Here is a 72,089-nt window from a genome sequence, read left to right on the forward strand (position 1 = left end):
CATCCTTTGGTGAAGGAGGGAGGTTTGTGAAAGTGTTGCATGTATTACAGATGGGAGTGATGGGGGGATTCTAGAAATCGTAAAAACGATGGACGTCATGGAAAGATTGAACCTTAGTGAGTCGTACCGATAGAACATACAAACACCTATAATATACGCTCAATACTTTAATTTTCGTTCCACAAATATTGGACTTTTTTTTAACAAGCTCTTGATCCGGCTGGCTGCTGACGGGCACGGTTAAACAAAAATGCTTGATGTTCATTAACGTCGTAGATCTCGGCCAGAAAAAATAAATGAACATCTCGTACCACCTCTTCTTTTGCAAAGAAATTGAAAGGAATATGATTTTTGGGCGGCTCAGTTTTGATTGAAAGCACAGAACATTCGAGCTAACAAATGTACTAAACGATGAAATTATATTTTCAATTGAATTTCTTTAAGTTTCGCTTAAAATTGCATTGATTCGGTTTAGCAACTCTTCCCAAACGAATATTTGTGATCCTATGGTACCTAAAACGGTAAAACAAGAAGAAAATTAATGATTATTATATGGGAGCTAATTTCAAAATTCAGAAAAAGAAATGGTAGCCGATAATGAAAACAGTGAAAATTTTTGACAGTTACACTCCCGTGCATAAGTTTGGGTTCACCCCCTAAAAAACATGCAAAAGTGTTCAGTCCATATCTCTGTGAGTACACGTCCAATTCAAACTCTTTAAGCCGCATTCGAAAGGCAATGAGTTATTCTTACTTCGTATGTATTTTTCCAAAAATATTCTTCGAACTTTGTATACTAAATTTTTACTTAAAGTTGTGACATTTTTTAAAAAACACACTGAAAAAACATATCTAATTTCCTCAGCATTGGATCGATTAAAATTTTAAAACAAGGTGTAATGAGAATCGTAATCTTATATTCTTTGAAAGGCACTCACGAAATTTTTGCGGAAAAATCTGAAAAGTATTCAAAATTAATGAAACAGTCAGTCAAGTCGTCGTGCAAAAGTTTGGGTTCACCCCTCAGTATGGTGTATCGTGCAAAAGTTTGGGTTCACCTGAACTTACTTAAATCTGTGAAATCTTAAACCAGTCATGTACGCGTCATTATTTGCGCTCGAAAAAGCTTGAAACTATTAAAATCGGTTGAAAAATGGCAGAGATATTGACAAAAATGATGTGCGTGCGGCTCTTGTGAACCCAAACTTATGCACGATTTTCATCATACTGAGGGGTGAACCCAAACTTTTGCACGATGACTTGACTGACTGTTTCATTGATTTTGAATACTTTCCAGATTTTTCCGCCAAAATTCCGTGGGGTCTCTGCAAAGAATATAAAATTACAATTCTAAAGCCACTTTGATTTAAAATTTTGGTCGATCCAATGCTGAGGAAATTAGATATGATTTTTCAGTGTGTTTTTTGAAAAATGTATCAACTTTAAGTAAAAAATTAGTATACAAAATTCAAAAAATGTTTTTGGAAAAATACATACGAAGTAAGAATAACTCTTTGCCTTTCGAATGCGGCTTAAAGAGTTTCAATTGGACATGTAATCACAGAGATATGGACAGAACACTTTTGTATGTTTTTGAGGGGGTGAACCCAAACTTTTGCACGGGAGTGTATATAAAATCACTGCCTACTAAGATTAAACCATAAAATCAGCAGACAAGAAAAGTCAAAATCGAATCACCCCCAGCAGTTTTATAGCTAGCGTAAAAAGCTGGATAACCATTAAATCAACAGTAAACTGCCAGTTTGTAGTCAAAAACATTTGAAAACCAGAGATCTCGGTGAGGAAGTAGCTTTTTTCCCAAAAGCACATTTGACTCTGAACAGCTCCGAACACGTTCACGAATAACTTTTGCTTCGGTTATTCGGGAACTCGCGAGCATTTGGTTTTGTTTGTGTTCCAGTTCAGCAGAAATGTTCTCCATTTTCCATCACTGCCGCCGCCACACACCGATCTCCCCAAGAAACATTTGCCTATTTTATAATCATTTATTAAGCAATTTTCCACAACTACATACTGAATAGTTGCTTTATTATATTGATGTGCAGCTGCTATGCACACATTGTTCAAGCAAATCTGGCGAAATTATTAGGCTACCTATCATACAGTGACTGTAATAATATATTGAAATTATGTTTATTCAGGTTTCACTTAGCCTAATAAGGATTGATTATTTAACAAACAACATTATTGCAGTTTAATTCAGCATCATGTTTAACAACATTTTGATTATATCCATGTGAAACCTTTGTTCAGGCGTTGTTCACACAAATTCGGAGAAGTTATACAGCGTGTCGTTGTATATTGTCTTTATTCTACAACTTCAAAATCGCTTTATAAGCATTTATCTCAGCTTTTATTCAACTGCCACAAAATTAATTGAAAACAAATAAATGACTAAAAATCGCTAACACCGTACACATCAAATGCAGTGTACACTTTTACCATGAATTAATAATCACTTTCAATAATTACCTGGATACTGGATTCAAACTCAAGACCTTCCCATCGTCAGCGGTATACCTTGCCATCTGTGCCATCCTTGAATTCATATATCAGCCTTCCAGTGCCCAATATAAACCTCTTGTAGCTGAACATTGATCATGCTTGAGCTTCTGTTCAACAATGTCTAATCAACACGTGCTACGCTGATCAACAACTGAACAAGCGCATTACTTCTGCTGCTGTTCAGTACTGATGCGAGCTGAATTCAGTCGGCTATTTATAGCACACAGTGAGAAAATTTATGTCAATGCTGGTCAAAAATGAAGTTTATTCACAAAGTAAAAACAGTCTGAAATTATTAATCAAATTTCATAATAAGTTTTAACTTGTTAAAACTTTAATTTAATTGTTCATCTAACTATACTAAAATTCATTTATTTGATATATAATATTTTTATTAGATTAACATTTTAAGTATTTGTCGTACTTTTCCATATATTAAGCATTATAGAAATATAAAGTATATTTCAACCATTTGTATGTTACATGTGCTCTTTTTCAAAATAATCCTATGTCAGAAGACTGATTCAAAATATTTTCTAAACATAATTGAATATATGTATTGAAAAAAAAATTGCTTATTAAATGATTATAAAATAGGCAAATGTTTCTTGGGTAGTATGTTTATTAAGCAATTAGGAATACAACGCAATTTTTTAAATATTTTGTCCATTCTTCGAAAATTTGGCTATGGTGTGACATCTTTTGTAAGGCTTATTTGTCGCTGAACAATGCGTTTATTAATCGTTATTTTGGCCTTCTTTGGATTAACTGCTCGGACGATATACCTATGTTATATTAAGATTTTATAAAATACCTATTCAGCTTTAAATCATGTTCATGTTAAGCATGGAAACAGCTGAATTGCGAAGCAACCAAAACGTTAGTTCGTCTCCTGTACATCTGTTCACACAATTATATTTGTTTGGTGGAATACTGGCTCTTTAATAGAAGGAAAAATGACTTGTTCAACTCATTAGTAAAACAATCTTTACAAGTCGGCAGAGATTCTTTGGAGAAGTTTAATAAATGTTGATACTACTTTTATTCATTCCAATGACAAATGTTGAACATTGACTAAAATTTGGATCTTAATAGCACCTTCTCAGCTCTTTGTAGGGCATTTTTCAGCTGTCACCATTATTCAACAATAATTAAATATGTATGTTTATTTGTGACTTTGGACTGTAAGTTTGGTAACAACTTTCATGTAATTATTGTTAAATTATTATGTATACTTCGATTATCATTAAAAATGTTATGGTTAGTAACTTTTTCCGATATCAATAACGTCGCAGATGATGATCACTACATTTGGAAAATTTAAATTATGGTGTTTTTAATCCAATTCGAACTTTACCCTCGTTGATCCATAGTCACCTACATGTCTTAGATTTGATTTGAAAAACATTTGAAAATAACATAACAAGACATGATATGTTTTGCTTGAATAAAAGCATACTCATATACTGTTATTCGCATTGTTATTAAGTTTTACTAATCATGCTGGTCAACATTTTAAGTATAAGACACTGAAACTTTTGTACGATTTGTTGTTAATCAAATGTTCAATATTTTACTAAAATGATGGCTACAACCTATAGAAGCTTTTAATCAGTCAATTGTTAAACTTCTTATGTGTTGTAGAACAAAAGCTACTATATTTGCATTTTCGGAGGTTTATTCAGCTCTTATTCAAAACACAAACTTCAAGTGGAATAACAGCTTTTTTATAAGCGGAAATTAATGTTATTCAATTAATGATTCAACTAAAAATTTGTTCAGCAATGGTTGCTGCTGTGCAGCTTGTATTAAACGCGTAAGTATCTTAAAAGCTACCAATTGTTCCTTGGGTCTTGCATACCGCTAAAGATGGTCTTAAGCACCCGTCGTTCGAACCCTCCAAGTGCTTGCATGTCCTCTTCCAGCATGGTTAATGTTTCATGCCCAAAGGGACCATCGGTGTTATTAGCGTTTTGTACATGGTACATTTGGTGCGGGGGTGAATCTTTCTCGATCGCAGCTTCTTCTGGAGCCCATAGTAGGTACGACTAACGTTGTTATCTGCCGTTAACAAGGATCGGAGGTTGACGATTTCATAAACCAGGCCTGTCGTATCAGGCCTGTTCAACCTTATCAAACCCACGTAGTTTCACCTGCATTGGAGGACATAAGCATTAGCATTAAGCATTTCGCACAAATTCGAAGGTGGTACAGTCCTTGACCATTGTATGATGGTTGCCTCCTTCCCGTCCGTTACCAAAGTCAGAAGTTTGGGACTAACCTCAAACTCTCAGACAAGATTGACACATCCTCCAATAGCCGAAAGCTGTCCTGGCCACGTCCTTGCAAAAACTGGGGAATGGCAAAGAATGATTGGCTGAACGCCTACTTAAGAAATATGCAGAGAACTTTACGACCTTTCATAGGTGTTACGGGATGTTGTGGAATGTTATTGGAAGGGGCAGTGCCACAGGATACGTTCGGTAGACGTTCTGGGTAATATTTATGCATTGTGATCATGCACTGCTGATCAGAACAAACTCACAAAATTCCTTTTTCGAAACTCCACTGAAATCAGTCACTTCTCTAACAATCAACAATAACGTGAGCCATAACTTAGCGCTGTCCAACAAAATGCACGCACCGCACAAAAAACCAACAGACAACTGCAGTTTATAATCTATCTTGAACCGAGCATGCACGAATCACATTCAGTTTTTGAATCAACACGTTTAACACACACAGGAGATAAAAAAAAAGAGTCGCGCAAAACAAATTCATGCTTTCTCATCTTAGTTTATCACAAAAGAAAGAAAAAACTATCCGGGTGGCGTAGCACTGGCCGAACCATTAGTGGAATTATTTAAGAGTTTAGCACATGCAGAACAAATCTTCAGATATAATCTTTTGAATGAAAAAAAAAAAAACACTTTTATCATTTTAAAAACATGTTTCCTTATCAACCACATTTGGACGTGGCATAGCTCCATCTGCCGAATCAAGTTTTTCACCAGCCGAATTAAAAAAAAGAACGCGGGACGAAGTAAACGTGACCAGGGGTTGAATTCTGAGAAAATTGAGAGAATTTCTCACGTATCGCTCTCTATAACTATCATAACATGCTGCACATTATGAGAGACTGTTTATCGTATACTGCTACAACTTTGATCAGATTGGGGGGAAAGTAGTGCATGATAAAACCCCTCTAAACATGCTCCAAGCCTGGGGGCCACTATTGCTATTGGAGATTCGTGGATTTTTTATCGTGCCAGTAAAGAAAAACACCTACCCCCAACGGTACACAAGCGAGAAAAATGGATTTTATCATCGCTCTCTCTTTGGGGCTCTCGCTCGCTGCTTCCATTTATCAGACATGTTACACCTTGCGATACAATGACGATCGTGGACCGCAACAGATGGGATGTTTTTCTTTGCTTGCTTTGATCGTGCTTCATACTCAAAAGAGAATTCTGCAATGCCTGAACGTGACACAAAATTCAAAACGCAGCCGCCCGCGCACATGGCTTGCTGCGATTTTTTCTAGTTCCAGCTGCATCGGAGGGTGGTCATAAATACGAAAGTCGATAAATTAGTCGTAAATTCATGCAATTTGATTCGTATAATAGTTTTTCATGTAAAATAATACATATGCTAAAAGAGGGTATACGTTCCCCATTTTCTATTCGTATTAACTTTAGTGACTTTAACATGATTTCAGCCTTATTCACCTACATGTACCAGAAGAGTGGACAAAGCAGCAGAAACTGTACAACTAAGGTTTTCTACCTGTATTATTGAGTAGCCTGCTTTGATTGTATACTGAAAACTCAAAATTATTTTACTTTACAGCTACCATTTGTTATGGATAAAGTTATGTTTTGGTAAATTGAATATACGTCACATAGGTTCTTCTTCTTTCTGGCGTTACGTCTCCACTGGGACAGAGCCTGCTTCTCAGCTTAGTGTTCTTATGAGCACTTCCACAGTTATTAACTGAGAGCTTACTATGCCAATGACCATTTTTGCATGCGTATATCGTGTGGCAGGTACGAAGATACTCTAAGCCCTGGGGAGTCGAGAAAATTTCCAACCCGAAAAGATCCTCGACTGGTGGGATTCGAACCCACGACCCTCAGCTTGGTCTTGCTGAATAGCTGCGCGTTTACCGCTACGGCTATCTGGGCCCCGTCACATAGGTGGTTACCACCAATCTGGTCGCAAACGGTTTCAGCTACATTTATGTGAAAAATGTAATGTGACTATATAGGCAACTTTCATAGAAGAACGCATGAAGGATCAGGAGGGGAAACATTTTTTTCGGCTTAGTGAATGTTTCTAGAGTTTCGAGTTAATTGAATTAGTGCTGTTTATCAATAATCTAGTTTCCAAACGAAATTTGCCTATTTTAAATTATATTTTTCGCAGAGATCGATCAAAACCTTATTGACAACCTGTGTCATTGATAACACGTACTTGTAAAACATTCTGAACATTTCAGACAGGGTTATGGAAGTATTGGAAATATTTTTTTTAAGGGTGCCGTGTTATTTACGTGACCATGGCAACGAGTGAATTCGGCACCGCCCAAACGTCAAATTAGTGGACTCGTGCATCGGTCCATTGAATTTTAGAAGTATTGACTTTCACCAGCTAGGTAACGTAAACAATAACGATGTTTTGTTTTGGCCAAGTGTCAACTCAGCTTCCTACACGCTATCGTGCTGTTACTCACTTTTGGAGAAAAACAATGTAAAATGAAAAATGTCTACGTGGAGATTTTTCCTACCACCTACCCCCTACCCATGGACAAGCGTGGACATTTCTGAACCACACGTGGTCATTTCGGGCCAGATCTAAGATAGATTATTTACTCAAATATTATTGAAAGATAAAATACATTGTCACAGGTGACAAACAACTCTTTACTTATGGTGATCAACAATTCGCCACTCTTCCTTTTTTTTTTGAAATAATTGTATCATAATAAATACACAGAATATTTATGAGAAAAAAATGTCCGCATTGAAAGCCACTTATAGAAAAAAATCATAGTACTTACGTGTTATTAGATGTAAAAGTACACAAATATTTTTATTTTTGCCGCCAAATATTTTTATTTTTGCAAATGAAGCTCCTAAAAAACCATGTTATTGTGAAGGGCTTGTTGAATTAATTTCTGTGTTATGGCAGTTTAAGTGAGTCAAGAATTGTCAATAATCGAGGGTTCCTCAATAATTGTTTGAATCATAACTACCGAGGGGTCCATAAATTTGACCAACCGAATGCAGTTTCTTTACTCACTCGACAGGAGCTTTCGAATGAACAAAAAATTGAACATTTTGGAAGACCAAATGTAAATTGTGGGCCGGTGTCAGCGAGAATTACTCAGCTGCAAAATTTTTAATAGATGAAAAAAAAAACTGCTTTCATTGACAAAAAATAGTTTTTCTTAAATTCAATACAAAATGCAACTAATTTTGAAAGCCCATATTTTGACGCAATATGCATCGAATATAAATGTATCTTACTGACGAGTTTCAGAAAATTTGACCGATAAATAACGCAAATGTCGTAGTGAATCATGGAGGTGCCCAAGTGCTACTTTTTCGTTTTGTTATCAATACAGATCAGAACGTCAGAGTATTACATAGCATTGATCGTATGATAATCAAATTCTAATTCTGATTCAATTGATAACTAACTAAACATTTTACTCTTTTCACCTCATGCATTCAAAAAGTAGCCATCCTTTTCAATTCCTTGAAATTGAATTCCATGTCCAATACCAGAAGCATAGATTAAGACTTTGGCCTCTAAATGCTACTTCTGTGCCACTGCCATCCAATCACACTTTGAGGTTGTCGAAAGAAACCAACATCATTCAGTTCTGTTCCAATCGGGTGCAATAAAACTCTGCATGAATTCCCGAGGATGGGTTTGCATGCATCCGAGACTAGATGAACCAACCATCGTATAGCAATTGCTAATCATAAAGCCATTAACGTTACGAAGTCTGTTTCTTCCTTCAGGTTTCAATGTCACATCTTAAAAGTAATAAATCTTTAACATTTTTCCGACTACACAAATCCAGGCGAGTTTCAAGGACGTTTGTTTTGAGCAGTAGTTGGAAAAAGTCTCCTATCGGGTGTTGTGCTGCTATGGCACTTTCAAGAAGTTGTACGTGATTGGTTACGCAGCAGTATGCTTGTTAAATATTTGGTCGGGTTTCTGGCTTTGATGTCGTTTCTGAAGTAACTTTATAAATGTGCTTTTGTGGCAAGATCTGTAATAAGCAGAATGCAATATTCATTTCAAAACTTAGTAAGGTTTTTTGCATATTGTGGATATTATGTTAGTCCAAGGGGTTTTGTTTGTGAAAATATGTACGTTCCCGTACATAAGTTTGGGTGTTCTTTTTTTCATATCTCTGTGGCATCACACCAAACTTAGACTCTCTATCGCTAATTCGGAAGATAATAAGTTACTGTTAATGTTGTTTAATCAACATGATTTTCGAACCTTGCTTACAAAATTTTGTTTTGAAATCGTTCACCTAAATCTCATATTAACTGTGTATGCTCCATTAGAATGATCAAAGGTACAAGCAGTAAGCTTGTACTTTGTGTCCTTACGATGAAAATTTAAAGGTAGCTCAAATGCGAGGTATGCCAATTACTATGGAGAAATTTAAAAAAAAAATGTTCCAAACACGTTAGTACTGTAATGTAAGCACAAATGTATTATCACGATATGGAAACTCATTCTTCGGACTAGAATAAAAAATATTATTGAACAGATTGAATCAATTTTAAAGGGGAAGGGGGAAGAGATATTCATCAATTAGTTGATCCTCTATAGATTGTAAGATTGCAGTCAAGTAACTTTTTGCAAATCTCTTAAGAAAATTAGCAGAATGAATTAGTTTCTCCAGCAGGTTTTTTTTTTTTTTTTTTTTTTTTTTTTAGATACTAGTAGAGTTTAATTTTACTTTTATTCGATTTGCTTGCGTTTTGATCGAGAGTGCTCTGTGATAGCTCCAGCAATTAAATTCGTTTCGCGCAACTCGTTCCTCCTGTGTGTGTTAAGTTTTTTGTTGATTTTTCGTGCGGTGCGTGCATTTTGATAAGCAGAAGTTTACGGCTCACGTTATTGTTCACTGTTAGAAGAGCGACGGATTGCAGTTTCGAAAAATGAATTTGGTGAGTTTGTTCTGATCAGCAGCGCATGATCACAATGCGTAAATATTGACCATTTGTCGGCCAGAACGTTTACCGAACGTATCCTATGGCACTACCCTTTCCAACAACATTCCACAACGTCCCGTAACACCTATGAGAGGTCGTAGAGTTCTCTGCATCTTTCTTAAGGGGACACGGGAGACCGTGTTATTTTCCCTATATTTTGTCTCACTCTAACAATTATCATCAAAACTTTGCCGAAGCAAATCTCGAGTTTTAGTGAACCGATGAAGCTGAAAATTTAATCGATTGTGCACCACATATATAGAATATAGTGATAAATTTTTCACATCCATATATGGAGTGGTACTTGCGATCTGCTTCTTCAAATGGATAGGATGATTATAATGACGTCCCGTGCGGCCTTAAGTAGGTGTTCAACCAATCATCCTTTCCCATTCTCCATTCTTCCATTCTCTTTCCATTATAAAACAAAAGAGGCTTGTTATATAACAAGATTAATTCTATTGAAATAACAATATTAATTTCCCTCATCTTTTCCTGTTTAACCTTTACGTTACCGACCTCCGACAAGGCATTTTCAAAAAGCTGCCATTTCGACAATTTCTATTAGATTTTTTTTTAAACTACCGTCAGTTTACTTTAAAAAGGTTTCAGTTATTTGTCATAAATGCACAATGCTGAATTCGGAACCATGCCGGAGATATTCTGGGTTGTACTGGGGTCACGAGGGTGCCAAATTTGGGAAATGTGATTATTTTTTTATTTATTTCAGTTACAATATTGAAGTTTTTATGTAAAACGTGAGATAATGATCGATTGTCATCATTTCAACATAATTTTAATAAGTGGACCATTCTGGAACATCGTAGCCGGGGAGATCGCAGCAAGCCGTGCGCGCGGGCGGCTGCGTTCTGAATTTTCTGTCACGTTTACTTCGGTTCCGCGTTTCGGACGGTGAAAATTAGATTCGGCTGATGGCGCTTTGCCACCTTCAAAATTTTTGGTGCTCTCGTTGTTCCAGAATCCGCCGATATTAGCAGGTGCAACGTAATCCAGGTTGTAGTGCTTTGTACAGTGATAAACAGCTGCAATAAAACTGGCTGATGGTGCAGTGATTTAAGTGTTATTTTTTTATTTGCGAAGATTTTAAAGATGGCTTGTGGCGTGCTAGATTTTTGCATGATTCCGTTAGTGTTACGCCACCCGTAAATTTTTTTTTCGTTTGGAATAAGTGTGACTTTGACAAAATAAAATAGAGAAGCATACGGTTGTGAGATTTTCATCATTTTTAATTTTATGCTTTCTGATAATAAGTTTTGAAAACATGTGTATGAAAGCCGCCTTCGATGATGATTATTGTGCTACGCAGAAATTAGTTCAAACCAAATTCAGATATGAAACCATTCAGAGGATTCAAATTCCCAACAGATTAATATTAATGTTTTGAAGAAACGTGTTATTACTCGGCGTTTCGATAAATGGATGGATTTGGTGAGTTTGTTCCGATTTAACCGCTATTACTAATTCTGGGCTATTTCTGTAGCATGGGGTTGTGTCATTTAATCTTCTCGTTTCAGAGAGCGAGTAATGGCGCTCAAACCAAAGCTTCTTAGCTAGGGCACAAGGTGGAAATACCTGTGTCTCATCCCTGGAAGACGAACACGCATGGAGTGACTTTAACTTTCTTAGCAACGTCACTCCCAGCGATGATGAAAACCTTTCATTCAAAACCTTTCATTCACACTTACACTCAATTACAAAAAGTATACTAAACTACACATACATTAAATTTCAATCCGATCGCATCACTCGCTTATAGTGAATCCTAGACCATTTTCCTTTCCATCATCCAACTCCTTGACATCTATGAGGGCGTCGGTGAGTCGCTGGCCTCTCTTCAAGTAGGTGTCATATCATCATTTTCCTTTCCTTTCCTCGTAATGGAGAAGATGGGCGTGGCCAGCAATGGAAATTATCATGTCTTTGCATCTCTGACTTCCGATTAGATAACTTTTTGATCCAAAACAGTTTTCTATGAGCAATTGGAATAAGTGTTGTAAAGTTTCTAACATGACAGTTTTCAGTATGCAATCTACGAAATACTCCGTTACCACGCAACGCAACGCAACGCAACGCAACGCAAGAATGAATTAGTTTCTCCAGCAATCTAAAGGCTTGAGATGTATGTATCAGTAGAAAAAAAAACTTGATCATTATTAACGTTTTACTATAGTTATGGAGGTTGAAAGATGATCTACGAGCGGGTGCCGATGGCGGGGATATCGGCACATTTCGCTAGAATTCCAATTTTATGTCACTGATCGCTAGTAGATGCTAAAACTAGTGGAGGGACGTTTTGGTTTTCTCAAATAGGTGGACTCCTTGTACGCCAGGTAGCTAAACAGTTTGCGAAAAAGCCATTTTGGATAAATCTTAGGTATTTCTTCACGTTATATGTCACATATTTTCCATATAACTCATGAGCAATTAAGTGCCATCGTATAAAGGAAGGATGTAGCTTTTATTTGAAGCTCAAAAATTTGGCTGCAATTTTGAATTTCGTAAGTATACCCGTTTTTTTCACAATTAGCGGTATCGTTTTGAATTCTGGGATCACCAGATAGCTGAGAAAAAAATGAGTGAGATTAGCAAAATAGACTAGGTAAGCAATACCCTATGAAATGAACGATTTTCTATATCATGTTTTACGATTTCATCGTATATGGCGAGTGCAATCAATGCAAACATCAGTTTTTGTACAACGAAATAACAACTTTTCAATCGTTGGTTCTTTTTCCGAGTCAAGTGATGAATAGTAGTAACCTTTGAGTGGAAAAATCTTATCCTTAAATTTGACGTCATCTTGGTTTTAAGCAGTTGAATGCAACAGTTCCATAGGAAATATGAGACATCATTTAAAGAAATACCTAAGATTTATCGAAAAATAGGCTTTTTCGCAAACTGTTTAGCTACCTGGGGTACACCAATTTAAGTAATTTGAAACAACCCTCATCTAGTCTAAACATATACTAGCATTCAGTGACATAAAATTTGAATTCTACCTATGGGTTCCGAAGGTGGCTTGGTTTGAGCGAGAATTGCTCATAAAGACTGCTATGCCTTTATTTTTCAATATTCCATTTTCGAACGAAGTATTTATATTTTTGAAAGCGACGGAAGTTATACATTAAAACAAATGTTCTCCAATGAAAAAAGTTGTGGGTTTGAAAACCCATATGAGACGAATATGCTTTTACTAGCAGATTAGACCCTGCGGAAGATCCGAAAGATTCGTTAAAAATGATGAACTCGTGAAAATCATCTTAGACCACATTTTTGTCGAACTCTTCAGAATTCATAGAACATACTTGAAAATTTGAATTGTTCATGAACATTAGACTGGCCCAGCTCAGTATGCGAGAAAAATAAAGTTGTATAATTCCACGGGGCACCCTTCAGGGTTATTCCTTAAGGATGGTACATAAATTATGTCACGCTAACTTTCCACTTTTTCGACCTTCACTAGGGAGAGGGACCTTGTCTCGCTTTTTGTATGAGACCTTCAGGTTAGAGGAAGAATTCATGAAAATTTCAGCTCATTTGGTCGTTCCATAAGCTTTTTTTGTTTTTGTTTTTACAAGAGGGAAATCTGCAAACCCCTGAGAAGGTAAATCAGGAAGTGTGGGGATGTCGCACCAACGACGACCCACTAAAACCAGCCCATGCACTATACTTGAGCTATTCTTGTTGAATTGCTCAAGTGGTGTACAGTGCATTGACATTACTCTTAGTCCTTAGGTAGGTAAGATCAAGGTTGGTTGGTCAGTATGCTCACTGAACATACATGAGCAACCGGTGATCTGCTTTAGGTGTAGGGAACCAGGACACAAGTCCTGGGGCTGTAAAGGCCCTGATAGGACCAAGTTGTGTAGGCGTTGTGGTGAGGAATGTCATAAGGCACTAGGCTGCAAGAACCCTCCCAAGTGCTTGATTTGTTCCGGGAAGTGCGTGAACAACAAGCATCCAACGGGAGGCTCAAGGTGCCCGACCTTCAAAAGAGCCATAAACGAAAAGTCACAGTGCAGGTAACGCAGCTGAACCTGAATCACTGTGACGCAGCTCAGCAACTGCTGTATCAGGCAGTTGCTGAGTGGGGGACGGATATCGCCATCATATCGGACCCACACCGAGTACCCGCCGGTAACGGCAACTGGGTCATGGATGGATCCGGAAAAATGGCGGCGATATGGACGACGGGTGAATACCCCGTCCAGGAGTTGGTGTCTACTACCTACGAGGGCTTCGTGATCGCCAAGGTAAACGGGGTCCTCTTCTGTAGCTGCTATGCGTCTCCGAGTTGGTCGACCGAGCGGTTCACGCAGATGCTGGACTGCATGACGACCGTGCTGACAGGGCGAAGGCCAGTAGTAATAGCGGGTGACTTCAATGCCTGGGCCGTGGAATGGGGAAGCCGTACCACGAACCAGCGAGGTCAAATCCTGCTAGAGACACTGGCCGTGCTAGATGTCGATCTGGCTAATGTTGGTACCAAAAGTACCTTTAGCCGAAATGGAGCGGAGTCGATTATCGACGTTACTTTTTGTAGTTTTGCCAAAGTCGCGCTGAAGTCCGAGATAAGGGCAAGCAAAAAGGCCTGCTTTGCGGGACTCGGTCAGAGTGCCAACGCGAATCCGTGGGGCGATGCCTACAGGATCGTCATGGCGAAGACAAGAGATGCAATGGCTCCTACAGAGCAATCTCCGGAGATGCTGGAGGGGATCATCGAGGGGCTCTTTCCGCGCCACAACCCTAGCCCATGGCCTCTTTTTGTAGGACAGCCGGGGATTGGGGCTGGCGATGAGGATAGAGTAACCGATGAGGAACTTGTAGGGATTGCAAAATCCCTAAGCATGGGGAAGGCACCAGGTCCAGACGGAGTTCCAAACCTGGCCCTCAAAGTCGCAATCTTGGAGGCTCTCGGTGAGTTCAGATCTGCTATGCAGATATGCCTGGACGAGGGAGTATTTCCAGATGTGTGGAAGAGGCAGAGCCTGGTACTATTGCCAAAGGCGGGAAAACCACCCGGTGACCCGTCGGCGTATAGATCAATATGCTTGATTGACACGGCGGGGAAGGTGCTCGAGAAGATCATCCTCCATGAGGTACACTGAGGGTGTAAATGGTCTCTCAAGCAACCAGTTCGGCTTCCGGAAAGGGAAGTCCACCGTAGACGCTATTCTGACGGTTAAGAAAACCGCTGAGATAGCACTCCAGCGTAAGAGGGGGGGGGGTTGATTCGCTACTGCGCAGTAGTGACTCTGGATGTGAGGAACGCATTTAATAATGCCAGTTGGGCGGCTATTGCTGATGCGCTTCTGCGTCTGGGGATACCCGAGTACCTGTACAAGATTCTCGGAAGTTACTTCCAGAATCGGGTATTAGTCTATGACACAGAGGTGGGTCGGAAGTGCTTTCACATAAGGAGTCCCGCAAGGTTCCATCCTGGGTCCGGTGTTATGGAATGTCATGTACGACGAGGTGTTGAGATTAAAATTCCCAGCGGGTGTGGTCATCGTTGGCTTTGCCGACGATATTACGCTGGAGGTCTACGGTAAATCGATCGAAGAAGTGGAATTGACTGCAACCCACTCGATCGCAATTGTGGAGGAGTGGATTAGCTCCAGGAAACTGGAATTGGCTCACCACAAAACTGAGGCGGTTGTTGTCAACAACCGAAAGTCGGTGCAGCAAGCGGTGATCAGTGTAGGCGACTGCACGATCACTTCGAAGCGCTCCGTCAAACACTTGGGGGTGATGATCGACGATAAGTTTACCTTCGGTAGCCACGTTGATTATGCCTGCATGAGAGCCTCCACAGCTATTGTGGCACTGTCCCGGATGATGTCCAATAGCTCTGCGGTGTACGCCAGTAAGCGTAAGCTTTTGGCCAGTGTCGCCTCGTCCATACTGAGGTATGGTGGCCCGGCTTGAGGCACGGCTTTAAGTACCGATAGCTACCGTAGCAAGCTAGAGAGTACTTATAGGCTAATGTGCCTGAGGGTTGCGAGCGCGTACCGTACCGTGTCACACGATGCACTCTGCGTCATCACCGGTATGGTGCCTATTGGTATCCTTATCATGGAAGACATAGGATGCTTCGAAAGGCGCGGCACAAGAGGCATACGCAGGACTGCCAGACTGGCCTCTATGGTCAAATGGCAGCGTGCTTGGGACAGTTCCACCAAGGGCGTGTGGACTCACAGGTTGATTCCGAGGTTAGATATCTGGGTCAATAGGCGCCATGGGGAACTAACATTCCACCTGACACAGGTCCTTTCGGGCCATGGTTGCTTTAGACAGTATCTACACCGTTTCGGTCATGCGGGTTCCCCCGAATGTCCAGTTTGTGCAGGTTTAGAGGAAACGGCGGAACATGTTTTGTTCGCGTGCCCACGTTTCCGCACAATGCGTGACCGCATGTTAGCCACATGCGGTCGGGACACGACTCCGGACAATTTGGTTCAGAGGATGTGTGAAGACGAGTTTGGCTGGAATGCCGTTTCATCGGCTATCACCCACATCGTCTCGGAACTACAAAGGAGGTGGCGAGTGGACTCGAGGAGTGGCTAGTGCAGATGCTAAACAACAGGTGATCCAAGGGTTCGCAGTCGGCTACGTAGGTCATACCGGTGCCCTACCGTCGAAATCGATCCTTACAGCGATTAAGTGACCGCGGAGAGAACATCCTGGTAGCGCTGCTGTCGTGGCGCCGGCCTACTGGGTTGGATACGAGCCTCTGGTTGTTCGGGGCGGGTGAAGGCCCCTTCGTCAGCAATCCCAGCTGGTGCTAGCTGATAGGGCCTGAGCCTTCAGTAGGTCAAATTGCGAAGCCCGCAGTATCAGTTCTTGATATCTGTGGTGCAGCTGGGCGCGGGCGTAGTGGTCGACCCTGCCCGCCCTCAGCGGACAATGGGAGGTGAGGACCACCTGGGAAGCTGACAAAGCGCCAGCATGCTATATTGGTGGACCCCCCTAAGCGTGTCATCGATGTTCGTTGCTGCATGGCTACGCAGCTAACCTGGAGGATGCGATGTGCAATAGCCCCGTCGGGGAGCTGGCCCCTCCGCATGTAGCGAGCATGCGAACTCTCACAAAAATGAAACGGGGACAATCGAACAAGACATGCTCCGCTGTTTCCTCCAAACCAACACAGTTGGGGCACGCAGGAGATTCTGATTCCCCATGGTTTCTTTCATACCAATCTGACACATTTGGTATTAGCCGATGGGTCCCTATACCCTTAGGGGAGTTATCCCATTCCTGCTGTCAACTTCTGAGCGTTGCCTCTTTACACGCGTCGCGGACTCCTCTGGTACCTCTTTGGTTGAAGCATTGAACATCTTCCTTGATGATGAGACCGATGGGCGCCATCCCGACTATGATGCAAACGGTCTCTTTAGATTCCGTTCGGTTGCACTTGCTACTCTTAATCACATTATCCTGTATGTGCTTTCCAACCGCATTAGGTTTAAGCTTGTTCTAAGCGCTTTTGGTCCTCCATACCTTAGTATGGGTAGCGCCACACTTGCCAGGAGCTGGCGTTTGCTGGCAATTATAGCAGAGCTGTTAGACATCATCCTCCAAATCGCCGCTATAGCCGCTATGCCCTTTTACAGGCATATTCAACGTGGCTAGCGAAGCTGAGCTTGTCATCGATCATTATCCCAAGATAGCTTGATACGGTTTTGCTGTTAGTTTTTTTTCTAACATATTTTTGGGACTAAACTAAAAGCGAAACAAGGATGGGACTAGAGCACTCGACACTGAAGAAGTCTGTAAGTCGCAGACGAAATAGGCCTATCTGTCAAGCAACACATATTAGAGTTTAAAGGTATTTGCTCGCCTTACTAGTGATTTTAGTATTTTTTTTGCAAAAAGTGAAGTGTTAAAGTTCAATTAGTAGTTTTAGAACATGATCTCCTGTTCGGTTCAGGAAAATTGCTGAATCTGATGATGTGCTCAGAAATGTTTCAGTACGTCACAAATTTTTACTACAAATCGCCAAAGTTGTATAAAACACTTGTTTCAATGATAAAATTTAAAGTATGATTTATTAAACTTTTTAGTAATCTTATCCAACAAACATGCAAAATAGGACTCTAACTGATTCTATACCAATACCCGGAATACCATTACCCGGAATGCAATTTACCGGAAGACCACTTACCGGAATGTACCATTACCCGGAAAAACCATTTACCGGAATGCACCATTACCCGGAAAACCAAATCTTCCATTTTCGACGACCTTCATCAGTACATTTTTATACAATTTTTATTCTCTTTCATTGATGCACAAATTATGTTATGACATTCTCGACTCCTTCGGTTTCCATAAACACTTCTTCAATGGACCAAATATGATGTTCCTCTTACCGGCGTCACGACTCAACTGGGACGAAACCGGCGGCTAAGCTGTTCTAGGAGCATTTCTACAGTTATTAGCTGAGAGCCTATATCAACTGACCATTTTTGCATTCGTTTGTAGTTTGAAGAGTATATAAGTACACGGAAGAGTCGTCAAATTTGCCAACCAAAAATAATTTTGGACCAACGGTTTTCAATTCTACCAACTTTAGCTGAATCTTTTTGCATAGCTTCACTTTGCCGCAACGTAGGCCATAGGGTATGAACGAATATTACTGAATTTTATTGAACGTGTAGTTTATTTCTTAGAAACGAATCGCCTGATATAGATCGGAAAACTATGTCTTCAAATTTAGGCTATAAAATGGAGCATTACAGACAAGGATAGAGAGTATAAGAAGAATTATTTTTATTATGCATATTTGATTCCAAATAACATCGAATTCATTTTAGAAAATATCGCCTATCAAATAGTGTACGGTGCTTTTGAGTAAATAGAACATCTCTGTAATTAAAAATCTACTTAAGTCAAAACAGTTTAGAATATAATTTTAATATTGTATCAAATTTTGCGAAGGAAGCGACATACAAAAGAACAATTCTCATTTTAGCTTTTTTATTCAAAGAAAGCTAAAAATCAAGTATTACTTTGGTGCCTAAGTAATCGAGAGTAGGGACACAATTCTCCATTGTGACGACTATCTTTGGATTCCGAGATGTTGTACCTCAATAGATCTACTTTTGCCTTGAGTTTTCTTGATTTTGCTATTTTTCTCCGAAATTCATACCTCTGAATGTCTGTACCCCGAGTTCAGTGCTAGGGTGATAAACTAGAAAGACCAATAAGCAATCATAAAAGAAAGATATCTGGTCATTCTCGACTAAACACATATTGCCAAAAATGCCGAGATCGATGGAATTCGAAAGAACCGCCAACTAATAAAGAAGGGTTAATATCAGAGGAACCGAAGTGGGTCATTCTAGGAAAAGGTATATTTGCAAAAACGACATTTGGTGAATTGATGAGATAAGATAAGTTGAAAGAACAGCTTATTTTTAAAAGAAGGGTGAATCATATATGTAATGCAAATATTTGAAGATGGTGCATATTGGCAAGATCAAGTATGAAAATATCTTTTACTCTTCTTCGATGCTTATGTATTTTGAAGGAAGAATCTCCCCTGTCCATTATTTTTAGGTCAACATACTGACCTAAATGACCGTAAAACGGTTAAAAGGACATTAATAAGGAAAGTAAACGTTGTAGAGAAATAATTTCCGGTGAATGGTCTTTCCGGGTAATGGTCTTCCGGTAAATGGTTCATTCCGGTAAATGGTTTTCCGGGTAATGGTCTTCCGGTAAATTGCATTCCGGGTAATGGTTTTCCGGGTAATGTCGGAGAACCCTCTAACTCTCATATCAGATATAATTTGGCACGATTAAATTTAGATTAAATCGATTTTTTCAACATGCTTGCAATCTTCATTCCAAATTCTTCGTTTCTCTTCTATGCCAATATATAATATTTTTAAAAAACCACCAAAAAAATTGAGCGTCGAAAATATTCTAAACTTTGTAAATAAGTATAGTTATACATATTAAGTTTGAATTCTGTGGCAAATTAAACAAATCAATTGGCATACAAGTTGGCAAATCAATTGGCATACTAGCTGAAATAGTCAAATTTTGCATTTTCAACAGCCAATATCTCAAAACCTAGACGTGCTATGATATTTTTGAAAACGGCATTGGATTCAGCAACCCTAAATTACACTGTGGAACACGTTTTTGTCTCAAGCACCAAAATACGGCTATTTACTTAATTAAAGGTTGCTGAATCCATTGCCGTTTTCAAAAATATCATAGCACGTCTTGTTTTTGAGATATTGGCGATTGAAAATGCAAAAATTAACTATTTTAGCCAACTTGCATGCAAGTTTGCCGGCTTGTAAGACAATTTATTTGCCTAATTTACCATATAATTTAAACTTTATGTGTATAACAATACTTATCAATAAAGTTTATAATACTTCCGATGAGGAAATTTTTTTTTTGATGATTTAAAGAAGTATTGTATTTTCCCATAAAAGATAAACAAAGAATTTTGTATGGAGACTGCAAGCATGTTGAAAAAATCGGTGTATACTAAATTTAATCGTGCAATTTCATCAAAATTATGTCCAAATTAAAAGTTCAGGACCTATTTTGCATGCTTAGTGGATTAGATCACAAAAAAGTTTGATAAATTATACTTTAAATTTTATGTAAACTTCAATAAAACCAGTGTTTTATACAACTTTGGCGACCTCTAGCTAAAAATGGTGACGTGCTGGAACATTTCTGAGAATGGCATCAGATTCAGCAACCCCAAAACTACTAGAGACACATAATTTGATCTTTGAGACACGCAAAAATTTCATTTTTGTTACGCTGTGTTATGTGAATAGCGGTATTTTGGTGCTTGAGACAAAACCGTGTTCCGCAGTGTTATGCTTATAGTCAAAATGAGAGTTTAAACTGTTCAAAAGGTGTAAAGTAGGTGGATGTGTCAAAATTCTATTACACCAAAAGCCAAATGATTCGCTTACAAGTATGTAGGCTGGATCTGGCCTGTCACGCCAACATGGAGAATTATTAAATTTTCATACTCGTAAAATCATGAATGTGTAGAATAGAGCTTTGCCTTTAGCTTCAGCAGTACCTTAATGCAGGGAATTTGATGCCCCTTCGCAGTAGTAAAATTTTGCTACGATTGTGATATCATTATATCACTCATCTCCTACCAATTTGGCCATTCCGTCGTGTAGACATCCCATCCTCTGTCGTCTTTCCGTGTTGGGTGAAGATTGGCTACCGAGGAAATGAGTTTTCATTCTCTTTTCCTTGCCTGCGCAGCGCAATTTCGGTACCCTCATAAAACGTGATCATGGCTATGGTTGCCCTCGCCTTTCGGAGGGATATATGGTTGCTGTTTATGTACGACGTGGAAAGTAGCTCGCCTCTATCATTATTACAGTCCTTTGTGTAGAAAAGGAATAGTCTAAAGAAACAATGTTCAGCATTGGCTACATTTTAAATTAGATGCTATATTTGATCTCCAATCATTGTGAAAGGATATACATATGAGTAATTCATACGTTTAATCATCATAAGTTTGTGCACATTATCGTTTTTTCTATGTCTTTCTGACATAATTACAAATAGTTGGAGCTTAAGTCAAGCGAATAATAGCGCTTGATTTCATTTGAAAAATTGTTTTTACAATGTGTCTGTATATTATCCAAACAACAACTTTCGTAAAAGATTATCTCTCACTGAACACATAAAAATCAATGTCCATATACCTTTTTAATACATCTTTATGTTTAAAAATAAATCTTAATATTATCTTGATTTTAATTTCAAAGTTATTGCTTCGTAATTAGATAAGCACATTGATATATTTCAGAGATATTATTCAGAGACTCGCGAGATATGATAGTCATTCTAGGAATATTGTATCTCTAAATCCTAAAAGAGAAGACTTCAAATGTCCTGATATTATTTTTGATGATCTACAGAAACTTGGCTTCAAGATAGGCTAGAAATAGAAAATTTTGAAATTTCGTTTCAACAATAAGGAATTATACGGTTTAAATCCAGTGAGTTCGAAAGACATGAAGCTCGTCTTTCATGAAGCTAAAAAAATGGCATTAACTAAGACCTTCCAGCAGATTTAGCATGGTTTTTTAAGTCAGAATTGTTCAAACGTACTGCTCATGCAAATAATAGTTCAAGATATTTTTAGACCATGTAGGAAAGCTCAATCAGTTCTACGTAATTACCATAAAAGTTTGTACGGTTATTATGTGAAAAAATGCTTCAATTCACACTTTTCCACCGTCCGTATACCGACTACATCCACTTTATCAGTAAAATTTCTTATTTGGTAACTAAGGTACCGTTTCGGTTTTATTACGCCCGATTCCAAACCCCTGTCGAATTCTACCGAATGCCCATCATTTTATTTAACCGACTTTCCTATTCCAAGAAGTTCCTTGTGGTCTATCCCAGGTGCTACATACAATTGCTTTCAATATGTTTTGATAGATTGTGATAACATACTTTGGCGGAAAATGGGCGTGATAAAACCGAAACGCTTGTTTTTTTTTAATACATCGTTCGATATTAGAGATAGTTACATATTCCGCAAAGAAACAGACATTTTTAAATATGTTTCATGAATCGTTGGAAAGTTCTTCTTCGAACAATCAACTATGGCCATATTCATAGTTGCTATCTTCTTCTTCTTCTTCTTGACATTACATCCTGGCTGGGATAGAGCCTGCATCTCAGCTAAGTGTTCTCAAGCGCACTTCCACAGTTGTTAACTGAGAGCTTGCCAAATGCCAAAGTTTCCATTTAAGCATTCGTGTGGCTGGTACGATGGTACTCTTTGCCCAGGGAAGTCTAGGAAATTTTCATTACGAAAAGATCCTGGACCGACCGGGAATCGAACACAGACACCTTCAGCATGGCTTTGCTTTGAAACTGCGAACTCTAACCATTCGCCTAAGGAAGGCCCCTCGTAATTGCTATAAGCAAGAGACATTTTCCATCCAATCGACCTATGCCACGGAAATCCAACAAAATCTTTATCTACATTCACCCCTAGCAAACAGTTGGTCAAATTATGAAAACAAGATTTTACACCTCTATAATCTCAGCAAACATAAGGCAGCTTTCCATTCTCCACACCCTTATAAAAAATTAAATAGAGAATCATCCCCGTGATTTTCCGGCGCTTGTTTGTTCCACTTGACTCGTTTCGTCGTGGTAGGTACTGGAAATTTTCCAAGAGAGAGATTGCGCAAAATTATAAAAAGGGATAATAGAAACTCATCGTGTCGACGGGAGGCATTTCGCTACCATGTATCATCACGGATCAGAACGTAAAACGAGAGTGGGCGCAATAACAAGCTTCACTGAACGATGGTTTTGTGCTCAAAGGGATGTGTGTGCTCAGCGTTTTTTTGGCTTTGGTTCTGATTCCTCAAGTGATTTCAAATTGGTAGATAATAAACAAGAATCATTATAAATTGTCAGTCCATTCTTTCCGCTGGCTGGGGTGTAATAGAGTTGGTTGTTGATGATAGGTTATTTTGAAATGGATGATGAAAGTTGAGTACCTCTTTTTATTTCTTTTATTTTTTCATTTCCATTATAATTATTATTTTAGACATTAAATTTATTTCTCAAAACTAGGTGTTCTGTGTCACGCAACACTATCATTAAGAAATAATCATCATTTTGTTAATAACATATTGCGTTTCAATTTCATTAGCAGTTCAGATTTTTTACAAGTTAGTTGAATTAAACTGCTTAGTTTTTTTCCTTATAATTACGACAAACATTTGTTCGAATGGATGATAAGTCCGAATAGATCATTAGGCTGAATGAGTAGAAAAATTATGGTAGAAGTTCAAAAATTGCTTAATGCAGAATACAAATTTAACAATGACAGTGACATAAAAATTGGCGAATCGAGAGCTTTGTTTTCTGTAATTCATATAATTGCTAACCCAACCCTATTTCAATCCTCTGGATAACGTGATGACAAGTGTAAGACTGGTTCTATGCTGTCAGTAGGATACTATAGCACATATATTTATTTATTGCAAGTACAAGGGATTACATCCCCTCAAATTGTTGTTCTCTGGGATGGTGTTGTTTTGTTTTGTGTACCTACGTCTGAATATAATTGATTCGATCTAATAGGCTAGTCATTTATAACAACCTAATCCGTGAAATTAATTATTTGTCGTGCTGGTGGCACGGGAGCAGGATATGGACAAGACTAATACAGTGTATCATCGAGAGTTGATCGCAGCGTGAACGGATAAATAAAAATATGTTTTGATTTTTATGATTGCGCTTTTATTGCAGAGGGGTGTGCATCCGTAATGATGCAGAACCAAAGGATGCGTGATGCAGTGGACAGTTTCCCTACCCTTCTTTGAGTCATAGAAATAAATTATGTGTGTAGCATTGGGTTAGCTGATTTGGCAACATGATAATTGTGTCATTTAGAACTGAATCTGTTGATGAACATCTTTTCGAAACTCGTAATACGAGCTTATTTGAAATCATCCCAAAAGGTTTTCAGGCAAAATAAGTAGACAAGAGTAGTTGAAAGTCCTCTCCCCTGACCCCACATTTTTATTATTAGGTTTATAATCCGAAATGAAAATCTTTATCTGAATATATAAGTATAATAAAAACATAATATTGGAAATGTTATCAATCCTGACGATGTATCATTGGAAGCAGCAAATACACTCCCGTGCATAAGTTTGGGTTCATCCCCTGAAAATCATACAAAAGTGTTCAGTCCATATCTCTGGAATTACACGTCCAATTGAAACTCTCTAAGCTGCATTCGAAAGGCAAAGAGTTATTCTTACTTCGTATGTATTTTTCCAAACATATGTTTTGAATTTTGCATACTAAATTTTTACTTAAAGTTGTGACACTTTTCCAAAAACACACTGAAAAAACATAGCTAATTTCCTCAGCATTAGATTGACCAAAATTTTAAAACAAAGTGTCATTAGAATCGTAATCTTATATTCTTTGAAGGGTGCTCACGAAATTTTTGAGGAAAAATCTGAAAATCAATGAAACAGTCATTCAAGTTATCGTGCAAAAGTTTGGGTTCACCCCTCAGTATGATGCAAATCGTGCAAAAGTTTGGATTCATCTGAGCCTCACGCAAATCATTTTTGACAATATCTCTGCCATTTTTCAATAGATTTTTATAATTCCTAGCTTTTCAAACGCAAATAATGGCGCATACATGATTGGTTTTAGATTTCACAGATTTTTCGTGTTTCAAGTAAGTTCAGGTGAACCCAAACTTTTGCACGACACACCATACTGAGGGGTGAACCCAAACTTTTGCACCATGACTTGAATGACTGTTTCATTGATTTTGAATAGTTTTCAGGTTTTTCCGCCAAGATTTCGTGAGCGCCCTTCAAATAATATAAGATTACGATTCTAATGATACCTTGTGTTCGAGACGACACTTGTATATACTTCGCGGACACTCGCGGAAATCGCGACTCCGCCGACACGACAATACTGTGGGCAACGAGAGAAGTCGAGGGGACCGAACCGAACTTTCTTCCACCGAATTAGAAGGCACTGAGTTATACACTACAGAGATAACTTTATTTCGACCGATAGCGACGTGTGGTACGTCCAGATCGGCGACCGGGTGGAGATAAACTGACTCTATTTCAATATATGTATTGCTTACTAGCTATATTGGCTGTCTAGACAGCAGCCGGTGAAGCCAGTGCTGTAGAGGATCATGAACAAAGATCTATTGTCCGAGCTCTGGTTTAGCACCAGTATATAATTTATACAATACTGACCTGCCACAACTAGGGTGGCCCAAACGATCTTTTAGTTCTAGGAGTGGGATTTTGGTAGTGAAAAATTAAATTGAAGGTTTAATTCTAATTTAGCTTGCTACTTAACACACCGGCCACCTTGAATTACATTTCAACACTAATCTTCATCTTCACTGGAGATTCCATCTTGGGTTGGGCCTGCTGCTCCAGCAGAGGCACTGAGGTGACCAGGATCGCCAGTTGACCCTGTGGAGTTAGCCGAAGCTGTCGAGGGACCAGCACTCGGGCCCGGTAGGATCGCTGGATCTACCTCAACTGGAAGGATACACAGCCTGGAAATGGAGCGCTTAGTGACGGTTCCGGATGGCAACTTCACTGAGGCTACGCGCACCATTGCATCTGCGCCCGGATGAATGTCTACCACTCGCCCCAGAGACCATTTCAGAACTGGGAGGGACTCTTCCTGGATCATGACCATCGACCCAACGATCAAGTTGCGGGTAACAGTCGACCATTTGTACCGTTGCTGAAGGGTGGTTAGGTACTCGTGGTGCCACCTCTTCCAGAAGTGCTGAGTGTGGCGTTGCACTCGCTCCCAGAGCCGAAGCCGATTCTCCGGAATAGTGGTGTAATCGGGGTCCGGAAGGGCGTTCAGGGACCGGCCGATTAGGAAATGCCCCGGTGTCAGGGCCTGCATGTCGTTGGGATCGCTGGACAACGGCGTGATGGGCCGTGAGTTCAGGCAGCTTTCGACCTGAGCGGGAACGGTGCAAAACGCTTCCCGTGACAAGAAGGCGTTTCCAATGACCCGTCGCAGATGATGTTTCATCGACTTGACACATGCCTCCCACAATCCGCCGAAATTTGGGGATTTGGCCGGGATGAAGTGGAATTGTATCGATTGGGAGGCTGTCTCGTTGGTAACGGAATGACGATGATTGAATGAGCGAAAAAGGTTACGCACCTCTCGCCCGGCGCCAACAAAATTAGTGGCATTGTCACAGTAGATGTGTTGTGGACGACCTCGCCTCGCTACGAAGCGACGAAGACATCCGATGAACGCTGCAGTGGTGAGCTCGCTAACAAGCTCCAGATGGGTTGCCTTTGTGGCCATGCAGACAAAGACAGCCACATAACTTTTCTTCGGTGCAGAGCGGGGGCTTGGTCGCTGAAGATAGAACGGGCCGGCGAAGTCCACCCCGACGTTTTCGAATGCGTACGATTGGGTTACTCGAACAGCTGGTAGTGGACCCATTAGTTGTACGAGATTGCGGGGACGAGCTTTTGCACAGGTGACGCACTTGTGCACCACATCGCGCGTCAAATCACGGCCGCCCAGGGGCCAGAACTGCTGACGAATGACAGCCAGTAAAAGTTGCGGACCGCAGTGGAGTTGCTGGTGATGATAGGTGGAGGCAATCAGTCGCGTCAGGGGGTGCTTGCTTGGAAGTACGAACGGATGCTTTTCATCGCTAGCCACGCCGGAGTGCTCGAGCCGGCCACCAACGCGGATCAGACCTTCTTGCAGCACTGGATGAAGATGGCGCAGTTTCGACCGCGCAGGAATCGGTTTTCCCGCTTGAAGAGCGATTAGTTCTAGAGCAAAGTGGTCGTACTGGATCGAGCGAAGTATGTCGTAGAGAGCTTCCTTGAGTTCTACGACGGATATGGGACCGTTCCGACGACGGTCTGGTATGCTGCGACAGTTGTTTGCAAAACGCCTGCACAGTGCCCCAATTCGAAGACAAACGGTAAACGACGAGAATCGGGTGATGAAGTCATTTGGCTCTGATCCCGTAATAGGGAGTGCTATTCCTCTTCGTGTTTCAAGGTCCTTCTCCTTCAAACGTCCCAGATCTTCAGGAGTCTGTGGCCACGCCTGATCACACACACCGAGCCAGGGTGGTCCGTTCCACCAGAGCGAGTCATTCAAAAGCTGATCGATGTCCATGCCGCGCGAAATGAGATCGGCGGGGTTTTCTTCTCCGGGAACATGATTCCATGTGCATTTGTTCGTAAGTTCCTGGATTTCTGCAACCCGGTTGGCCACAAATGTTTGCCAGGTTGATGGACTTCCCGATAGCCAGTGGAGAACGATGGTTGAATCGGTCCACAGGAATATATTCTCCGTAACACCGATACTGGTGCAGACAGAGAGAAGTAATCGCGACAGAAGCAGCGCCGCACAGAGTTCTAACCGTGCGATCGTTTTGTTACTTAGTGGCGCAACTCGCGACTTAGCCGCTAAAAGTCGAATGGTGACGTATCCATCTGGAGCGATCGAGCGCAAGTACAGACACGCCCCGTAAGCGTGCTCGGACGCATCACTAAATCCATGCACTTCCACCGTAGCCGGACGCCGCAGCGACTGCACATGCCGGGGAAAGCGGAAAGTTTTCTATTGGTCGAAGCGTTGCTGGTAGTCTTCCCATTCGTTTGCGAACGCCCTAGGCAGCGGATGGTCCCAGTCATAATCGAGCTTCCAAAGGGTTTGGAGGAGGATCTTGGCTTTCACGATGGCTGGACCAAGAAGTCCTAGTGGATCGAAGCAACTGGATGTCTGTGACAGGATTATCCGTTTAGTATACTGCTCACGCTTGGCAAAATTTGGCATTTTGTAGAGAAGCGAATCAGTAGCCGGCTCCCACAGGAGGCCAAGGGCCTTAACAGGAGCGTCGGAATCGAACTCAATGAGCGATTTTGTCTCTCGGCACTCTTCGGGAATTTCGTTGAGAATTTCCTGGTGATTCGAGGATATTTTTCGAAGTTGCATCCCAGCACTCTCGAAGATTCCGAGAAGTTGGGAGCAGAGTTGTTTGAGCTTTTCTACGTCATTGCATCCAGTGAGCAGGTCGTCCATATACATATCCTTCCGGATGACTGCCGCTGCTAAGGGGAATCGTTCTTGTTCATCCTCCGCGAGCTGCTGCAGAACTCGTGTAGCGAGGAATGGAGCAGAACTAGTACCGTATGTGACGGTAAGAAGCTGGAACACCTTCAGCGGCTCGGAGCTATGCTGCCGCCAGTAGATTCGAAGCAAACGTTGATCGGGAGGGTGATGGAGAATTTGGCGGTACATTTTGCAGAGATCGCCCATGATGACGAAAGCTGGCATTCGAAAGCGTAAAACGATGTCGTTGAGTGTGTCCTGGATAGTCGGGCCGGTCATGAGAATGTCGTTCAGCGATAAACCGGAACCGCTCTTGCAGGATGCATCGAAGACAATGCGGAGCTTCGTGGTCGTGCTATCAGGGCGAAGAATGGCGTGATGTGGAAGGTAAAACTGCGGGGTGTCGTCGTCCTCTGCAGCTAATTCCTCAGCAGGTACTTCACGCATGTGGCCTAAACGCTGGTATTCTTCGATGAATGCTTCGTATTGTGATCGTAGGGGAGGATTGGCATCTAATTTCCGCTCAAGGGCCAGAAAGCGACGCCGGGCATTATGTTTGTTGTCTCCAAGACGTGATACTAACTCTTGCTTAACGGGCAATCGTACTTGATAGCGGCCATCTACGTTGCGAGAAACGTTGGCAACGAAATGTCGCTCGCATTCCTTCTCGGATGGGGACCAGCTTGTTGACGAGGAACATTGCTCTAAGTCCCAAAAGCGGGCCACCAACTGCTCAAGTTTTTGGTTTTGAGTGAGGAAACAGCTTTGGATTGATGGAGACGGTCGATTCGAACATTCACCGGAAACAATCCAGCCCAGAACGGTACTTTGAAGGAGAGGAAGCCGTTCACCAAGAGCAATTCTGCCGTAGCGCAAAAGTTCAAAGAAGGTTCCTGCACCGAGCAGGGCATCTACCGGTCCGGGAGTGCTAAATGTCGGATCGGCCAAAGTAATCCAACTTGGGATTTCCCAATCTACCGTAGAGAGTGTTTGCACCGGTTGGTCGCTCGATATCGTCTTCAGCACATGGAATTTCAACCTTTTCTCGAATGCAGAAATCCGTGATGAGATGGTGGTTTCCACTGACCTTGTCACAGTCGTCATTATCTGACCCACACCGCCGAGATTCGTTTGCTCCGAAGAAGTAGGCAACTTGAGACGTTGATAAAGAGACTCCGTCATGAGGTTGAACTGCGAACAGCTATCCAACAGGACCCTAGCAACGACCCGAGCTCCACAATAATCCTCGAAATAGACCAGCGCCGTGCAGAGAAGAACAGTTTCGTTGGGAAGCTTCGCCGAGTGTGCCACCAGCGCCGCAGGTGGGTTTCGATTGTGGCTGAGACGAAGTGGACGAGGGGGCGACTGGTACAAGAGTGGATTGGTGGACGGATACTAGTGTCGAATTGGCGTTGGATCCAGTGGGGCTAGCTGCAGCATTGGAGGAGGCGGAATCAGGTGGGCAGGAGGAAAGAGGTTGTTGACTGCTGCTGGGGTTGGAAGGCGACGGCGACGCATCCAACGGTTGCAGGTGGATAAGGGTGTGATGCCGTTTTTTACATTTTCGGCACCCCTCAGAAGTGCAGTCTTTACATCCGTGTGCTGTGGTTTTCATGCAATTTAAGCATAAACGCTGCTGCTTCACAAAATCGAAACGTTGTTTAGGGGATAGTTTTCGAAATTTGAAACATTGATACAAAAAATGATCACCGCTACATTGCAAGCATTTGCGATTAGACGTTGCATCTGCCGATGATTGAGATACATGCAACGTGGAAATTTTGGGGGACGATTTGAATTTTGATTCGCGATTGCGAACAGGATTTGGTGCGATGGCTTGAAGGACGCGAGCATGACCTTGTAGGAATGTCACCATGTCAGCGTACTTCGGCATTCTGTCTCGAGGCTCCTTCTTGTCAATCGTACTTCGCGCGATATGGTTTTCCCATTCACGCAGGGTGTTCTGGTCCAAACGGAGGCTGAGCTGGTACACCAAAATTGTACTCCAGCTGTCCGTAGGCTCCCCAAGCTTCTTGAGAATTGAGATGTTCCTATCGAAACGATCTACAAGGTTTAGGAGACCTTCGGCCGATTCCTGCTTCATTGGTGGTGTCTCAAAAAGCTCCGCGAGATGGCACTTCACGAGGACACGCTTGTTGTCGAATCGGTTGACCAAACGCTGCCAAGCTTCTGCATAATTTGCATCACTGATGGGAATTTCGGAAATCAACCCCGCTGCTTCCCCCCGTAACAGACTTTTCAAGTACTGGAATTTTTCCGAAGCACTCAATTCGGTTGATGAATGGACTGCAGCGTTGTAGAGATCGTGAAACGCACGCCATCCGAGAGGATTTCCCGAAAATTCTGGCAGCTTCAGTTCTGGGTATTTGATGTTCTTCGAAGTGGGCGCACCAGCCCGTGACGATGATGCTGTGCCAACCGCCTTGCGTTCCAGTAAACGAGACAATTTTGCTTTCAGCTCGTAATACTTGGATTCAAACCGGAACAGCTGGGTTTCGTACTCGACTTCATGTGTAGCAGACGGAGTCAACTGTAGCTGGATGATGACCTCCACGTATTGGTTGTAGAAGCTCTCCAGTTTTTCCAACCTGACCGCCACCTGATCCGCATGTTCATCAGCTTCGTACGTCTCAATGAAAGTCTCGATGGCTGCCACCGACGAAATGAGGTAATTGGCAAGAATCTCGTTCTCCGACCTTTTGGATTTCCCCGGTTCAGACGACAAAGCCATAATTCCACAATCGAACCACAATCGACCCTCAAGCCACAAAATTCGACGAAAAACGAAAGGAACGAACCCACCTGGTTTTTGAGTGCGATGAATTCTTACAAATTGCCGACGGCACTACTCGGCGCTTCCTTTTCGAAGAAACAGGAACCAGGAATCCGCTCACGACGCGCAAATGCGGCTAGTTTCCACCAGCGGCCGATGCTGTTTCTGCTGGCGGCGGTGGTTCGCTGATGCACCTGATTTCTTCGGCAAATTAGCCCTTTTGTGCACTTTAATCTTCGGCCACGTGCTAAAAGCACCAGAGGCGATTATCACGCTTCACCACGCGGTGGTAGTCACACACGGCACAATGGTAAATGGGTTTATCGCACAATTTTCTCCAGGTGATTGAGATTTTGTTCACAGTTTCACAATTTGCGACAATCACTTATCGATCGCCCACGCGATCACTCTTCACATTCGCGCAATTTGCGCTTTCACTGCCGTTCAATCGGCCTCACAATTTTTCGGCGGCAAGTCCGCTTGGCTTCTCTTTTGCCCACTATTGTCGACCGTTCTATTGTTTCGCAATCACTGGTCATTGGCCAGCCACAAAATGGCCTAGGCTTGGCGTCACTTCGCACTAGCACTTTGGTCCAGCGATCCGGATCGAACGACCATGTTCGAGACGACACTTGTATATACTTCGCGGACACTCGCGGAAATCGCGACTCCGCCGACACGACAATACTGTGGGCAACGAGAGAAGTCGAGGGGACCGAACCGAACTTTCTTCCACCGAATTAGAAGGCACTGAGTTATACACTACAGAGATAAATTTATTTCGACCGATAGCGACGTGTGGTACGTCTAGATCGGCGACCGGGTGGAGATAAACTGACTCTATTTCAATATATGTAATGTTTACTAGCTATATTGGCTGTCTAGACAGCAGCCGGTGAAGCCAGTGCTGTAGAGGATCATGAACAAAGATCTATTGTCCGAGCTCTGGTTTAGCACCAGTATATAATTTATACAATACTGACCTGCCACAACTAGGGTGGCCCAAACGATCTTTTAGTTCTAGGAGTGGGATTTTGGTAGTGAAAAATTAAATTGAAGGTTTAATTCTAATTTAGCTTGCTACTTAACACCTTGTTTAAACATTTTGGTCGATCCAATGCTGAGGAAATCAGCTATGTTTGTTCAGTGTGTTTTTTGAAAAATGTCACAAATCTAAGTAAAAATTTAGTGTACAAAATTAAAAAAAAATGTTTTTGGAAAAGACATACGTAGTAAGAATAACTCTTTACTTTTCGAATGGGGCTTAGAAAGTTTCAATTGGACGTATAATTCCAGAGATATGGACTGAATACTTTTGTATGTTTTTTAGGGGGTGAACCCAAACTTATGCACGGGAGTGTACATAGAGATAGGGATTAAACACAGAACGTTTCGTAACTCTAAAGTACCCCAGGGCAATAACTTATGTCCGTTACTGTTCTCAATATTTATCAATTATGTTTGGCGGCATCAAATTACGTAACGCTCTAGGGGAAGGGGGGAAGTAGGCTCAAGCGTTACGGCTCTAACAGAAATTTGAAATTTTTCATACAAAAAGCGTTACGGAGGGGGGAGAGTGGGGATAGAAGGGAGAGGGGGTCAAAAATTTTCTATGTTAGCGTTACGGAATAAATGGACGCTGCCTATGCTGCCTATTACCTGCTGAGTTAAGTTTCGTGTATGCCAGTCTCTTCCATGAGCAATTCTCGCTGAAACCAGGCCGCCATCGGCACCCATCTTTAGAATTCCAATTTTATGTCACTGATCGCTAGTTTTCGATAAAACTTAAGGGTGGTCCTTTCGTTTTTCTCAAATTGGTGAACCCCTCGTACACCAGCTAGCTAAACAGTTTGCTAAAAAGCCCATTTTTTGATAAATCTTGGGTATTTCTTCACGTGATACGTCTCATATTTCACTTGGAACACCTAGCAAACTTAAAGGAATCGTATAGAGAAAGGATATAGCTTTCATTTGAAGATAAAAAAAAATATTCGCCGCCATTTTGAATTTGGTCACCATCTTGAATTTTGTTAGAAAAATCGGCTATAAAATTGTTAGAAAAAATACCTGCGGTTCGGCATTACGTCCACATTAGAACAAAGCCTGTTTCTCATCTTTCAATTTCGCTGTTTTTCACATGCATGTTGGGCGGTAGTAAAAATAATACTTTATGGTAAATCAAGGATTTTTTTTGGCTTAAAAATTTAAGATTTCCATTCTAAATTAATGTACTTTTGGCAATTTTTACGATAAAACTACAGCTATTACCACAAGACTTACTAATGCCCCAACGCGCAATCTATAAACTTCATTCAATGAACAAAAATGCATACGCTAAATAAAATGTATGTTTATTGCTATCAATGTTTTTGGACGGTCTTAATTTATTGTATTAATTTATTCACTATTACTGACTTCAAACAAATGTCGAACAATTATTCTGTTATAAAAAATCACATTAAAAAAGAAAATTCCTGTATTTATAACTAATAAAGCTGAGTATTAGCGGGGCCCAGATAGCCGTAGCGGTAAACGCGCAGTTATTCAGCAAGACCAAGCTGAGGGTCGTGGGTTCGAATCCCACCGGTCGAGGATCTTTTCGGGTTGGAAATTTTCTCGACTTCCCAGGGCATAGAGTATCTTCGTACCTGCCACACGATATACGCATGCAAAAATGGTCATTGGCATAGTAAGCTCTCAGTTAATAACTGTGGAAGTGCTCATAAGAACACTATGCTGAGAAGCAGTGGGGACGTAACGCCAGAAAGAAGAAAGAAGAAGAAAGCTGAGTATTAGGCTCGATTCCGTTAGGGACGTAACGTCAGGAAAATGAAGAATAAGAAGAAGAAGAAGAGTATACGTAACCTTGTTTTTATTGGTTGCTTCTAAATTCGACATGCTGAGTGCTATCAAGGTGAAAAATTCATTCTACTACTTAAAATCAAAATGGCGTCAAAATCCAAGATGGCCGCCAGATTTTCACTCAAAACAATACTCTTATTCTTCACTCGACACGAATGAAACACAAACGATTGAAAACTTGTTTCTTTATTGTACAAAAAATAATGTGTGCATTGTTTGCACTCGCCATATACGTCAAAATCGTAGAACATGATTAAGAAAATCGTTCATTTCATAGTGTAAATACCATTGCTCACCTAGTTTCTGTAGCCTATCTTACGCAATTTTTCCTCAGCTTTCTGATGGTGATCTCAGAACTCAAAACTAGCGGAGCGCTAATAATGAAAAAACGATTTTTCTAACATAATTCAATATGGCGGCCAAATTTAAAATGGTGGCCAAATTTTTTTTAACTTCAAATGAAAGCTATATTCTTTCTCTATACGATGCCACTTAGTTTGCTATGTGTTCCAAGGGAAATATGTGACATATCACGTGAAGAAATACCCAAGATTTATCAATAATGGGCTTTTTAGCAAACTGTTTAGCTAGCTGGCGTACGAGGGGTCCACCAATTTGAGAAAACCGAAAGGACCACCCTTAAGTTTTATCAAAAACTAGCGATTAGTAACATAAAATTGGAATTCCAACGATGGGTGCCGATGGCGGCCTGGTTTCAGCGAAAATTGATCCCATAGTTTTTAAACTTTTGCCAAAGTACTTTTTTTTCTGCTTTTCTAGCATTGAAACGGTTTTGTTTTGTAAAATGATTGTCATTGCAAATAAATAAAGGTAAATTGGCATGTCTCAAAAAATAGTCCTTTTTTACCCGACTTGACCCAGTGACCCACTGGACTAACTCCGGCCACATTAATATTTCCGAGTTCCTCTGGCCAGTTCTAGAAACTAGAAATGTGGGCCAGTGAACTGACAAAAAATGATTTGAATCCGTTAAGAATTCTCTGAGCGGTGAGGGTTTCAGTATTTTTACTTTCATCCAGGCCTATACGGGTTAAAAGTTAGGCATAGCAGTCAAAAAAAAGCTCGCGGCATATTAAAAAATCTTTCATCGGCAAAAATTTGAAAAAAGTCGATTTTTGTAAGGACTGTTCATTTTATAAAGTGGACACCTTGTACATGTAATATCTTTTTAATTTATCTATGAAATCAGGATCGGTTTTCTGTGCATCGATCGACTAATATTATACAATAATGTGATAATAAAAAAGCCACAAAAAAAAAAATTAAATATCCCACTAATAAGGCAGAAGGTTTACAGCAGTCGATTTTTGGAGGTTATCAAAATCAATGATTATTAAAAATTGACTAGAAAATTCGACAATCTATATTTTTTATTTTCAAAAAAGGCTTGTTCTTCGAGAGCACCACCAATCAAAAGCCTGCTGTAAAATATTTGGTTGTTTTTGGAGCAACATTTGTCCTTTTGTTTTTGGGGCAACAAATCCTTTTTGACTGATATTCTTCAGAGAAAAATATTTTAAATTTTAATGGAACTGATACGAGTAAAATTTTTAGGTTTAATGTACATCCTGATGGAAGTACTTATGTAGTATTAATATGGAAAATAACCTACACCTTCATAGAATTGCTAATCTGGTCCCCACATCACATTAAGAGCACAATAGAAAAACTGATGCTTTATTACCAGAAGACCTTCCAAAGCACCAAGACTATCATCAAAGTTGGGAACACTGCTGTGATTAAATCGAATTTATTTTCCATGGATTATTTTTATAATGTGTTATTCTGAGATTACCCATCGAAATATTTGGAGAAAAACGCTTACAATTTGCAATAGATCGATAAATATACGTACAATATTTTAAAAGTATGAGATTTTTTAATAAAACGACCAAAACGAGATAAATTTGTACCTGAGAATGCGGTTAAGACTCGCGATATAACTCTCTTTTATACAAATATAGTTTCTTCAGTGATGTAAACCAATTTTTAACACGATTTTTACTTTACTTTTTTGCTGGGGGTAAATATCTGGTGTTCTAGCAAATTTGGTCATAAAGGATCAATCACTAGAATGACCTAGTGTCAGAGAACGGTAGAATATTATAGATATTTTTGAAGTGCTACCTTTAGTAGAATAATAAAGGATACCAACATACAATTTGTTTATTAAAATGAGGATTTTTATTATGCGAAAAATAATGCTTAACTTTGACAAGCAGTTTTTTTATTAGTTTTTGGAAAAAACTACTTAGTTTTTCAACCAAAAGCAATTTGTAAGATTTTATTTTTTCATGACATTGTCGAATAATAGTTGAACGATGCCCAGAAAACCAGTTGCGATTTTATCAATAAATAAAAAAGAAATAGCAAAAACAAAGTGTCCACTTTATAAAATGAACAGTCCTTATTTTTGACGTTTGTTTATATATGGATTCATAGGAGAATAATACAGTTACACATATTTTAATGAGTTTCAAAGGCTTGAAGACCAATTTGGCACTGCTTTATCACAAATAAATTATCAAACGTTTCATATTGAGTATCATTTTCTATGTACACTCACACAATATGACCAATACAAATAATCACATATTTCACTAACGCTTCAGAATAGTTAGCTTTTATTTCGAACTGGATGTGTTTTACTCAAACAAAAAAATACTTCTCGAGAATTAGTTTGGCAGGAGCGACAAGATGATTAATTGCGATGAAAATCTAAAGTTACGGAGATCATAATATTTTCTGTAGTAGTTAAAATGTTATGAATGTTTTTTCATGACGTGTCAAGATTTTTTCCATACCTATGGAACTGAATATAATAGCCGAATCAGATCAGTACTTTTATATTGACGTATGAGGCAGAGTTTTCCAATCAGAAAAGGAAATCCCAGAAATGGAAACACGTGGGGTACACACGGAAAAATATAGTCTTTATTCATGAGTCTTAATATAGTTTGAAGCTAAACTTGATACACATTTTGTGCATTCACTAATCTATTCATATATTTCGCATTGCGTATATTATAGATGAGGTTATAAGTGTTTGATTTCAACTAAAGGAGTGGAATTACGTCGGATTGACAGATAAGATGTTGATAAGAAAAATATGAAGCATAAATGCGGCGAAGATCGCAACAATGCTCAGCGTGAACTGTTGAAGCAGCAGGATGAAATATCTTACAAAATTAGTGATCGTCTATGCTAGTATAGCTTGGTAGTCCGTTTAAGGTTGCTTACATATTATGTTCAATAGGTCAATAATCTCTCAGTTAACTATTTTTATAAAATCAAATAATAGACCCACATGAAATACTTCATATAATTTGCAGTGGCGTATCCAGAAAATTGTTCAGGGGTCTCAGAGGGAACGACGCATAAAAAAGTAGATGTTTTTACGAAAATTGGGATGGCTTAAGACGGTCCTGTCAATCATTTTGTTTTTGTTTTATCCTGCAAAATAATAGGATGACTGCATAAAATGAAGACTTTCTTTTGAAATTGAGACTTTGGCAGTTTAGTAAGTACTTTGTGCAATCATAAAAATTCAAAGTCACAATTTGTAGATCAGTACTTTTCTTGAAAAAGAAGACTTGCAATGTTTGTAATACAAATTAAATAATTTGAAAAAATCAGATAAGAAAAATTCCAACATTTTTACTTCACTTTTGAAACAATTTATGATAGATTGAACGAAAACGACACAATTTTATCAAGCAGGTTGATGCGGTTCTTGCACAAGAAAAATAAAATTAAAATAAACCTTTTGTAATGCTTTTGAATTTGTTTACCGGCATATCGGTTTATTTTGCTCGAAGTAAGAGGGAGCATGGAGAAGAAAGCAATGAATACTAGATGGTTAGGTACCGTAAGGGAACGGTGAGAGAAATTTGATTAGATGTTGAAGAGGGCATACCATATGAAGCAGTACTCCTTGAAACGTCCTTCCTTGTGGCTAACGTCCCCTATGGGAACGGCTTGGTGTGTTTCAAGAATGACACTACCATGACAACCGTTATGCTTTAAGGCTATATAGCCCGTCATTCGTTTTGGCAACAATGATGACTTTTCATCTTGCATTTCAAAGTGATAAAACTCAGTCTTGATAGTTTATATTGACTTGAAAAAGTATCACTGTACGCGCTAACATGCATAAAGTATGCTGATACTTTTTCAGATGTATCAGTGCAAAACCAACTGATTTTCTTTGATTCGAAATCTTGAGATCAATTTCCAACAATCATCAACGACGGGTACAAATTTCAATGACGGCCTACTTTGCCTTAAACCAAATAGTTCAATTTTCAATTCAATTCAATTTATTTCCGAATGTATACAATTAATGGTTACAACTACAAACCCTAATGAACTAATGTTCTTCTAAAGGGTTGTTGGAGATATTATTTTACCGATCTATAGTACAATATTAGACTAGCTTCATAATCCAAGAAAAAAAAAGAAAAAATCACAACACTAACGCACAATAAATCTATAAACATTGTTTTTGATGTACATTATTAAATTGCGTTTGAAGCTACTGATTATCTGAGTATTTTTAATATCTTCTGGCAGTTGATTGAACAAATGAGGTCCTATATTCGAAAATCTTCTCCTTCCTATCTCTGTCCTGAAGCTGCTGCGTTGTAATAGGTGGGCGTTACGGGTTCGATGTTGGTGTACAGCTGCGTTGAAGGACCAATTGTGGTGAAGATTGAAGTTATTCAATATTTTAAACATAGTCATGCATATTCTGTAGGTGAAGAGCCCTCCGATTGGCAAAATATTATACTCCAGGGTATTATACAGCTCGCTGGTAGGATACAGGAACGGTAGACTGAAAACTGCTTTAAGACATCGGTTTTGTTGAATCTGCAACTCCTTCAAAAATGTATTGTACGACGCACCCCAGGTCGCAATGCCATATTGATATCGACTGTGCACAAATGCAAAATATATTTTTAGTAGCACTTGCTTCGGTACAAATCGTGAAAGTTTCCATAGAACTCCACATAACGATGAACAGTTTGTTACCAGTTCTCGTATGTGTACGTCCCATCGTAGTTTTTCGTCTATATATACGCCTAGATATTTAAAGCTAGACACCTTCTCGATAATTTCTCCATTTATCCTCAGAATTGGGTACGGCAAAGCTTGTTCATCCTTGGCTCCAAATAGCATTATCTTCGTTTTTTTCAAATTCAACGAGAGAAGATTTTGTTCAAGATAGCTCATTATAAGATGCAGGTCTTCTGACATAGTTTGATAGAGATCGGATACAGTATGGCATTTGTACGATATTGCAGTGTCATCAGCAAATAATCTAGGTTGACCTACGATTTGCAGGTTTGCGACGTCATTTACATAGATAAGGAACAGCAAGGGACCGAGATTGCTGCCCTGCGGTACGCCACAATTGATAGTACAATATTGACTTCTAATTCCTGCAATTATAACTTGTTGTTGTCTATCAAGCAAGTAGCTACCCAATAGGTCATTGGCAATACCCCGGATTCCATACGCGTCTAGCTTTTTCAACAGAATTTTGTGATTGATAGTGTCGAAAGCTTTTGATAGGTCTAAGAACATAACTCCAGCAATCATCTTCTGATCCACCGATTGTGCCAGGTCATCAACAAGATCCAAAACAGCCACTTCAGTAGATGATCCTTGCCGAAAACCAAATTGGCGCTGATTTAGTAGTTTAGTGCTCTCCAAAAAGCAAAATAGACGTGTGTATAACAGTTTTTCGAACACCTTGTTGATCGCTGGTAGTACTGATATGGGTCTATAATTAGTTGGATTTGCAGGGTCTCCTCCTTTAAAGATCGGATCAGTAGTTATCAGATCAGTAACTATACAAATATGTTTAGTCTAAAATTTAATTGTTTGCCTCTCTCTATTGAGTTACTGATGCTTTTTTTAGATTTGAATTAAAAACCAAGAGAAGTGTTAATTTTGAATGATAACATTTGAAATATTTGCAGTTTGCTCTAATAGATGGAAAATTAGAAATGAAATTGAATTTAAATTAAGAATTAAACCTATTTAAATAAACGTAAAATATTCTTCCTGGTAGAAACTCCTGGGCAACTTTTCTTGAAATTTCTGAAGGTCTTTAAAGGAATTTGTAGATAAGTCCTGGAAGAATTCCTGGAGGTGTCCTTCGGAGAAATTGCTGGAAGTACTACTAATAAAATAAGAAAAAAAAAACATGTAAAAACACTAGTATAAATTTAAAAAAGCTCCTAGAGTAGTTCAACGAAAAGTTGCTACAGGAATTTCCGGGTGTTTTTCAATAAACATTAGAAATTTTATTGAAGGAGTGGAGACACTACTGGAAGGTTCTTTGGAATAATTCCTGAAGGGTTCACTGTAGGAATCTTGAAAAGATCATGAAAAATATCCTAAAATTATTCTAAGAAGGACTCCTGAATGCATCATTGAAGTTCCAAGAGAATTCCAAGGTAAATCCAAGAAGTTATTCTTAAAAATTGGGAGAAACTCTGGAAGAATTCCTGGAGAAACCAATGGAGTTGCTCCGAAGGGAATCCATGGAGAGATACCTAAGGAAACTGTTCGATGAAACCCTAAAGGAATTCTTACAGGAACTCCTGGAAAACTCCTTAGAGGAATGTCTGTAGGAGTCACCGAAGAAATATTCAGAATAGTTTCTGAAGAAGTTTAAACAGAATTCCAGAAGGAATACCTGAAGGAAATCTTCATGGTTTACCTGGAGCAATCTTTTGAGATATTCATGCAGGAATTCTTAGAGATATATCTGAAGAAATCTTTGAACGTTTTCCAGGACGGATCCATGGGGTTATAATGATCATGATGGCATCCTTGGAGGTATTTACAAAAAAAAACCCTGGTACTACTCCTGAAAAAAATCTATGGAGATATTATTGATTGCTAGAGAATACCCTGTTTTCCTAACAATTCATTGGAGATATTTCTAGAGAAGCCCCTAGAGATATTGCTGGAGGAAAAAATCAAAGTATTTCTTTAGGAATTTCTGCAGGAATCTCCGAAAGAATCACTGGGAGTTACTAGAGGTTACTAGACAGCTCCTATGCAAATTCCCGGAGGAATTTATACATATATCCTGAAGTTTATCCAGGAGGAACCCATGGTGAAATTTCAGTAGGAATCTTAGGAGATATTGCTAGCGGAATCTTAGAAGTAATTTATGGAGGAATCCTGAAAGAAAATCCTCTACCTGGAGGTATTCCTGGAAGAAACCATGAAGTTATTTCTTGTGTAGTTCGTGGAGGAAACCATGGAACTATTTTTGGAGGAATCCTTGGAAAAACTCTTGGTGGTATTTCTGGAGAAAATGCTGAAGGAATGTAATTTAAGGAATTCCTGGAGGGAGCTCTGGAAGTATTCCACAAGAAATCCTTGTAAATATTTCTGGATGCGTTCAAGGAGGTACTCCTGATAGAATCTTTGCAGAAGCTTCTGGAAGAATTCCTGTAAAATCCTTGGAGGAAATGCTGAACAAATCCCTAGTGGAATTCCTAAGAGAATAAAAAGATAGGAGAAATCCCCGAAAGAAACTTTAGAGGAGTTCTTAGAGGAATCCTTGGATGTATCTCATAAGAAATCCCTGAAATTTTTTTTTGCAAGAATTTACCAAATTTCTGGAGAAATTCTTAAAAGAATTCTTAAAGGAGTATCAGGAGGAATCCCTAAAAAATATAGCTGGAGGAAGTTTTGGAGATATTCCTCAACGAATTCTTGAAGATATTCAGGTTCTTCAGAGCCTCGAAAACCTCCGCTACTAACCTGTGATCGATTTCAATAAGGCCGATATTGTCCACACGACCGGAGCATATGTGACCGTGTCATGATAGTGTCATTTTTTGCACGCCTGATCTCCTCATAGCAATGTTGAACAGTGAATTCCCAAATGCGTCTCCTTGCTACCATCTAACTTCACAAACAACATTGACATCTCGTCTGCAAGCCAGACAAATGAATAAACATATGGTGAGTCTGCTGGTTATACACCAGAAACTTATCTAAGATCATTCGCAAGATGTATCTGGTAATATCTGGTTCGTTGTCGAGCGGCCCTCCCGAAAACCAGCCTGGTATTGGCCGACGAAGGATTCCTCAAGTGTCTCAGTCTGAAGATATCCCTGGGAAATTCCTGAGAACATGAGCTGAAAAAATTTCTTTAGGAATTTTTGAAGGAATTTGTGGAGAAATTCTTGGATGATTTCCAAAGAAAAGTTTTACTCGGTGAAGCTATTCCATATTTTTGGTGTGTTAAGTAACCAGGAATTAGTTGTTTTTATATTCAAATTCGTAGCATACTTTCTAGAAATGGATTAAAAAAAAATAACACCTTTTCATATAAACTTACACCAGTTTGCACGTTGAACACTTTTTGGCAGCAGAAGATTGTCCGACAGTTCCCCGAAAACCATTTCCCCGAATGAACTGTTTCCTCGAATGTACTATGTCCCCGAAAGCTTTTTTCCAAAAACATTTTTCATTTGTTTTGTTTTTTTTAATTATAAGTGTAATAGACTATATTCAGCAAGTTTTATAATTGCTTCAAACGAATGATTTGAATCGAAAAACGAAAGATGAGATATTTGGATTCGAAATCGTAGACAGTTTTTATCGGCAGATCTGCTCTAAAACATACCCAGTTCGAACGAAACATGTAAATTTCAGAGACATACAATGCACATAATTGGAGCGTGGTACATATATAATGGATATTTACATGATATGTCATATAAACTTCAATTACACTGCGGAACACGTTTTTGTCTCCAGGACCAAAATACCGCTATTCACTTAATTAAGACTTGCAGAATCCTTTGCCATTTTCAGAAATATCATAGCACATCTAGTTTTTGAGATATTGACTGTTGAAAATGCGAAAATTGACTATTTCAGCCAACTTGCATGCAAGTTTGCCAGCTTGTACGGCAATTTATTTGCTTAATTTGCCACAGAATTCAAAGTTTATGTGTATAGCAATATTTTTCATCAAAGTTTATTATACTTTCGATGCGGAAAAGTTATTTTTTGACGGTTTATAATATTATTGTATTTTGCCATATAAGAGAAACGAAGAATTTCCTATGGAGACTGCAAACATGTTGAAAAAATCGGTTTAATCGAAGTTTAATCGTGAATTTTCAATCAAATTATTGAATTGAAAGTTTAAGTTCTCTTTTGCATGTTCCGTGGATAAATGATCCTGTGTGATTACGTGACATATAACACAAATGTACATGATTCCAGACTTAAGTTTACATGACGTCATGTTTACATCGCATAAATGAAGTTTACATGACGTGTAATCTTAATAGTTTTTAGCTGTGTATGTTAAAAAATTAGGTTCAGTATTAAAATTTTATACCGCTCAGAATCGTTACAAAAATGCATAAAATGTAGAAGATGGGTTTCGAAAGAATTTTCAAGAGATGAACAAATCTGATGCTTAATATCGTTTGTCTGAACACAATTCATCTTAATAACATCTTGCTGAACGGTCAATTGCATAACTATGAAATAAAGTTTGACTGTTTGGAAACAGTTTGCAGGTTTCAAAGACGTGACCAACTTCACTGCATGAGAACTTAGAAAAAATAAATGAGTCACTAAGTTGATTTAAGACGCATCTGACAGTTTGACTTTCACACATAGTGTCCAGGCTATCATTCGATCATTACTACTGCGTTAGTGTTTCTTAAAACATAAGCAGATTGTTATTTTTTAACTACAATTGCTAACGTAAAAAAGGCTTGTGAAAATATCCCTTATTTAGAAAATAGGATGTTCTTCCTTATATTACTGGTCTAATAATCATAGGCATCAACATAGTTTAAAGCTAGTCTCGCCTTCTTATCATCAGGCAGTTCTTTGAAACTTTGATGTGATAATATTGTTCTACTTGCAACTGCTACTGATTTCATCAGAAATCTGTCCTTGTTCTATTAGTTTTATTCGATGGATGTTCTCTATAGGCAGATATATCAATAAAAATTAACAGAGCTACTGAAACTATAATAAGATTTTATCAAGTAATAATATCACTTCAAATGTCATTGTAAGATCGAATACCGTAATTTCGGGTAAACTTGATCATTTTTTACGGTTTTTCTTGTCTGTTTTCCATAATTTTGACAATGCCAAACAACTGAATGTAGGAAAACAAGTACGAAGGTGAGCTCATGTAATGAATTTTTTTTAACAAATGTAATTTTAGTGCTAAGAGCACTAACAAATGTAATTTTAATTTTAAGCCTTTAAAATGAAAAATCGGGCAAATGAGATTTGGGGTGAAATTGATCACTGGTCCATACGATTATTGTTAATTTTCAAAACAACTTTGCATAATAAATTTATATTCCCTGAATCCGAATATGCTTGCTAAATTCTTAATAATACAATATTTATAGAAATAATGAATAGTTAAGTTTTAAGATTTACGTGTAAAACGCCTAAATGTATGCAATTTCCTAAGGAATTTCCAGATATCTGACAGAAACTCAATTATTGCAACCGAATGTGCAAATTAGTACGAGTTTTGGTGATGAAATCTGGTTTGGGGATACATTTTACGCATCCTCACAAATTTTCAGGTTTATAACATGTTCAAATCCTTAGAAGTTTATAGATATTTGTCAATACTGCACCGTACATGATTTTGAAATTTTACATTATTTTCATAGAAATAAACATACTTTAACGCAAAAAACTTCACAACCCACAATTGGACAATAGTTACGACAAACAACGTCCATTCATTGTGGGTTACATTGATATTTGTGCTTCATTAGGAAGAAATAAAATCGAGGTGATCAATTTCACACTACTGATCAATTTCACCTGAATTTACGGTACTACCGATGCCTAATATTTTAATCCAACATTTTCAATGCTTTCGATCTACTCTTGATAATGTTTTTTTTTAAATAGGTGTTTTTTTTAAATAGTGATTATTAGCATTTTCAGTAATCATTACTTACATGCTCACTGTATTTGACGTTACCGACTAGATGATAAATTTAGGAACGTTTTAGAAAAAATTGTTTCTATTCAAGAAATTAGAAGAAATTTTTATCTGGAAAATTGATATTGATTGTCAAAAAAGCAATAAAGTAGCAGCCCATAAGACAATCATATATATTCTCCAAAGATACCGCTTCCAATGAAACTGCCTATGTGCTCGTTGTTTTCATCAGGCTATCACAAAAAAAATCAAAGTTGTTTGGATTTGGATTTTATAACAAATTAATCAATTGTCGCATGTTTAATACTTTTTGGCAGCAGGATCATGAATAGCTTTCAGTATGTCAATAACATTACGATTATTTTGGGGATATGGTACATCCGGGAAAATAATTTTCGGGGAAATTGCATTCGGGGAAATGGTTTTCAAGGAAGTGTGGGACAATCGCAGCAGAATCATAAATAGCTTTCAGTATGTAGAATATATTACGACTTTTTCGGGGAAATGGTGCATTCAGGAAAATAGTTTTTGGCGAAGTAGTTCGATCGGGAAATTGCATTCGGAAAAATGGTTTTCAAAAAAATTTCGGACAATCACATTGGCAATGTTCTTAGATAAGGACTGTTCATGTTATAAAGTGGACACTTTGTTTATGCTATAAGACACAAAGTCGAAAAATTGAGAAATCAATCTCGAGATGGTAAATTTCAAAAAGTTTGTACGGTCAAAAAATCACGAAGGGGGAAAGAGGTGGTTTTGTGGCTAAGTGGTTCATCGGCAGACCCAACCATAATCTTAGGAGGAAAAAGCTGTTTAAAAATTTTCTTAATTGTGTCTTAATTAATTTCATAATTGTGCTACTGTCGTTTCCCTGAATATCATTTCCCTGAATGCCACCTCTCCGAATGACCCGTTTCCCCGAATAGTGATGCAGTTCAAACAGGTGCAAGAATAGTCTTTAAGGACTGGGTGCTGAACTAGAATGAATGATTAGCAATTAAAAGAAGAAGATAATATAGATTTGAACGTCATCCTCGACTAAATATATCTTGCCAAAAATGCCAATGATGGTGAAACTCGAAAGAACCGCCAATGAAGTGAAGAAGGGTGCATATTAGATGACCAGTTCGTTACCACCTCGACACACAAAAGTTATGATGATTATAAGAACTAAAAACTTTTCGGAAACTAGGCTATTCGGTGAAATGGGTTGTTCGGGGAAACGACATTTGGGAAACCGACATTCGAGGAAAAGTAGCTCAACCGTTTAACATAAGCTGTTCCTACATATGCCATACTGTGTTTTATGATCAAACTTGATCCAAGCTATTGTTATTTGTTTTCATAGTTATTCTTCCTTCTTTAAAATTGGCTGTTCTTTCTAATTGTACTTTCAAAGGGAGATTGGTGTAGTGTAATATGTCACAAAGTAAATTAATGGAATTTGTTTCTCGGCTTTCATGGCATATTCTCCCTTCTTTTGAACATATGCTGTTCTTCCTAGGTTTATTGTCTAAATAATTAGGGATGGTACACATATTATGTCACGCTAAATTTTAACTTTTTCGACGAGAAAATCGTCAAAAAATATAAAAATCGTCCAAATGGTTCGAATTACTTTTCCGACCATAGGTGGTTAATATTAAAGAATTTATGATTTAAAGATTCCCCATTCAATAAATGAAAGACTGCAACAAACCGAAAGTCCTACCGTTAAAAATAAAAAAAAAAAACAATACGAAAATGTTTTACCCATGAAAATTATGGTTTTCCTCGAATTTTCCAGTTAGATGCATTCACTATTTACTATTTACCATTTTCCTGGATTTGAACACCTCAAAGATCTCTTGTTATTTTTTTGTTCTGGGGAATGTCCCATTCTGGGGAATGGTTTTCTGGGGAATGTCCCATTCTGGGGAATGGATTTCTGGGGAATGTCCAATTCTGAGGAATGTCGTTCTGGGGAACGTCATTCTGGGAAATGTCGTACAATCGTAAAATTTCATAGAAATCAAGACATTTACAGATAGTATCCGGTATTGGGAGCCACCTTTTATGATTGGCCAATTCGGTACTAGTACATCATTAAAATACAATGTCGAAATTATTATTTATATTTTTGAATTTATTTTTGTACGTTTGAAGCGATAATATTTATCACAAATGGGTAATAGGATCACACAAAATAAATATTTTTTTTAATTATGATTTTTTTGGCTTATTTGTCCGGTACTGGGGGATTACCCCTTATCTTTTTTAACCCGTATAGGCCTGAGTGGAAGCAAGAATACTAAAACCCTTACCACTCAGCGAATTTTTAACGGATTCAAATATTTTTTTGTGAGTATACTGGCCGACATATCTAGTTTCTAGAAGTGGCCAGAGGAACTCGGAAATAATCCTGTAGCCGGAGTTTTTGCGGTAGGTCACTGGGTCAAGTCAGGTAAAAAAGGCGATTTTTTGGGACATGCCAAGTTATCTTTATTTAATTCCAATGGCAATGGATAGTTTTGCACCGTTTCGAGTGTACCAGATGCGGCCACTCGGACTTAACGCCCTGAAGAACCGGCTGTAGATTTGTTAGGTACTAAACCGTTTCAAATCTCTAAAAGTATAGATCGAACATAATAGTTCACTAAAATGCGTTCCCATAGGCTTGACGCTGATGTTAAGATTCAAATTGTGCACTTTATCATAAATTTGAGGCATCCCGGGGACCCGAAAATGGTCATTTGTAGGATATCTCATATATAGTTGATATAATTGTTCAATTTAATCGATTATCATAAGGTTTACAATGATGCGTTTTTCTTGAAATTCCTTGATATAGTGGCCACATTATAGCCGATTTTGGAAATTATCTGTGACTTGAAATTTGCCTACATTAAGGGGCAAAGAAGCACATAACCCTTGTCACCCGACCTGGCCCAGTGATCCACCGCAATAACTCCGGCCACAGGAACATTCCCGAGATCCTTTGACTACTTTTAGAAACTAGATATGTGTTCGAGTATACTGACAAAAAATAATTGAAACCCATTAAGTATTCGCTGAGCGGTGAGAGTTTTAGTCATTTTTCTTTCACTCAGGCATTATTATTAAAATCATAATCAGTTTCCTGTGCAACGTTCAACTACTGTTTTACAATGTTATGAAAATATAAGGTCTAATCATGCTTTTGTTTAAAGAACTAAATTATTTATTTCAGCTCAGGATATCATTTAAACAGTAGTGATTCTCTCTTGTAGCTTTTCAACAATTCACATTATTAATAAAGTAATGTATAATTTGTCCATGCATGCATATTATATTTGTTCTTGAATCATATCACCCAATAGCATACTCCGTTCAAAATGATTCCCACAATCTGCACCAACTGGACGGGCTAGTTTCGTGACGATCTCATCGATATTTTCATAATATCATAACCCACCCTTCAACTATTATCGATGACTCCCAGATACGGTGAATTAATTTAACAATTTTCCCATATCAACACTTGCGTAATACATTGTTGGTCCAGCTTTGCCACAAGCCATCCAACAATTCTAAGCATATCTAACGTGCTTGTTATTCGTAGTAAATAACAAAGGTTTCGCCCTGTCCGGTCGATTTGATGCTGTGGGGAAGGGTCTGCCAATCACCGTGATAGACCGACGAAGGAAGAGATTTGCCACCGCAACGATAAAGCAATTTCCCGGCTGCTGTCGTTTCTTCCCATATTAAACACGATCATTTATTTCTAAATTTCAATATAAACGATAGCAATAAATCCATCTACCCACTTGCCAGCTGGTAGTCTTTGTGAAAAGTGCAAAACAACTTCTTTCAAAGAATCACAATCGAGCGAAGCGGGAAAGACCTTGCTCCTCAACACAGAGTTGGCTCTATATTTGCACTTTAGATTGCTGACACCATTGATTGTAAGCAGAATGCACTTATGTAGTAAGGTTTGAGAATATTTGTAACTGATGCACTCCATTTTAAGCCATTTTTCATAACTGACGTTAATATTAATAAATTTGTTTCTTTTTTTAATCGTTAATCTTCATCCAAATTCATAACCATGCGTCACAAATGTGTAGACCTAATTAAACATGATGCTTTGCATTTTTTGTTGTCAGGATAAATACTTCCTGAGGTAAATCCTCAGAATTTGATAATTAATAAAGTCTTTAATATAAATTAATATTAAGTATTAAATATTAATAATTTGGGATGGCACAAGCGGCTTGAAGATTTCATCAAGACCTTCCATGAAGTTCACATAACCTTGCTATTTTTCAAACAATTTTGAATCTTTTTTCTCTTATTTTGTAGATAATGGAGCTTTATCTTCAAATTGAAAGAAAAATAAAAAATAAAAAACACTGGGGACATGAGCGAACCAGGTTTCATTTTCGATTCGAGTAAAGTGAGTAGCCGTGTAAATCAAATAGAGAGTCACTTGACTCGATTCGCGTGTTGTCACCTCGCTATACGAGACCGACAATTGATCAGCAGAAATTTTGCAATGATATTTACTCCATGAAATAAAGGATTTCCTAAAACATATTACATGTTCTGCTCTTCAACGTATATGGTAAGAGCAATCAATGCAAACATAATTTTATGTACCTACCGTAAAACAGGGTAACAATGATCGGAATGTCTCTCCTAGTAAGAAGTTAGAACCAACATTTATAGATATTTTCAATACCTGAATGGTGCTTGATTTGCTTATATTTGGAACCTGGTTTTTGTGAAAATTTAGATTTGTTCATGCGTAAATTTTTCAACTTTCCGAAACAAAGATTTCCATGATTACGGATGACACTACCAAAGATTCATATCTCAAATGAGTTCTGCAAATGATTTAAACGAGGAAATGGCAGTTTTTACTAAAATGGCTTTGTTGAAAATGATTCCGTTGTCGAAATTTCCATACGTATGATTTTCAACTATTAAAAATACAAATTTTCCTCTGTAAATTGCATCACGGTGTGTCTGGTAGAATAATATTAACACAAAAAAAATGGCTTCGCTAATTCTTTCATCATTTGAAAATAAAGGTTTTAAGCTTTCATATGACTTATTCCCCAAAAAAATCCACAGAAGGATCCCGAACTTTTTTTTATTTTGAATTTTTATTCCTTAAAGTACATTAAAGTCAAATGAAAGTTTATAAAACAAAGATATATACACACTTAATTTATTTCGCCGAAGCCGGCAAAAATAATTGCCGAGAACTCAACAGCTGAGATTTCGGCAAAAATCTCAGTAAAAGTTCAAAGTGCCGATTGAGCTGCAAAATGTTAAATCAACCCAGCTGTCAAAATTTGACGAAAATATCGGTAATCCATTGCTGAAAATCTCGGCACACCACTACCGAAATTCGGCAAAACGATAATATTTTTAATTGTAAGAAGAATAAGAAGAAAAAAATAAAAAATAAACACACAAAGTTCAAAAATCAAAACAAATTTATTCAAAACAAATGTACTATTGCGCTACAAAACACCACCACTGAAAACATCACATCTTCGATTAAATTTGAGTAAACTTCGTTCTTTTTCATTTCAAGCACATAATCGCAGCACGACCATGGAGTACTCCTCCAGTTCCAGGAAATATTTCTGAAAATGTAATAAAAATAGCATTAACTGAGCTGACTCGTCTGAATGAATCATTATTACGCACAAATGTACGCCATAAAACTTTTTTTTAAATGTGATATACAAAAATGTTTGATTTACTAATTTGCTAGTCAGAAAATAAGGGAGAGGAGATAAACCCTTCAGTCTGTTAAAAACTGTTTTTTTTTTATTTTGTGTAATGGTTGACTGCTGTTCTAGGAATATTTGTCCTGCGGTCCATAAGTTTTACATAAAACATGGGACAAGTAAATGCTAGTAGATGATAGAATGGGGTAAGTGGAACATATACGTAATTAAGTAAATTTTCCAATAAAGTTTGCAATTCCAAATATTTTTAATATCTAATGGATCAGTCACCTTCAGGCATTGCAGAATTCGCTCTCATTTGCTTTTGAAACACGATCAAAGCAAGCGAAGAAAAACATCCCAACTGTTGCGGTCCATGATCGGCAATGTATGGCAAATTGTAACAAGTCTGATTAATAGGAGCAGCGAACGGGAGTTTGTGTTTTACTTTACTGGCACGATAAACAATCCCCGAACTTCCGATAGAAATAGTGTCCCCCTAGTTTGGAGCTTGTTTAGAGGGGGTTTATCATGCACTGCTATCCCCCCGATCTGATCAAACTTGTAGCAGTACCGTAAAACTGGGTAACTTTGATAGTGCGAGACCCACAACATATTAAACGAAATAACGAAGTATCTGTCAATCATTTAAGAAAAACGAATGCAAAAGTAAAGAGTACTAGTATGGCACTTTATGTCAAAGCTATTTTCGTTGAAATCAAGTGCATTGGAGAATTTATATGCAAATATTAAAAATTTATAAGATTTCAGCATTTTTGCAACGTTTACAAACAATCTGTTCTACGATCACTATTTGATGAAGACATAATGAGTTCGTCACTTATCCATGACAACCTAGTTATCGTAGAACATGAATTTGGTCTCAAATCTCTTAGCGAAAATCATTTTTACAAACTGGGACCATTTTTATAATCTAAGTCAGAAATTTACATATAGCGTTAAACGCCTAGAGGTATGCAACACCCTACAAATGTTCCGTAATTCATTCAATTTTGTTCGATTTATACTCCATTATCAAAGTTTCCCCAAAACAGAAATCCGACTTTCGATTATATGAAAAATAATACATCCATTCAGAATAAATCTTTTGGCAATCTATCAAGTGCAATCGATAGCTAGGATGTCAGTACTTGTTTTAAAAATATAGATTGTAATTCTTTGAAACAGCATGCATAAATATTGAAGTTTTCTTCGAAAAAACTATCAAAGTTACCCCATTTTACGGTATACTATAAACAGTCTCTCATAATGTGCAGCATATTATGATAGTTACAGAGAGCGATACGTGAGAGATTCTCTCAATTTTCTCAGGATTCAATCGCTGGCCACCTTTTGATAGCATACAGGGTGCGCCATATTTTATGTCGGTGTGTGAACATTCAAAGTTATTCACATATATTAACCAATTGATTTGGTTTGACATGTTTTGGAATCATCAATTTACAATATAGTATCCACAATCCACAGTACAATTTTACCCATGAATGACTTTACACGTAAACAACATGCCAAAATAGTAACTCTTTGAATTGAAAGTAGTCTTGCAGTTGTGTTAACTAAACTTTTATATCCTTGAAAATGTCGTGGTCAACAGGCACCGTCTTGCTTCATAAATAAGCAAAAACGCCACATTTGAGGAAAAGAAAATCTATTCGAGATTCAAGAAACGCCATTCCAGGACCATGTAGTAACAGTTTGGACCAGCGTTCCCGCCAAAAATCATTGAGTATTTTTTTTTAAACAGTACGAAACAGTCGATGGAATTCAATATCTTTGGAAGTTTGCTCATTATGTCTGCCCGCAAATTCATGAAAAGGTCTTGGCTGTTACTGGCTTGAATAAGACGGCGCTCTATATATGTTTAAGTTTCTATTTCTGTTTCTGCAACGGAAGTTCCATGGACATCTGATATCAAAAAGAAGGGGCATGTGATTTGATTTTGGAGATCCTAAGGGCCTGTTCGCAAATTTCATAACGCTGAAGGGGGTGGGTGGGTGTTCTCAAAATGTTCAAGCTCATACAAAATTTGTAGAATATTCATACAAAAAGCGTTACGAGGGAGTGGGTGGGTGTCAAAAATGATCATTTTCGGCGTTATGAAATTTGCGAATAAACCCTAATCAGACTACTCCTGACTTAAGTTTATGGAGCTATTTGAAACGCAAAGTGTACGCTAGAAAATCCTGGCCTATTGACGAGCTCAAGGCAGATATCAACGACCGATAAATGCAGCCACTTCATTGATATTGTTTTCTTGAAATAGCCCAAATAAATTGTAAAGGTTTAAATTAAACAAAAATATCTAGGGAGATTAGGGGCATAATGAACAACCGGGATCAAATGGACACCCCCTTATTCCCTGAGAATATGCATACTTCATCAAAAGTTCATACACTGCATGAAATCGGTATTGTATTTGAAATGTTTGACGGTAAAAAAGTTTATGTTTTGCTTTAACTGTCCTTTGAAATTTGATTTTAAGTTTTTCTCTGCTTCAAATTGACATATAAGCAAGGCGGTGGGAGAATCTAATTTTTGGACAAAATAACGAACCCAGAAAGGTTCTTTTTAGCTCTTATGATAGAGTGAGAGCCCTTTTACACATCGGAACGACTGACAGACATTTAATATTTTGGAATCATTAAACTTCACGCAAGTGTTCATTTTGCTCCGATGCCTTCTTACTAGCCTTGTTTTGGACCTGATTTTCTATCTCACTTTTCTGGCATATGATATGATTTTTATTACCATGAATGAATGTAGCACGTCGTACTAATATCAAACTTGAAAACAAGCCGGGAGCAATTTGAAAATAATTTCATTGTATGGTCTTAAAACAGGCATTTGCTTGATGTAATGGACACAATTCCCCTAATATGTAGAAACTGATTGATTTTTTTACAAAGCCATTAAATTTTCACATAAGGACGTAAAAGATGGCACACCCTGTATTTGCTGATGTGCGCACAAATGGGAAGGTATCTTTTCGAGATATTGGAACCCTTAGAAGAAAGTATTGAAAATCTACTGTAAATTGCAGTTACTCTTCTCTGCGGGGCATGTGGGATACATGAAATTTGACTTGTTAATCTACCTCATAATACTTACCGTTGCCAATAATCACATAATTATACATATTTCATGTTGAAAACATATATTATTTGAATATAGTATCAATCTAAAAGGAGTATGATATGGTAAAACTATCTTGTTTTAAGCTGTTTACGTGTTTAAGTTACTGCAGTTATTATGAAAATTGTGTTGTTGTGCTTATGCTTGTCAGAAAACCACTTTCACGGTGGAATTATTTATTAAGGTTTGATTGAACAGGAAATATCTTCCACCATATTCGTGTTAAATTTAGAAATTCTATGTTAAAAACAATAAAATAATTTCAATACTACTAAAAATTCTTTGGATTGTCACTTACTCTGGGGTGTCTTCGACTTTTTATGAACCTCATAATAAACCAATACGAACTGTAATTTATGGAATTATGGTTTAATGGCAAAGAAAACTCTCAATTAATAACTAAATGCTCAACGCCTAAGCTGGGGAGCAGGTCATGTCCCAGCAGAAGTGTAATGCCAAACAGAAGAAGAAGAAGTAATTTAATGTATTCTAACCAGTGCTGTTAAATGTCAAAAGTTTGGAAAATTTTAAATGCTGATAACAGCCTTTCATGCGAAACATCGCATCAGCAAGTTTTGCCAACTGATAGTAATTCGGAAAAGGTCACCGGAAAATAAATTTTCCGATGACTTTTTCCACGGGGAAGGATGATATTAGCAATATTCAATTGTCAATGTCACGTGATATTCGTGATATTTAACAGCACTGATTCTAACCATGCATAGAAACAGTGCTCGGATCGATATACTTCCACAGTACTAATAAGTGTCCAACAGTCGAAGTTCCAACATATCAAATTTAATAAGTGTCCTATGGCTCATTAAATCCTTAAAATCACATGGGACAGTTTTGTTTATTATTAAATGAACTCCAATATATATATGTATGTATATTTATTTTATGAACTTTTATTTGAAATTGGAGCTTTCATCGAGCTTAAGAGCAATAAAACTGTCTTTCACAATGATTACATTAAAATAATGTACTCTAAAGAACAACAATTTTAAAATAAAAAAAAAGTTCGGGATCCCTCGGTGGATTTTTTTGAGTAAATACGTCAAATGGAAGCTAAAAATCTGTATTTTTGAATGGTGCAAGATTTAGCGATGCATATTTTTTGTGATAAACCTTTCCCATATACACGCCATGCATAATCTTAGGCGCATTCCGTGATTCAAGGTTCAATTTTAAAATCAAGAACATCTTGAAAAAAAAAAATGTTTTTCTTGGACCTTTGCAGCACGATGGAAGACCTTTGGTGGATTCAGGAGTCTTCGTCTTTCGGCTTCTTGGCATTACGTCCTCACTGGTACAAAGCCTGTTTCTCAGTTTAATTTTCAATGAACACTTCCATAGTTATTAACTGAAAGCTTTCTTTGCCAACGTTGCCATTTTCACATTCGTATATCGTGTGGCAGGAACGATGATACTCTCTGCCCAGGTAAGTCAATGAAATTTCTATTACGAAAAGATTCTGGACCGACTGGGAATCGGCTTTATTTCTACCAAATTTTTCCAAATGGGATAGTGCCTGTTTCTCCGATCGGTGTTCGACAAGCACTTCCACAAATACTAGCTGCCCAAGTAACAATTTTAGTTTTACGAATTACTTCCAGGGTGCTACAAATAAACGCCCATAAAACCACGGTCAAGGCACTGTTGCCTTCATCGCATCCCCCATAACCTCTTGTAGATTAGAACGTGACTAGTTGGCCCACTCTGAAAGAGGCTATGAAGTGTATAGTTATGTCGCACGAATAAAGCAAAATAGCATTTATGGTAGCTATTTTGAGGCCGCCTGTTCTAGATGAATGTCGCTTCATCTTGAAAATGATTTTATCATACGTCGATCTTGCCGGTTTTATTCCAACGTAAACAAAACAAAATAAGATTGAAAACACGACTGTAATTAATTGTTTCGTAGTGCTTGTTAAATATTCGAAGTGATTTATTTTGATGTAGTGCTTAAATCACTAGTGCCGAGTGAGATTTACTGTGAAAAGTGATGAAAAAGAAGTTAAATTGCGTGTCCCCCCTCTGAAAGTGTTATATTTCAAGTTATTTAGCATTTGCTAAAAGGAACCGCCAGGAGAAGAATAAATCATATTCAACATTTCTTGGTTTGTTTGGGCAGTAATTGTGCTTCAAATTATATCAGGTCAGTTTAATCATCATACCATAGCATCTTATGAGCGAATTCACGGAAATAATTTGATTTGAAAATAGTGAAATTGTGGCAACAGGAGTGAAATTAATATGGCGGAACCATAATTGATAGATTGCCGTCGACAAATGCTCTTTTGTCATCATGAATACACAAATAAGGGCACCTTATTATGATTCGGCATTTGTGGATGTAAAATTGCCTTAACAAATGCTGATTGAAGATGATTCAGCTTTTTTCCGCTTTTTATGGTAACAAAGCAGCATTCAACAAAGTTTGACATTTCGGGCGTGCTGTTTTGAAGAATATGAAAAAAAAATGAAACGGATATCAGTTTTGCATTTTCTTATCAGGAATAATTGTTCCTTAGTGATAACGCAATATAAGTGACGTTATATTGTAGTGACAAGTATATTAAATTAGCAATGCTAATGGTGTTTTCGCATCTTATGATCCCAAATACTGATTTGGGAGGTGTAAATAAGGTAAGTCATCAGAAACCAAGTGAAAGTCATGTAGTTTAAAAGCAGATTTTATGACAACAAGGTGTATTATATGAGTCTTTTATCAAAGCCGTAACAAATAAGAGTCGTTCAGCTACGGCAAGCAGTTGAAATAAGGTATTGTATGCTGCAATAAAACTGGTTTTGTAGCCACAAAATTTCGACTTTATGTTTTGGCTCTAAAAGGTTTTAATAACAGCCAAGAGCCGAATTATAAAATATCATCTTTTGGCAACGTTAAATGTCGCCTCTAAGTATTGTAGCAATCCCGTAACTGTCATAAAACATTAATAAATCCACACGAAAGCCAAGTTGCTGTTGAATTGTTACTTGGATGAGAACTTTTTTTTGTCAATAGATCATTTTTGCATGCCTTGAGAAATAAAGAAAATTTTCTACTAGAAAAAAATATTGACTGACGAGATTCCAACTCGCCACTCTCAGCTCAGCATGGTCTTGCTGAAAAGCTGCGCGTTTAACAGTACGGATTAATGAGCCCATACTTTGTTCTGAACTATTTATACATTTCATGGATAAACATTTTACTTGAAAACATCAAGGTTATTCTATTATGTATTACGAATAATGTTTATTAATATAGCAATTTTGAAATAAATGATTTGTAACAAAATGTTTTTCATTAAAATATTGCAACAATAAATTATGCCAAAAAGTCTTCTATAACTATAACAGGAGCTATTTAGCATCAAAAAGATGAGCTGACCCTGCTTCTGTTACAGCGAAAAAGCCACTGCCAATAAACGGGTTGATGAACACAAGATGAAGGAAAAGCGAAACTAATTTATACGAACGAAGAAAAAAACTGAATCAAATAAATTGTGTGTCTGTAATCAGCCCAATAAATTCATCACATGATTCTCTCTTAATATATTTCTTATCCGACGAGTCTTGGTTCAATCGTTTGGGTTTCTGCTGCCGAGGCGTTGGAAAACAATGAGGTGGAATTAATGCGGGAAAACTTTACTGACGGGTATATTTCAACCCCCATAAGCAGAGCGCTTTATTAGTACATAATGGGCGGATTTTTGCTTCTTATGTATTGTCGAGCGAGACCAGGTGGAATTGCAAGTTGTGTGTTGATGGTAGCAATGAGGACAAACAGTTTTGTATCGTCTTTGTATGGCATAAGTAAGGGCCTTTGTGATATTAGATGATGACGTGAGCTGAATCTATGTTGAAAAATAATTGCTTTGGACGGTGCATTATAAATATCGTCGCATATTATTCCTTTTTCTTGCATATTTTTATTCAGCGGCTACAAAGCAAAGCCATGCTGAAGGTGTCTGGGTTCGATTCCCGGTCAATCCAGGTCTTTTTCGTAATGCAGATTTACTTGATTTCCCTGGGCATATAGTATCATCGTACCTGCCACACGATATACGAAAGTGAAAATGGCAATTTTGGCAATGGAATCTCTCAGATAATAACTGTGGAAGGGCTCAATGAACCCTAAGCTGATAAGTAGGCTCTGTCTCAGTGAGGACGTTAATGCCAAGAAGAAGAAGAATGATTGCACATTAGAGGTATGAAAGCGCAATTGCATTGGCGGTCCTAAATAGCCAATAAAATAGGAGGGCCAGAGGAGGCCTCGAGAAAATTATTGGAAAATAAAATGACAATATAGGGAGTCGGATCCTATTCTTGGCACTTTTGATTCACTTCGGCAGTGTTTTTTTCTTGTAAGCTAGTGAGCTCATATTTGGCCACAATATGCGTCATATTGAAGTGCTTCTTATTGCAAAGCTTCAGACAATTCGGCCGATAAAAAAACCCCCATGCCAATGCGAATCATGGAAGTGCCCAAGTAGCTCTGCACCCTAGTTAAAATCTAGCGTTTAGTATCAGGCGTATGATCGCTTTCCTTTCATTGATTTTCTCTATGGAATAGTACACGAAATAGTAGGGTAAAATGGTCCAAAATGCCACTTTAAGGATTTGTGTCGTTTTCTCGAAATAAGATTCACATTTTAAAGCCATTCAAAGTCTCAACTGTAACTTTACAATATTTGCTAGCTGCTATCATTAAAGCATTTCACTTTTTTTTTTAAACTGAAATGTCCCTTGATACGTGCATCTCCGGTGGCCATTCCTAGGTTATTTCGGTGGTCCGAAAATCCAAAGTACTCATTCAGCTATAATCACAGGTATTCAAAATCATGAAGAATGAATCGTCGCATGCCTAGTTTTGGTTCAAAAACTTAAATATCCCACAATACGGATATCTCCAGTGGACATTCCTGGGTTATTTCGGTGGTCACAATGAGCCAGAGTGGTCATTATTTATAATTCAACTAGCAGAGTCACAGGGGTTCAAATCATACTTTTGATGCTAAAACTGAGTGGTCTCATATTACGGGTTTCCCGGTGGCCATTCCGGTGCTCCGGAAGGACCAGAATAACTACCCATTAGAGTGGTTCAAAAAATCGTTTTTGCTCCACACCGCTCATTCGATTCTAAATCATATTCTGAGTGTCTTCCCAAAATTTGAGCTCATTCGGATGAAAACTGAGACTGCACAAGCCCTTTAAAGTTAATATGGGAATTACTATGGAAAAGCAAGCAATTCATTCAATCGGTCATAGTGTTTGCCCATGTGCTATTTGGGATTAGAGCTACGTTGATACTGTGAGATACAATAATCAGCTACAACTTTGCCAAAGACCGTTTTTAAATCGGATGCCCCAGTAATTAATTATTGATTTTTGTATGAGTTGTAAAACTTTGGTTATAATAATTGGGCTGTTCTGCAGGCATCACTGAATATATGCAGTAAAGCATAGTAGCCATGATTTGTGCGAGCTATCTTTCGCGCCATATGCAGCAATGTTGCCTGTTCAGAAGTTAAATGAGCACTGTTGAAGAATTTGTGACTAGATGTAAATCAATAACTAATTACTGAGACGTCCGATTTGAAAACGGTCTTCGGCAAAGTTGTAGCTGAAGAATGTTTCTCACAGTACCAAAGCAGCTCTAATCCACATGGACAAACACTATAACCAGTTGAATGATTTTTTTGCTTTCCCCATAGTAATTCCCATACAAACTTTAAACGGCTTGTGCAGTCTCAGTTTTCATCCGAATGAGCTCAAATTTTGAGAGGACACCCAGAATATTATTTAGAATCGAATGAGCGGTGTGGAGCAAAAACGATTTTTTGAACCACTCTACTACCCATTCATCCTTTTGACAAAATACATTAAAACATAAAAAAACGTAAAGAATTGGACACAATTCATTTGGTTTTGGGGCTTAAATCAGATTAATTTCATTGAATTGTCCAGATTGGCCACCTTCCGGGGCTCCAGGAACCGGTTCCGCATGGACCATACTGGACCGAATTTTTCAAGGGATGTGCACCGGTAATTGGTTCCTTATTACAGAGAATTTTTATGCCAAAATATCCATCAACCTAATAGTACCGATTTGAATTACATATACAAAACTGCGAGGGAAACTTACCTTTTGGATGTTCCAGGTTTCTAAATTATATGAGAATCTTTATCCACAACCCACGTGAATCGCATTCACCAAATTCAACAATATGAGGACGATTCAGATTTCTTGTTTAGTTTCGAAACTACAGATTGTCAAAGTCAGGGTCAGTGAAGGAAAGTGGCGAACATATCTTCTGAACTGGAACAAAAACAAAACCAAACGCTCCCGAGCGTCAGAGCGCTGGTTTACTCGCATCTGTCGGCTCCCGAGTAACTGAAGCTAAAAGTGATTCGCGAACGTGTGTGAAGCTGTTCAGAGTCATATTGTGCTTTTGGGAAAAAAGCTGCTTCCCCTCCGAGATTTATGGTTTCCAAGGGCTTTTGACTACAAACTAGTAGTTTACTGTCGATATGATGGTTATACAATTAATTTGTCTGTCAAAACCATAATAAATCACACCTTGCTCGGTTACTCGCGAGTAAACGCTCCCGAGCTTGTTGCTACTTCTTTTGACATGTTCTCCCGAGCAGACGGGTGCGGACTTACTCACACCCTCTCACACCTAGCCAGTTCCCGAATCTGTGACGTTTGTTATGCGTTGGTATACGCTCGTGAGCTGCTTCGTGATGCGAATTTTTCCAGCACTGGTCAGGGTTTCTAAAGGGACTTTTTTCCAGATGTAGCAGGTGGTCACAGTGACCAAATGCAGATCTCCGGAAGGGTTTCTGAAACTAGACATATGTGCCTTTCATTTAAACCCAACAGAACTAAATTCGGTCAACAAACTGATTTTTGCTAGCTGCTTGAATATTCGGGTCTTTTTTGTGGAAGCTCCCAAATATAAAATTTCCCACAAAGAAATAATTGTCAGAAAATGTTTAATTGCTAGGTTATTTCAATCAAAAATGTCATTGATTTGCATTTGGAAATGGGACGAAAAAGACCCAAGGTTCTTGCTAAGGTTAAAACACAAAATTGTTCAACTTCTAATGTAACATTCACGGCTTTAAACACCTAAAATGACAATACTGTCCTATGTTTCAAATGTAGTCGAGAAAGCATCCAATGAGACGTGATGCTCAGTTTAATTTGTATTTACGTCTTTAAATATTTATGCACAACAATGATCACATTACATGTAAAATTAAATATTCTTAAGAGTGGACCAGGAGTAAGTCCACCAAAGACGCCATCAGGATTACAAGTAACATTAAGCTGCTACCACACTTTGAAGAAGCGTGCACACTTTTGTGATGGTCCAACTTTGGGTGAAATCGACAATATACATGGGCCTCATAATGTAGTAGCAATGGTTTTTCCATCAGATCAAAACAAATTAGTTTCTTCCCATACTGACCAAAATACACAATTGGTGCTCTATTTCCTCAATGTCTACTTTTGTCGAATGTTACAAATATGCGGTTATGGGCAGAATTCGTGATGGAATATAATTACTTCGATTATTTCGTTGACGCTGTCAAAATTAAACAGATTTGATTTGTAAAGGAATACATTTTCTTGATTTTAATATAACAAGTAAGTATTGGTGATGTTATGTGAAACATATTTAACACATAATTATATGTTATAATTATTTATTTGGAAACATTTTTGTGACATGAAAGATATTTTAGAAGCCGCCGTTTTTTGCGCTGTTTCAATGATATAAGTGTACGAGATTAGGTTATCCGTTTTCACCTTAAAACAACCCGATTTGTATGAAACAAGTAAATACATAAAATAAGTTGTGTAGGGCCTGTCCATTAACCACGTGGTCGTTTTTTTTTAGATTCCAGAACTACTAGGGGGTAGGCCTCGTGGTTAAAGTATAAAATGTTGTGGTATCAATATCGAACATATTCCTAGATCTGTTGTAGATCTTTGGAGAAAATGTTAGATCGATTGCTTGAAAGGAAACAAAACTAGAACATGCCTAAGTTAAGCATTTTGTATGAAAATCGACAAGCGCGCTGCATTATTCAGAATAGCAGTGTAGCTTCGGAACTCATTCGTTGCATACACACTTTAGCTTATTTCTTTAACTTTATTTTTTCGTCCAAACGGAATATTGAGCATACTCACACTGAGGGCCTTCCTTAGCCGAGTGGTTAGAGTCCACGGCTACAAAACAAAACCATGCTGAAGGTGTCTGGGTTCGAATCCCGGTCGGTCCAGGATCTTTTCGTAATGGAAATTTCCTTGACTTCCCTGGGCATAGTGTATCATCGTACCTGCCACACGATATACGAATGCAAAAATGGCACCTTTTGGCAAGGAAAGCTCTCAGTTAATAAATGTGGAAGTGCTTATAAGAACACTAAGCTGAGAAGTAGGCCCTGTCCCAGTGAGGACGTTAATGCCAAGAAGAAGAACACTGAGTCTTATGACTCTTCACATATCTAGACCATTGACTTTTCTATAAATTTCGAATTACAACCTACCAAACCTTCATTTTTTATTTAACTTCTAGTGATTTTTCAGTTTATGATTTTGGGCATTTTATTTTGGATTCCTTTGGATGTATTGAATGTTTCAGAAATATTCCATCGCAAATGTTGAAAATTTCAAGCACCCACGTAGGGGGTCGATGCCGGTTATGGACCCTTTGGCATTCGGACAACAGTTTTCCAAATGTATATTTCGCTGAAAAAATCGAATGATTTTGTATGTTTCATAGGCGTACTATGAAGTAAAGACATTGAAGTTGTTGTTAGACTCCACATAACGTATATCCGTCTGAGATATCATTGCGGAAAAGCGTCGAGAATAAATTTCAGCTACTAAGGGGTCCATTACTAGCATTGAAACCCTAATATTAGAAAGTAGAAATAGATCAAATCTTTTTACATTTTGGAGTCCTTAGGAAAGGTTCTCCTTAGTCAAGTGGTTAGAGTCTACGGTTACAAAACAAAGCCATGCTGAAGGTGTCTGAGTACGATACCCGGTCGGTCCAGGATCTTTTCGTAATGGAAATTTCCTTGAGTTCCCTGGGCATAGAGTATCATCGTACCTGCCACACGATATACGAATGTGAAAATGGCAACTTAGGCAAAAAAAGCTCTCAGTCAATAACCGTGGAAGTGCCCTTAGTGGGGACCGTAATGCCAAGAAAAAGAAGTCCTAGCAGTTGTGGAGAAAAAGGTTCCCCTGGCAATTGCTAAGTTTTACAGAACCACAAGAGCGATAATTTAAAAACTCGAAACACGCAAAAGGAAGAAAAACTTAAAGTAAAAAATCACGTTTATTCAAAGGTACACCAAAAGATTGTTGAAAAACTTCGATGTTTTTGATATGTTTTGTTAATTCTTCTTCTACCAAAGGGGTGAAAACTTACGCCAACTACTAAGGTCCAAAAAAAGTTGGAAGTGCAACTTTGACCATGCATATCTCTTTCATTTTCGGAGCGATTTTCAAAAACTTTTTAGCAATGGAACCGAACACTATTCAAGATTGATGTTAATTTTTAGGTTTTTGAAATAGATGCGTCTACCCAAAGTTATTAAGCAAAAGGCACTTCCTAGTTTTTTCATGTGACATGTAGTTTTTTCAACATCAATTTGCTTGTTTGAGTGAAGTCAACATGTTTGAGCAGAAATAGATTTTGTTTACCTAATATATTACGAGAATCCCTATTTTTTAGACCCGTTTACCTGTAACTCAAAATTCAATGCGATGACATATAGTTTTTTCGACATTAAATTGTTTGTTAAAGTCAATTGAAAATGCTTGAGTAGAAAAAATAATTTCCAATAACACTCAAAATTTATTTTGCACAGAAAACGCCACAGGAAATGTGTTTCCTGAGGTGTTTTGTCTGTAAATCAAAATATTTTTTTGATTACATTCTTAATTTCTTTTACTAAAAGTACTATGAAAAACCTTATTATTTGAATCCATTCGACATCAGGGATATGTAGTTTTTTCGACATTGATTTACTTGTAGAAGTAAAGTGGGCATTTTTGAGAAATATTTGACTACACTTAACATTTATGTTGAGTGATAAACTGCCGTGAATCGCAAATCAGTCCCATCTGTTAAAAGTAGGCATTGGAAAATGGGCTTTGAAGAATCTAAACTCGTTTTCCATACGAATATTCAAAAAAATCTTGAGTTTTGGAACACATTCAAATCTCAATGAAACTTTCACAATTCGCTTGTCACTATGATAACTTTTCGAAAAAAAATAACAAGGTAATCAAAACAAAGTTCATTGTTGTGTTACACTGTGCCGGAATCTGTAGTGCGACTGATGTGCAAATTTTCATTCAATTTGACTTGCTGTTTTTGTTCAATTTTTTTCGAACAAATTATATTATTTCATTAGTAAAGCTGGAAGAATATTGGAAGATACGTTGAAAACTGAACTCAACTCAATTTTGACAAAAACGCAGATGGGACTGACTTGCGATTCACGGCAGTAAACTTCATAAAAAACGTATTTCCGTGGCTTATCTTTACAAACAGAATCGAAGGTTGTGATATGTATTTTTAACGGGCATAGAGCTCTACAAGTAAACTGCCACGAGCACCAACGCATAATCTTACACAAGTCGATTTCCTCAGAATGAAAACGTATCGATGTTTGTTTGACATCATTTGAGCTTTCGGTCAACGTCAGTCCGACAAGGAAGTAAATGCTCGGCAGCCATTATGTTTATGTTTGCTTTCTCACAGCAAACAAAGAAAACTTTGTCAACATTGTACTACTACAAGTCAAGAGAACCTGTTTCGGTAAAGATTTAAAGTTTCGTTTACACAAGTAGATGAAAAACCCGAATTTAGTACTATACTTCCGTCCAGTCTAGCACACGATACTGAAGTTAAGGTCGAAATACGTATACGTATACGTACCTGTCTGTATCCTTTAACTCTAGTGGAATTAAATGGTGTAATACTAATTTCGGATTATTTCATCGACTGATAGGTATTTCACTAAACAGCGCGAAGATTTATTATCATTTGTTTACACTCTTAATTTATTATAAATGTTATTGGGTAAAATATATCTTGAGTGTTATCAGAAATTTATTTTTCAATTCAAACATATTCATTTGACTTTCAAATTCAATTTTATGTCGAAAAAACTATATGTCATCGCATTGAATTTTGAGTGACAGGCAAACGGGTCCAAAACATAGGCATTTTAAGTAAAATAAATTTTGAGTGTGATCAAAAATTTCAATTTCTGCTCAAATATGTTCACTTGACTTTTATAAGCAAATTAATGCCTGAAAAAAACTACAATTCATCGCCTCCAATTTTTATTTACAAATAAAAAACCTCAAGCAATGCGTCTTCTGGGAAAAATAAATTTTGAGTGTAATTTGATTTTTTCTTTACTCAAACAAGTTTATTTGATTTACTCAATCAATTTTACGTCAACAAAATATATCATTGCTTTGAATTTTGAGTTACAGGAAATAACTCCAAAAAGTAGGGTTTAAGTATTTTAAGTAAAATAAATTTTAAGCCTAATCAAAATTTTCAATGTCGGCTCAAACACATTCACTTGACCTCTACAAGTAAATTCATATCGAAAAAAAAAACTACATGTCATAGCCTTGAGCCAAAAATTTAATTTTCTTCTCAAACATATTCACTTCACTTCTACAAGTTAATTCATGCCGGAAAAACTCCATGTTATTTTGATTTGAACTTCATGTAACAGCCTTGAGTTTTTCTGTACAGACGAACAAACTAGTGAAATGAGTTTTTCATGTTGTTTTGTAGATAAAAACAATTTTGAGTGTAGTCAAAAAATAGTTTTCCACTCAAACGTATTCCCTTGACTTCTACAAGTAAATTCATTTCGAAAAAAAAATACATGTCATAGCCATTATTTTTGATTTACAGACAATAAAGCTCAGGAAATAAATTTTCTGTGTGGTTCTCTGGGTAAAATCAATTATGAGTGTTATCGGTAATTTACTATTCTACTCAAACATGTTCATTTGACTTTCAATGTCATCGCTTTGAATTTTGTGTTATAGGCAAACCGGTTCATAAAATAGGGTTTTCGTAATATTTAAAGTAAAAGAAATTTTGTGTGTCATAACAAAAAATCTATTTTTACTCAAACATGTCCACTTGACAATTACAAGTAAATTCATGCCGAAAACACTACATGTCATTGCCTTGAGTTTTTATTTACAGACGAACAAACTCGGGAAATGAAGGTTTTTGTGTTTTCTGGGTAAAAATAATTTTGAGTGTACTCTACAATATTTACTTAACTTCTACAAATAAATTCATGCCGAAAAAACCCACATATCATAGCCTTTTATTTTGATTTACAGAAAAAAATAAAGGAAATAGTTTTCTATGTGGTTTTCTGGGTAAAATAAATTTCGAGTGTTATCGGAAATTAATTTTTCTACTCAAACATGTTCAGTTGACTTTCCAAATCAATATTATGTCGAATTTTTAAGTTAAGTTAAGTTAGTTTTTTGTAGCTTATAAAGTAAAAAAAAATGAGTGTAATCAAAAGTTTATATTTCTGCTCAAACACGTTCACTTGACATCCACAAGCAAAGATCATGCCGAAAAATCTACATGTAATAGCCTTGAGTTTTTGATTACAGACGAACAAACAAAGGAAATAAGAGTTTCGTGTTGTGTTTTAGGTAAAAACAATTGTGAGTGTAGTCAAAAATTTATTTTCCTACTCAAACGTACTCACTTGACTTCTACAAGTAAATTCATGATGAAAAAGCTACACGTCATAGCCTTCAATTTTGATTTACAGACAAAAAAAACTCAGGATTCTGTGTGGTTTTTTGGGTACGATATATTTTGAGTGTTATCGGAAATTTATTTTTCTACTCAAACATGTTCATTTCACATTCACAATCAATTTGATGTTGGAAAAATAATATATCATCGCTTTGAATTTTGTGTTACAGACAAACGGGTCTAAAAAATAGGGTTTCTCGTAATATATTAGGTATAAAACATTTTGAGTGTAATCAAAAATTTCTATTTCTGCTCACACATGTTGACTTCACTTAAACAAGCAAATTAATGTCGAAAAAACTACATATCACCGCTTTGAATTTTGTTCTATTGTTAAATTTGTGGAAACATGTTCAAAAAACTAAGAAGTGCCTTTTGCTTAATAACTCTGGGCAGACGCATCTTCAAAAACCAAAAAATGAACAAATTTTGATGTTGCAAATCGAATTGTAATCATGTTGAGAATCTTATGGCAGAGGTTGTTACTATGTTTAGTTAAAAATGGTATAGTAAGTGCAAATAACTTTTTTCCGTGGTACAATAATTTTTAAGCATGTACTCAAACATTTGAATGGTGGAAATAAAGCTAAGGAAAACGAGACAGTACTTTGAATTTTCCAAGTTTAGTTCGTCACAGTCCTCAATTTGGCCAACCACACAATATAATTTATGAGATTTGGCCGCGTTTCAAAAAGGTTACGCACGGTGCCCCGACAGACCGTTATTAAGCAAAAAAATTGTCCATCAAATCTGAGCAAAGGGCTCGATTTCTGGGGTCATTCTGCACCTCTGGACCAATTTTTAAAAAAATCCCTAGGAGGAATCTCGAGAAATCTCGATTTGAAGTTTTTGACTTAAAATTTCAATATCATCCATATTAAAATTTTGCAATAGCACTGAAAAAACCTACAAAAACGCCCAAAAAGTTGGCCAAACTGTTCTCAACTAGTATAACATTGTTACCGCTGTAATAATTATAAATATTAATAGCTTTTCCGGCATTCGCACTAAATGACCAGCTCACTGAAGTTTGCCTATTTTATTCGCTCAATAGTTTTCACTCTGTTCTCAAATAAATGTGCTTAGAGAGCCAAGAATAAGCGTTTTATCAAAGATGGTTAAAAGGAAAAAGATGATCGACTCTTAAGTATGCCATATATTTTGCCGACGACACGCTACTCAAGTAACACTGCTGCCATCTGTTGAGTTAAAAGCGCGTAAACATTATATTCAGCTAAATTCAAATTATCGTGCAATCAAAATACGAAAAGTGGAAGAAATCAAAACATTCACGCTTAAAAGATGTTACACAGAAGTGAGTACGATCACATAACATCAGGTTCTTCAGGACCAACACAAAGCTTGAGTAATTTTTATACATACTAAAAAATGTTCATGTGCTGGTTTTTTCTTCTTTTTCTCACATTATATGCCATTTAGAGATGATTGACAATATCGGACATCCCCGTTTGAGTTGTGTACCTTTTTTCAAGCGTGAATGTCATAAACGAACACTTCAACATCAGGTGATCACTAGGAGAACGTTACATATTAGTTGGCTTCTGACTCACCAGAGCGGCGCTATTCATGTCGCCAAGAAAATACGAGAGTCGGTTATCTTTTTCCTTCTAACCATCTTTGGTTTTATACATAGCAAATTGACAATGATATTTCATTTAGGCAAGCTTGCATTAATCGTTGCTCTCTTTGCATTACAATTAAAAAAAACTGGTTTAGTTTTCGAAACACTTTTCAGTGTTGCAAGATAAAGGATCGCAAGGTGTTTTGGCGAAGTTGTTAACGAAATAATGGATCTTTGAAGTCAGATAAGCCTTTGTCAAGCAACAGTGTAGAAATGACGTCTCCGTTTGCAAGTTGCGGGTTCCTAAGCTGGTTACGTAATCCATAAAAGGAGATATTCGCAACGTGTTTTTATTACACGGGAAACATTATTATCATACGTAACACGTATATGGCTCTTCAACAACTTTAATTACATCTCCATCAAGAACTACACCAACGGTCGGTTTGGTGCTCCCGAACGAAGATTCGCCCATAACCAAGAAATCGTATTTGTTCGTCATGACGCCGAGCCTATGTGACTGGATCTCTGCGGCAAATCGTCATCCGACGCTGGTTGAGCGACGATGACAATGCTTCTTTTAGTATCGTCGCCGACTTTTTCCATTTGATGGCGACGATTGTCTACCCTGAGTATAAGCGACAAAACGCAATATTGAACAGTAAGTTCAGAAACACATCTCTTTTCATTCTATGTAATTTTACAAAAAAAAAATTGGCTCCTCGTCTACACTCATTACACTTGATTGTATTTGTCAGCTTAATCAGATTTAAGTTTCATTTTTAAATCTTTGATATTACCTGCGGCAGCTAGATTATTGTTACTGAGCCGAACGCGACATAGAAATCTTTAAACAAATTGACGATGAATCCCGAAAAACATAAAACGAAGTAAATGGTTGCAGGTATATAAAGTGGAAGTCCTAGTGAAGTTGATACTTAAGTAGTACTTAATGGGGATTTGTTTAAAGTTGTTGATGACTTTGTTAATCTTCGAACACTTGTGACATATGACAATCATGTTTTCCGTGTAGTTATAATCCTGTTGAGGCTGAGAATGTTGAACAGGGTATCTTTTACGTAGAGTGCTGAGGGTAATACTCAGTGGAAAACTAGACGTAATCATCAAGAGTAGTACCAGATGATTGTTCAAATTTTATTAAGCAAAATAAATACGGCAGACTTTGGTGGGCTGGTCACATAGTGTAAAGGTCGAAAAATAAACTGTTAATTAATAATATTCAGCATTAAATGTTTCACGTTTATCGAACGTAACATCAATAGTATATTGAAATTTATTTCTTTGATTACATTCTATTAAACTAAGCTTTCTGGTTTACGCCTTGTAAAAAACACCTAAGCCACTCTGGTAAGTTAAGTCAGTTGTAAATATTTGTAATTATAACAACGGTAATAGTTATATTTATATAGTAGTTGAGAACAGTTCGGCTAACTTTTTGAGCGTTTTTGTAGGTTTTATCAATGCTATTGAAAATTTTTAATATGGATGATATTGAAATTTTAACTCAAAAACTTCAAATCAAGATTTCTCGAGATTCCTCCTAGGGATTTTTTTAAAAATTGGTCCAGAGGTGCAGAATGACCCCAGAAATCGAGCCCTTTGCTCAGATTTGATGGACAATTTTTTTGCATAATAACGGTCTGTCGGGGCACCGTGTTACGCTGACTTGGTCTACTACAATCCACATGTAGCACACTAAATCTCCCGTTTTCGTACTCGATCCGAATAGTAAATCAAGCGTGTGCTAGAATAAGGGCGCAAGTCGCATGATCGATTTCTCTTCGTCGATCCTCTCTTCCGTTAATAAAGGTGACAAGGCGCAACTTTTCACTTCAGGACGCAAGATTGCATCGCTACCTAGCGTCCTGAAGTGAAAAAAGGCTAACAAACCCGCATCTTGTCACCTTTATTAACAGAAGAGAGGATCGATGAAGAGAAATCGATCATGCGACACGCCCTTACTCTAGCACACGCTTGAAATGTGGACTCGAAGCTTATGAAGTTTGAGCTAGTTTTTCCTTCTCTCGTGTCGCACCAGCCTGTCTGAAGCTTACTTGAAGGTGAACGAAAAAGGCTGGAGCGCCTTACAAACCGAATTTGAGAAGCGCAGGGATATGCTATGGATACTCTATTTCAGCGGTTTCCATGTGCGCGACAGCAATAAGTGTCCAACATGTAAGGATGCTCGCGACTTTTGGTCAGAATACTCATACAGTATCGGACATATAAAATGCACCAAAGCCGTTTTTCCATACAAAATGGTCAACTTCAGAGAGCTATATTCCCGCCGTTTCTCAACCGATTTTTCTCATTTTTTCTGTAACGAACTACAAATTACCTCAATTTTCGAAAACTATTGTATAAGTTGTGTGAAAACTATTGATTCAAAAGTTACAGATAGGTTGAATTTTGACATAAAAATGCACCAAGACGAAAAGTAATGTATCAGAAAAACTATGCGTCGTATCCTTTCAGTGTCTTCAGCGCGTTTGGTCCTTATCACGCAATGAACAAATGCGCTGAAGACACCTAGATGCTACGACGCGTAGTTTTTTTGCTACATCACTTTGTGTCTTGGTGCATTTTTTATGTCAAAATTCAACCTATCTGAACTTTTGAATCAATAGTTTTCACACAACTTATACAATAGTTTTCGAAAATTGAGGTAATTTGTAGTTTGTTACAGAAAAAATGAGAAAAATCGGTTGAGAAACGGCGGAGATATTGCTCCCTAAAGTTGACCATTTTGTATGGGAAAACGGCTTTGGTGCATTTTATATGTCCGATACTGTATATATTAGACCATGAATGTTCAAAACAACACAGTCCTTCAGTCCTTTAGTTTTTTTTTTCTTTCAAATATGGTAATTCGCCAATGGATTACCTGCTTTGCTTTTGTCCATATTTGATCAGCAGAAGTTTTCTCGTTTTATTTTATATGTGGAAAGACATCTAACTTCAAATTTCTTGTAAATGAAATCATTAATCGAAAACATATTTGGTATGCGTGATCATTCGTACAACCGGCACAAAATATTTTTAGTCGAGAAATCCAAGGAGACTGGAGACTTTTGTTTTACCTAAAATGTCGAGTGATATTCACATTTTTGAGGATATACTACAGATATTTTGGTTTTGCTTTCAATTTCGATATTTTATTTTCGTTAGGAAATTTCTTATTTTACGCATTGTATTTACAATAAAATATTCGATATTTACAAATTTTGATTAGAACTTCGCGAAGACTAATTTGACTAAAATCCATTTTGATTCGATAATTTACCTAAATATTTATGATCACTATCATGTATTTGATACAAATACATTCGCCGTTACTATTACCGTTATCAGTTCTGTCTATACATCGATCGATAAACGTCTTAAAACCTGCAATAAGTAGAAAGGAGCCAGCCTAGGGAGGATGATATTCTAGTATAATAAATACAAATGGCTTCCAACCCACCACTTACACAGGAAAATCTAACAAGGTACTGCGCAAGTCAAATAATCATGAGCTATTTGGAAGAAGCGACGAGGGAACAAAGAGTTGTAAAAGTTAACAGCTTTGATTACGCTTCCGATTTGTAAGGTTTGAAAAGCTTTGGTTTTTCCGGGGAGGGCGTCAAGAGAGTTTGGCTTGGTATCGTTGGTGCTGTCATGAGCAAACCTTGTGC

The 72,089-nt window shown here is 37.8% G+C and overlaps 1 protein-coding gene across 1 annotated transcript in view; it reads right to left on the reverse strand.

The window, feature by feature from the left end:
* Positions 1–71,553: 71,553 nt before the first annotated feature.
* Positions 71,554–72,089, reverse strand: part of LOC5569112 (segmentation protein even-skipped) — a 4,136-nt gene continuing 3,600 nt past the window's right edge. Inside the window, exon 3 of the mRNA XM_001652661.2 lies at positions 71,554–72,089. This exon is cut by the window's right edge and continues 495 nt beyond it. Within this exon, the coding sequence (XP_001652711.2) occupies positions 71,985–72,089 (105 nt within the window). The 3' untranslated portion in view covers positions 71,554–71,984.

The sequence above is a fragment of the Aedes aegypti genome, chromosome 2 (genome assembly GCF_002204515.2).
Source record: "Aedes aegypti strain LVP_AGWG chromosome 2, AaegL5.0 Primary Assembly, whole genome shotgun sequence".
Classification (NCBI taxonomy): Eukaryota; Metazoa; Arthropoda; class Insecta; order Diptera; family Culicidae; genus Aedes; species Aedes aegypti.